This window comes from Astatotilapia calliptera, chromosome 14 (genome assembly GCF_900246225.1).
Source record: "Astatotilapia calliptera chromosome 14, fAstCal1.2, whole genome shotgun sequence".
Lineage (NCBI taxonomy): Eukaryota > Metazoa > Chordata > Actinopteri > Cichliformes > Cichlidae > Astatotilapia > Astatotilapia calliptera.
The window spans coordinates 1,445,723-1,506,670 of NC_039315.1; the positions used below are offsets into that span (position 1 = coordinate 1,445,723).

General features: G+C 46.8%; 5 protein-coding genes across 12 annotated transcripts in view; 1 reads left to right on the forward strand and 4 right to left on the reverse strand.

The window, feature by feature from the left end:
- Positions 1 to 2,442, reverse strand: part of LOC113036300 (probable G-protein coupled receptor 171) — an 8,510-nt gene extending 6,068 nt beyond the window's left edge. Inside the window, 1 exon segment of the mRNA XM_026192545.1 lies at positions 2,264 to 2,442. Within this exon segment, the coding sequence (XP_026048330.1) occupies positions 2,264 to 2,302 (39 nt within the window). The 5' untranslated portion in view covers positions 2,303 to 2,442.
- Positions 2,443 to 15,218: 12,776 nt separating this feature from the next.
- Positions 15,219 to 25,228, reverse strand: LOC113037019 (P2Y purinoceptor 14-like). The gene is made up of 4 exons (XM_026193714.1): positions 25,102 to 25,228; positions 18,878 to 19,074; positions 18,517 to 18,776; positions 15,219 to 16,491 (listed from the first exon to the last, which is right to left on the reverse strand). The coding sequence occupies exons 2-4, from the start codon at positions 18,995 to 18,997 to the stop codon at positions 15,786 to 15,788; spliced, it is 1,086 nt and encodes a 361-aa protein (XP_026049499.1). The 5' UTR covers positions 18,998 to 19,074; positions 25,102 to 25,228; the 3' UTR covers positions 15,219 to 15,785.
- A 5,908-nt stretch (positions 25,229 to 31,136) lies between these two features.
- On the reverse strand, positions 31,137 to 43,343 carry LOC113035920 (P2Y purinoceptor 14). Of its 8 annotated transcripts, none has more exons than XM_026191788.1 (3): positions 43,281 to 43,343; positions 42,005 to 42,171; positions 31,137 to 32,767 (listed from the first exon to the last, which is right to left on the reverse strand). In XM_026191788.1, exon 3 carries the CDS (start codon positions 32,763 to 32,765, stop codon positions 31,716 to 31,718), a length of 1,050 nt encoding a protein of 349 aa, XP_026047573.1. In that variant the 5' UTR covers positions 32,766 to 32,767; positions 42,005 to 42,171; positions 43,281 to 43,343; the 3' UTR covers positions 31,137 to 31,715. The 8 variants fall into 8 exon arrangements, with proteins under 8 accessions (XP_026047573.1, XP_026047575.1, XP_026047572.1 ...); XM_026191790.1 differs by having other exon boundaries at positions 42,005 to 42,163; positions 43,281 to 43,341; XM_026191787.1 differs by lacking the exon at positions 43,281 to 43,343 and adding an exon at positions 42,693 to 42,926 and having other exon boundaries at positions 42,005 to 42,163.
- Positions 43,344 to 43,452: 109 nt separating this feature from the next.
- On the forward strand, positions 43,453 to 51,171 carry shkbp1 (SH3KBP1 binding protein 1). Its single transcript, XM_026191785.1, has 17 exons — positions 43,453 to 43,627; positions 44,522 to 44,575; positions 44,878 to 44,923; positions 45,007 to 45,139; positions 45,223 to 45,303; positions 45,702 to 45,872; positions 45,991 to 46,081; positions 46,526 to 46,716; positions 46,823 to 46,938; positions 47,076 to 47,163; positions 47,392 to 47,508; positions 47,660 to 47,830; positions 47,949 to 48,104; positions 48,257 to 48,353; positions 48,728 to 48,912; positions 49,009 to 49,111; positions 49,304 to 51,171. The coding sequence occupies exons 1-17, from the start codon at positions 43,572 to 43,574 to the stop codon at positions 50,019 to 50,021; spliced, it is 2,574 nt and encodes an 857-aa protein (XP_026047570.1). The 5' UTR covers positions 43,453 to 43,571; the 3' UTR covers positions 50,022 to 51,171.
- A 723-nt stretch (positions 51,172 to 51,894) lies between these two features.
- esrrd (estrogen-related receptor delta) lies at positions 51,895 to 58,460 on the reverse strand. The gene is made up of 8 exons (XM_026191786.1): positions 58,074 to 58,460; positions 56,872 to 57,190; positions 56,306 to 56,459; positions 55,065 to 55,181; positions 54,879 to 54,986; positions 54,634 to 54,795; positions 54,157 to 54,429; positions 51,895 to 52,907 (listed from the first exon to the last, which is right to left on the reverse strand). Exons 1-8 carry the CDS (start codon positions 58,121 to 58,123, stop codon positions 52,669 to 52,671), a joined length of 1,422 nt encoding a protein of 473 aa, XP_026047571.1. The 5' UTR covers positions 58,124 to 58,460; the 3' UTR covers positions 51,895 to 52,668.
- Between the last annotated feature and the right edge of the window lie 2,488 nt (positions 58,461 to 60,948).

The window sequence follows — 60,948 nt, forward strand, 5'->3', positions numbered from 1 at the left end:
CTGTGATGTGACTCTGTGTCTGTGATGTGTCTGTGATGTGACTCTGTGTCCGTGATGTGACTCTGTGTCCGTGATGTGTCTGTGATGTGACTCTGTGTCTGTGATGTGTCTGTGATGTGACTCTGTGTCCGTGATGTGACTCTGTGTCCGTGATGTGTCCGTGATGTGTCCGTGATGTGACTCTGTGTCTGTGATGTGTCTGTGATGTGTCTGTGATGTGACTCTGTGTCTGTGATGTGTCTGTGATGTGACTCTGTGTCTGTGATGTGTCTGTGATGTGACTCTGTGATGTGTCTGTGATGTGACTCTGTGTCTGTGATGTGTCTGTGATGTGACTCTGTGTCTGTGATGTGTCTGTGATGTGACTCTGTGATGTGTCTGTGATGTGACTCTGTGTCCGTGATGTGTCCGTGATGTGACTCTGTGTCTGTGATGTGTCTGTGATGTGACTCTGTGTCTGTGATGTGTCTGTGATGTGACTCTGTGTCTGTGATGTGACTCTGTGTCCGTGATGTGTCTGTGATGTGTCTGTGATGTGACTCTGTGTCTGTGATGTGACTCTGTGTCCGTGATGTGACTCTGTGTCTGTGATGTGTCTGTGATGTGTCTGGGATGTGACTCTGTGTCTGTGATGTGACTCTGTGATGTGTCTGTGATGTGTCTGTGATGTGTCTGTGTTCAGGGCACTTTCTCCCTGCAGTTAAACAGACTTGAAACAGGAGCTGACACAGAAACAGGTTTACAGCCGACGGCTTCAAACACTCAGCTGCACTAAATTTCCTCTCACGCTCACAGTGGAAATCCAGCACGCCTACAATCTCAAACTCACAGGTTTTTGTCAATAAGTTTTGAAATCAGAGGAATCATCATGAAGCGCCCTGTTTGAAGTTTGTTAGAGCGTCTGGTTTACCTCAGATCTCTCACCATCTAAACCCTGAAAACGAGCAGCAGCTACTGAATCCTCCCGATGTGCCGACACAGCTGCTCCCAGCTGGTTTCAGGTCTTCTTCATCTTCTAACAAGCTCCCCTCAAACTTGTTATTTATGATGTTTGTAGATGTTTTCTTATCGTGAATCATTTCCTGTTATCTACATTATTATAAGCAGCCACAAACCAGATGAACTGCACATCTTATAGAACATTAAACCAAAAGTTCTGGTTTTGAGGCTCCATACATCAGCAGTTGTTAGCAAAGCATTTATGAATGTAACCGTCACGTAAACATAAAAAGGCTGAGAAGCTGCTTTCTATGTTTACATACGAGCCTCTGACCTCTGAGCATTTCTGCTTTTTCAGAAACAGCAGCGAGCTGTGGCCGAGCCCGAGGTGTGAGACGGGCACACGCTGACGTGCAGGATGTAAAATAAGCTCTGTGGTCGCAGCAAACCTGTGTGAAGCAGGAAGTCAGAGAAAAGAAAGCTCGCGATCACGGGAGCTCATTTTCATGTCGAAGACACACAAACCGATGCAGATTCTGTGATGACAGCTGCAAACCATCAGCACGTATCCTGTCCTGGTGATAATCCTCTCAGAGAGGATCAGCAGGTAAGAAACATCCTGTAACGTCGAGTCAGGATCACAGATCTGCTGCATTTAAATGCAAAAACATTTCTTTTTGATCCCATCAAACCACCGAAGCTGAACTGAGCCAACCGCTGCGAGCTGCACACATGAAACAAGTTATTTCCACCTGCTTCTGCAGAAAAAGTCACATTTTAATTTTCACAAATCCGCCTTCCGTAATAAAACATCACTTGTGTCATATTTTGACTTCCAAAGAAGAGGACCGTTGGTCAGCCTGCTCACGTCCTTCAGTTTTCCTCACTCTGAAGGTGATTCTGTCCAAAAACATTCACTTTCTGCTAACGCTTAGAGCGCGGCGTCCTCCCTCCACGGCGCTCGTTTCTTAACGGTAACTAGACGTTAGAAGTTAAAGTAGGGTGACCAAGCGTCCTCTTTTTTTGCACTTGTTGACTTCTTGACTTTCACCATTCATTAACAGCACAGAAAAAGCATCATTTAGATATGTTAAAATTTTCTTTAAACGAAGTTTATCAAAGTCCTTCGTGACTGGGCCAAGTGTCCTTTTTCAAAATATGGTCACCTGAAGTTAAAGCCCGGCTGAAGCGGCTGAACGTGGTGGTTGAAAGTGATGCTATCAGGAGGCCGCTGCTCGCTTCACGCCCCAAATCAAAATGGAGGATGCCAAAAAGCACCCCGGGGCGCTATGATGCCCCCAACACTCGCAGAAATGTGTTTTACCTTAACAGTTTTTCCCATGAGGGCCTCATTCGTTCTCATAGGTGGAACAGGAAGTCCTCGAAGTTCTCAGCCCAAACCAGGAGAACGTGGCCTCCAACACGATCTGACTTCCTCTCTGTCTGTGGCTTCACCTGAACACTGGCTTTTGTTCAAGCCTCGGAGGAGAGAGCGCTCGTCTTCAGGACTATTTTCAGCGGCGGATGAATCCACATTCTGTGAATATTTGTGGCAGAAGGACGACGCATGTGCACCCAAGTGAAAATAAACTGCGTTGCATTTTTCGTCCAAATAAGGAAAATAAAGCAGGAAAATTTAGACGAAGGAAATCGTCTGTACTGAGTCACACAAACTGGGGAAAATCAGCTTTACAGAAAGCGACACTGGGGGTTTAGCTTTCTTTGAAAATGAAGAGTCATCTAAAGGTCATGGCACTCAGACACCAGGGTTTGGGACTAGAATTTCCACCTGCAGCTGCAGTTGTATGATAAACAAGCAGAGGAGGCAGAAATGTCCAAACCCGTGTCGAGACCGCAGAGACGAAGCGGTGAAAGCTGAAGGAGAGAACCACGAGTCTCAAGATGCATTTCAGCATGTGCCCAGGAACCTGCCGCTTTTGGATGCATTCAGTATTTTTATCCCCTGAACCTTAAAAAAGGAACAGCCTGTATATAAAAGAGGGACACCATAGTGTTTACACACTGGTTTTGTATCACAAACGGGGTCCGGAGGTCCAGTTCAGGGACTCCAGCGAGCCGAAGCGAAGGCCAGCAGACAGCTAGCAGCTACCTGCCAGTCAGAGAGGCCACAGCCCCAATTATGCAAACGTTAAGCCTTGAAACAATCAAACAGGTGAGTCACGTACAGTTGTTGTGAGGAAATGAGCTAAACCGTTTCTGTATCAGGCTGTAAACATGTTTTACCTCACTGCTCGAGCCCCTGCTGGATGTTAGAGGAACGCAGCTTTTGGTTCTTCATTTGTAATCCTTTAACACAGCGATATGAAATATTGAGGAGAGGTTAGAAAATAAACCTACACGCTGTGAAATGTGTGAAAAGATTACCAAACTGTCACAGAGGTGACATTTCCTGTTGTAAATCAGTCAAACAACCCCAAAGACACACAAGCTCAGCACGAGAGGATGTAAAACCACCAGAGTGACACGAAAGCGACCACAGAGACGTGAAGTGATCAGACAGAAAACTACTGAAAGGAGACGACGAGACTCGAGGACGGGAGCAGGAAGAGAAAATGACTCTCAGATCACAGATCTCAACTCTGTTAGTTCATTATTTCACAGTGTGTGTGTGTGTGTGTGTGTGTGTGTGTGTGTGTGTGTGTGTGTGTGTGTGTGTGTGTGTGAGTGTGTGTGTGTGTGTGTGTGTGTGTGCCGGTCATCCATTTCACATGGTCCCCCTTGAAACAGACATTCCCACACAGTCACGATTGTTTCCCCTTAAAAACAAACCTGAGTGAATCTTCAGCTCCCGCCTCGTCCCCTCCCGGGCTCTCGGACCGCGTGTTGGATCCCTAAGGGACTGAGCGGGCCCTCCGGCTTCTCTTCGGGTCCTCTGTGTGCGTTTGATTCGGTGTGTCAGTGCAGATCATGTGCTCGGAGCTGCGGAAGCTGCAGACAGATGGAAGGTGTTTTCCTGCCTGTTAGCAACATGCTGCTGCTGTCGTCAGTGTGACCACAAGCCCCGCCTCCCTGACACACACACACATATATGCATATTGAAGGCGTTTCCAGCAAATGAGTTGTGAGTAATGATTCTTTACAGATAAATTTAGAGACTTCTGGTTTATCTGGCGAGGCTGATCGGCACTTATCAGCTTTTAGCAGAAGTGGGAAAAAAAGTTAAAGTCCACAGAAGAGAGGAAGGGGACGATGACGTCTCTTTAACAGTGAAAATGTCAGCTTTAGTGAAAGTAAAGAGTAACAAATAAATGGTTCGACGTCACAGCGCTGAGAGCAGAAAACCCCGGGCAGGCGCAGAGCGAGCGACGTCCACAGGTGAGGTCACACCTGCGGTTCCTCTGACCCGCTGCAGCTCATCAAGCTGTCTGTTTCTTTAACACAAGCACACACTCGGAGCTCAGCCCAGCAGAGCCGCCGTGTGATGATGTCAACACGGAGCAACGTCTCGCTCCTCGTTGGATGAGCCGCGATGAAAGAAAAGGGAAAAGCAGGCGTCCAGAGACGTCCTCAGATGCAGTTAAAGACACGGGGTCCTGTGGACAGGTGGGCAGCGCGCACGTCTGTGTCAACGTGATAACTCAGTGAACTCAACTTAAAGGTCGGAGGTCAAGTTTTCTGAAAATCGAGGTGGAGAAAATGTAGGGTTTTCATACCGTAGCTGCGGGGAGGCCGAGGGTGAGGCACGAACTCCCCCCTGAGCTTTACAGCCTGAGCTGCACACAGTTTGCAGAGACTGTGATGATTAATGCTTAACCTCAGGAAGATACGCACAACTACAGCAGGTGTCTTAACACAGCAGCGCAAAGCTACACCGCTTGTGTTTGTTTTCATTAAGGAGGGAAAATGCACATAAACGAATTCATCATAGGAGCGTGTGGATGTGATGGATTCATGTGCGGTGCCTGCATGTAGATGCATGCAGATGACACTTAAAGGCAGTGGAAACATGTAAGCGCAGCCAAGAGCAGGAAGCACAATGAATGATAAGATGAGAGTCATAAACCAGTGTGAGGTCTGTGATGAAGAGAAAAGCGTAGAGACAGTCAGGGCTGTTTGTGCTGCGTCCCTGCAGGAAGTGTCTGTCTGATGTGTAGGAGGGCAGGACGCGCTGTGATAAGTATCTGCAAACTGAATCACGGTTTCCCACGTTGTAAAAAAACACGCGGCAGTGCGCTGTGTGAATGAACGTGAAGGAGCGGAGAAACTCTGCAGACTTCCAGCTGCTTCACGCACAGATGAGAAAGCGCAGTTACACAAATGTCACGCACTCGCTGCTCCATCATTTCAGACGATTCTCAAATTGAATTCGTGTCCAGAAAAATGAGGCAGGCAGACTACGATAACAGGATGTGATGTCACAACATGTGCAGGACGTACTTCTTTGTTATGGAAAACAAATTAAAATCACCGTAAATAAACAGGAGTGCTGATTTCTACAACTAGGCTGGAAGTGCACAATAACATTTCTTTTAACTTAAACGTTTCTGTGCAAGACTCAGAAGAGAAACAGCGAAAGTTGTGTGTTGTGCGTGAAACAGGAATGAAGTCTCTGTGAGTGCACACACAGCAGCTGTGAGGCGAAAGCGCTGAAATCAGATAAAACGTACAAAGCGAAAGAAAACGAAGGCCGTCTCCTGACCTGTCCCGTGAACACCGGCGTCGTGACGTTTATTTGTTTGCGGTCGCTTCGTGTATGAGAATATTTTATTGGTCAAAAAGGCTGCGGTGTGTGTTTGAAAGGACGTCACAAATGTCACAGATCAGATGTTCAGTGTTTATTTGCTGGTTTGTCGGAAGCGGCTCCAAGTCTGCCGCTGTCTGTTAGTCTGGGACCCCGGCACACAGCTTTCAACCCCCGCTGGGTTCAGCTCTCGGTGGAGGTGAAACACCGGCCCGGTCTGTCTGTAGGGTCACGCTTACGTCACTGTTTAATTTGGCTCAGATTAAAGTTTCATAACTTTAGTTTAATGTCTCACTGAGCACGTGTTCGACTGAACCATTCGCGCCAACTTTGAATTTAAACTAACATTAAAAATATTTTTTACAAGGAAAGAAGAGAAGACGCTGTCCAGAAATGATCATCTGTTATTAATATGTGTTCAACTATATTCGCAGCACCAGCTGTCTGTTAGGATGACTGAAATAAAGCAAAAATAAGTAACATCTGATTTGTGTTTGTTTGATGTTGCGTTTAACTGTGTTAGAAACTGTGAAACACGACAGAAGAAAACGCTGCTCACCAACGAGACGGAAGGAAAGTTTCCTTCATAGCTAAACATGTTAATAGCAAATCCACATTTAGTTTATAACACAGCACGTGTGTTTCAGCAATAGCCTGTTTATTTCAGTGCAGTGGGGAACCGTTCTTACCAGTTTGTCTTGGAGAGTCCACACCAGTCCAGATTTCCGAGGACACAGCTCACGTGGGTGTTATCTGCGATACTCCTAACTATAAGTTAACCAGGTCAGACAGTTCGTTCGTAATGAAAACGTAAACACGGAGTGCCAGCTGTTTAATTCACCGCAGTAACCATGGTAACCACGGACGCTGGGTGGATGTAACCCTCGTGTCTGCAACACATGGCTAAAAACTATTTTCCATTGTTTGTCCCACCAAACATCCAACCATTTAAAATCAAGGCGCTGCTGCGCTCTGCTGAGAAACAAAAGGTAAAAGTTGCGTTTAAGGTTTATTTATCCAACAAACAAAAGATCAGTGTTCGTTGTTTCCTGCTGCTTCTCCTGCTCTGGTACAGAACCACAGGCTGGTCCTATACTCGTCCTGAGTGACTGTCAAAGAAAAGCAGCAAAACTAAAGTTAAGCAATTATTAACCTACAAATAAAACTTGTAAATAACCCCAAAATATAAGTAAACTGAGAACAAAATTTAACACTTTTCAAAGTAATAAAATGAGAATTATTTTTGTCTTTAGATTAATTAAATAATTAGTTAAATATTAACTTAGTTATTGTTTTGCTTTGCCAGCGCACCTCTCAATGAAGTCGCTAGATGGCGCCGTGCGCTCGGGATAACCGAGCAGGGCTGCTGTGCAGGTGTTTAGCGCATGCAGGTGAGTGTCAAAGCAGCATGTAGCTCTGATGAGAGAGCGCTGACTCAGTGCGGAAGGTTTAATGCGCAGCACTGAATGAAAGTGGATCACATGATTCGCTGTGACACAGCCGGAGGAGCCAACGCTGCAGGGAGGTTAAATGGGAAGTGTAGAGATGCTGATTAGAGACGGCAGGTTTGCTTTGTGCGCCGTCTGCAGTGCTGATACTGATCATCAGTGAACTCTCAGTAGCTGTGCTCACGCAGGCCTGAACCTGAGGTTTGACTGAGAACCAGAATATGTGATTTACTCTCATATTCACGACCCAGAGTCTGTTCAGCAACAACAAGGCGGCCCCAAACCTGAGAGAGCAGCAGAACACAGCAGCTGAGCAACGTCTTCAGTATGTTAGAAAAACCTCTTACAGAGTCTGTTTCACCGGCATGAACATCACAACCCAAAGCAGAGGATGAGGCTGGCTGCACATGCAAACAGGGGGCTGTAGTTCCCAGCAGAATCAGTCACGGACTCAGCTTTGTGAAATCCGGTCTGCCATCAGGATCGGAGTGCTTGTGCCGGTCAGCGTCGACGCCTGCAGCCTGTTCTGAGTCGCCGTGAGGGTCACAGATACGTGGACCACGTGAACGTTTTCAAAGGGCCCACGAGCCACGAGTTGGTGAGAGACGGAGAGGAGTTCAGAAATAAAACAGCTGCACAGCTGCACGTGAGCATGGAAGGTTTTCTGGCACTTGAAAAGTTTATCAGCAGAGTTTTCAGTGTGTAAACACAGCGTGTGTTTACCCTGAATTAACTCCCTATGTGATGACTCCAAAAAGCCAGCATCAATAAATCACTGATATTATGGTTCACCGTGGCAACCAGCCAGAAAGATCCCCAGCTTACCTCACCCTGCACGAGCTGGGTGTTCTGCTGCACGCCTGAGGCGTGTACGTATGGATCTCGCTCTGGGATCAATTCAATCACTAAAGTCAGAAGTGGCCGAAGGCCGGTGTGCCCGTGCTGCACATTAACGCTCTGAGACTTCCTGTTTGTTACTGGTTGCTGATGCCTGGCGGAGAGTGCAGCTCAGGGAACCTGACACAGTTTTAACAGAACGATGAAGCTCAGCTCGATCGTTGCACATCAGTCCTTATTTAGTCCTCATCGGTCAGAGCGTACTGCTGGCTGCACAACAGCAGGAAACCCACTGTGTGACTATAATACTCAGACACATGCTGTTTGCTGACTTCCTGTTTGCACCTGCTTCAGCGTGCTCAACACAGAGACAGACCAGATCAAAAACCTGCAGCGTCCTAAATCCCCGGGATGATGTCACGTCAGTGCGGCGTCTGTCACACTCTGACTTTAGATCTAAGAAAGGCTCCTGGAATCACACCCATGTGTGTCCTCCCAGCTGGTCTGAGTGAATCCTGGAAAACTGGTGCTGACGACGACGAGCCAGTAAAGGTCACGACTACATCGCCTCCTGCGGTGACACTGAGTTTGTTCTACAGGAGCTAAACTTAATGCTGCGTCCACATCACGCAAACAAAAGAAGACGACATGAGCAAAAAGCAAAAACAAAAAAAAAAAAAACACATCGAAGAGTCTGCAGTGAAATTAAAAAACTGAATCCTGGGATAATAAAAAGCATCAGGCAGCTGTTTGTACAGCTGTTTTCCTGCTTGTCTCCTAAATGTCACCAATACCATTTTTGGAGCTTCAGATGATTGATCAGCAGCAGATATCGGAAACTTCAGGCCAGCAAGTCACAAAGTTTTCTGAGTTGAACTGAAGCGTGATTATGTAGACCGTCAGCCGTTTTTACCCCCCATCACTGACACGCTGACAGAGGCTTCGTTCCCTTTGCTGGGCACCGCTGTCGTACATGTCAGCTGTAATATTCTGCCTGTCGTGTCGCACCAGGCGGTTCTGTGCCCGTTAGCGCATAGTTGGTAAGGTTGTTGGCGTTCACCTCCATGCACGAGGGGGTGAACAGAGGCAGAAGGTGGAGTGACGCTCTGCTCACTGTGAAAGGTCTGAAAGGTGACTCTTTCCCCGCACGACCAAAGTGATGATGATGATCCTGAATGTGTCCAAAAAGCAGAGAAAGATTTCAGAGATGAAGCAAAGTAAAAGCTGCAAGCTCATTGTTTTAAACTTCTTTTTTCATTACTGCTGTGAAAGTGGTCAATAAAAATATCATAGCAAGCATTTGAGATGCCTTTGAGCGCTGTCTGATGTAACTGTGATCCAAACATGGGTTTCGAGGTCGGACAAACTGGAGAAAGTTTGAAGATTTTCACTGTTAAGTTCCTGAACTCTCAGAAGTTATGATGCATCTGTGCTTCCAGCATCTTTGTCCTTTTGAGCTCTGTTCATTTGGGGATTTACAATATAGAAAGAGCCAAACTTCCCCATTATGCTGTCTAATGCTGCAGCTTTCAGTGTCTGTCAGTCGTGTGGTTGAGGTTACCAGAAGAGGAAATGAAACACTGTTACTTCCCTTTAGTGAGAAAAGTCCCACCAAACTCCCCTCACATCATTTCACCTATAAATCCACTTCTTTAACACCTCTGAGATGACAACAGCAGCCAGATGACAACAAAAGTATTCCAGTCTCTTCCATGTCCACAGGTGTATAAAACCAGCACCTGCAGACTGCTTCCACAAACATCTGTGCATCGCTCTCAGGAGCTCAGTGAACTCCAGCGTGTTACTGTGATAGGAGACTACTACTACTAAATATTCCACAGTCAGCTGTTAAGATAAGACTTTATTGATCCCACGACGGGAAAATGTTTGTGTTGCGTCAGCTCAGGTACAGATAATACCAAAAATACAAAGAAAATACAAAGAAATGAAAAATAAGTAAGATAATACTGGGAAGCTCATCTCGTAACCGGAAGGTTGCAGCTCTGTCTGTCTTGGTTGTGTCCTTGAGCAAGACACTTCACCTGCTGCCTACTGGTGATGGCAGGTGAAGTGCCACAACTGTTTTAGATCAAAGATGTTACTGCACCATGAGAAAACTGCAGTTTGGTGAATGAGTTATCTTAACCAGCAGGTTAGTTGAATCTCCTCTCTGCTGTGTCCTCAGACTAGTCTGGCTTTAGTCATGATTTCTAACCTTGTGAAGCACCACAGCTGTCATGTATGTCATTTCAACAGACAAGGTCAGTGTGCGTTACTTCCCGCCCTTTTCTTCTGTTAATCATAATGAGATAATAATAATGGATTGCATTTATATAGCGCTTTACAATGCTACTATTCACACACTCTCACATTCACACACTGGTGGAGGCAGCTACAGTTGTAGCCACAGCTGCCCTGATATAATTAAAAGCTTTGTCCATCCTCTCCTGCTTATCCTTATCAGGGTCACGGGGGGGGGGGGGGGGAGCTACCACAGGTCGCCAATCTACCACAGACAACCGTTCACACTCACATTCATACCTGCGAGCAATCAGTTTTATAAATAAGCCAAACATGATAGGTGAAAACCCGACAGAAGGATGGTGCAGCGGCAGAGTTCGCTGATCTTATCATTCAGGTCATCGCAGTTGTTTTTACTTTATCCTGTGTATAGAGAGCACTGCAAGGCAGCTGTTATTGTGATTTAGTGCTATTGAAACAAATAGACTGAAGCTGAATTAAATCGATTAGAAACAAAACAAAACACCAGGAGCACAAGTCCAGATATACAAAACTAAACTAGATTGGGCCAAACCATGAGTCCACGAAAAAGTTCGGGGGGTCGACCCGAAGGTAGACAGCACGGGGCCAAAAACAGTTCAGGGGGCCGGCCGATAGCAGCCAAAACACATCAGGAGGTCAGCCACGCGGAAGGCAGTGGCGGCGACAGAGCAGGTCACGAGAAAGTTCAGGGGGCCGACCGTGCGGACGGCAACAGCAGCGACGCAGGTAAAGGAGACGACAGTGCTGATTCGGAGGCCGCCTACGACGGCGATGACGTCCGGCAAGAGGCCCAGAAAGTGGCCGCCGACGCTGAGGTGGCAGTTGGGGACCTGAAGACGGCGCGGCCCCCACAGCACCAGGCGAGGCAGAAGCTGAAGCAGAGGCTGGACCAGGCGTGGATGATGAGGGTGATGACGCAGACGAGGATGAGGGTGATGACGCAGAGGCAGGACCGGGCGAGGCAGGACCAGGTGAAGCTGTGGCTGCAGGCGTGGGTGAAGACACGGAAGGCAACAGTGTGGAAGCCGCAGGTGGTGGCGCTGCAGGCGATGGTAATGGCTGGACGGGCTCCTCGGACCCTCCAGCAGGGCCAGTCACAGGCCCAGTGGGCACAGGGGCCCCTGGAACACACAGGGCAGAACCAGCAGGTGCTGGATTGATGCTGACTGGAGCAGAGTAACACCTAGGTTTGGCTCAGACAGCAACAGTTGGGTGCAGTCCTCGGCTGACTTCTTAGCCTCCAGGGGTCCAGAGTCGACTGCGGGTTGAAACGCAGACTCTGGGGAGGCCCTGGAGAGAGTAACTGTCTCTAATCGGGTCAGCTTTTGAGAAACAAAAACAGTCTTATTGGGTGCGTCTGTTTCACACGAGTGAGAAAAGAGGACTGCTCAGCAGGCGACTGGGTTACAAAAGGCTGAAGTGACGGTGTGGCAAGAATGAAACTGGTAATGGAGCAGATGATTGAGCTATAGGTAACGGAGTAGCTAACTGGGCAGCTGAATGAGCTGACGGTTGGAGAGTAGTGAACGTGATGCAGGGGGTGGTATAGGCTCCCCTGAGCCTCTAGGGCTGGGTTTTACTAGCAGAACGAGTTCAGAAGAAACAGTCCTGCTTAGGCTTCTCTGCTCAAAGAGAGCAGGACAAAAACAGCCCGTTAAGTCTCCCTCTCTATTCTTAGATTGCAAACCCACAGCATTATTAACAGATTCAGCAGTGCACCTCAAAACTGAATTCAAACTGTCCGAGGTTAATTCTGTATCGACTCAACAGTTCTTAGCAGGCTCCAACAGAGGACGATTTCGCGGCAAGCTCCTTATGTTGCAGCCGCCGCTGCTGCAAGCTCCCGAGCTTGTAACACCTCATGAGCTTCATGCAACTGGTCCATCAGGCCCATATATTCTCCAAGCTGACGCAGATGAGAATTCCCCTCCAGGATCGCTTTGATAGCGTTAATCCCAACCGCCATCACCTTAGCGTCTGTTGTGTGGGAAATCTGCTTAACCAAACATTGAATGCGGGAGAGATCACAGTCCTGGGACGAGCCCGCTGGGTCCAGGCTATGGTCGCGTCGTTCTGTCATGACTGTGTGCGGGCAGGCAGGGAGATAGGACCCAAAATGCAGGACTCAGAGGCAGACGTGAACTCAGAATACACAGCTTTATTGCTGGAGAAACAGAGCAGAAACTAAACTAAAGATACAAAAATAAACAGGCAGGCAGATGGACCACACAGCTAACGTGAGGATGCGACACAACACTGACACGAAGAAACACTGGGCTTAAATACACTGAGGAAGTTATTAAGGAATTAGAGACAGAAGGGGAACACAGCTGGGAGGAATAAGACCTAATGAGACGGGGGAACAAAGCTAGAAACACTGACATGGAAGACAGGAACATGAACCTTCAGAGTAAAACAGGAAACAAGACACACTTTACCAGGATACGGACTCGACAGAGTGAGACAGACAAGACGCTGAACCGGCAATAATAACCAAATACAACCCGAACCTTAATCGTAATGCAGAAACATACCAGCATAACTGAAACACCGACTCATAATAAAAACCAACAAAGCACCAGAGAAACATAAAGAACAATCCATCATTCAAAAATAAACCAAGACATAAGCAACTCAAGACGCTGGGTCGGTCCGACTCAGGACCGTGACGCTCTGAGACAGGATATTTCTAACTTTAGAGATGTTGCGCAAATGGAAGAAAGCAGTCCTACATATTTGTTTAATATGTGCGTTGAAGGACATGTCCTGGTCAAAAATGACTCCAAGGTTCCTCACAGTGTTACTGGAGGCCAAGGTAATGCCATCCAGAGTAAGAATCTGCTTAGATACCATATTTCTAAGCTTTTCAGGGCCGAGTACAATAACCTCAGTTTGATCTGAATTAAGAAGCAGAAAGTTAGCGGCCATCCAGGTCTTTATGTCTTTAAGACATTCCTGCAGTTTAACTCATTGGTGTGTGTTATCTGGCTTCATGGACAGATAGAGCTGGGTGTCATCTGCATAGCAGTGTAAATGTATGCTATGTCTTCTAATGATGCTGCCTAAGGGAAGCATGTATAATGTAAACAGAACTGGTCCTAGCACTGAACCCTGTGGAACTCCATAATTAACCTCAGTGTGTGAAGAGGACTCTCCATTTACATGCACAAACTGGAGTCTATTAGATAGATATGATACAAACCACTGCAGCACAGTACCTGTAATACCTACAGCATGTTCTAATCGCTCTAATAGGATATTATGGTCGACAGTATCGAACGCTGCACTGAGGTCTAGCAGGACAAGCACAGAGATGAGTCCACTGTCAGAGGCCATAAGAAGATCATTTGTAACCTTCACTAAAGCTGTTTCTGTGCTGTGATGAGCTCTGAAACCTGACTGAAACTCTTCAAATAAACCTCTGCAGATGATCTGTTAGCTGTTTGACAACTACTCTTTCAAGGATGTTTGATATGAAAGGAAGGTTGGAGATTGGCCTATAATTAGCTAAGACTGCTGGGTCTAGAGATGCTTTTTGAGTAAAGGTTTAACTACAGCCAGCTTGAAGGCCTGTGGTACATAGCCGATCATTAGAGATAGGTTGATCATATTTAAGATCGAAGAATTAATTAATGGCAGGACTTCTTTGAGCAGTTTTGTAGGAATGGGGTCTAAAAGACACGTTGATGGTTTGGAGGAAGTAATTATTGAAGTTAACTCAGAAAGATCAATTGGAGAAAAAGAGTCTAAATGAATACGCCACCTTACAAATCAGAGCAAAACCTAATATTTAATAATCCACATTTCACTGTGTTACTCTTTGGTTCAGATGTGGATACTGTATTGTTCTTTCTTTGTAATTGTTTATGTTTAAGTCGTTTGTTGCTGGTTTTTAGTTTGTTTTTTGTCTGTTTGGGAGCTGACACAGTCTCTATGGAGATGGGTTTTTGGGGGGGTAGCAGGAGGAGAGAAGCTGCAGAGAGGCGTGTAAGACTGCAACTCTGCTTCCTGGTCCCAACTCTGGATAGTCATATTTTGCAGGGTTTAATAAATTTGTCCATATTTCTAGAAATGAGAGCTGCTCCATCCAAAGTGGGATGGAGGCCGTCTCTCCTAACAAGACCAGGTTTCCTCCGTACACAGAGAGCGTGATACTGTACAGCAGAGAGAGCGAACACCAAGCAAGAAGAGTGAAACAGATCATCTGTCTGCACTTTGAATACACTTAAACTCATAATTAATCTTGTTTTCATTGTTGTACTGATCATTTTCACTTAAGAAAACAGACTTTTTAATTCACACCTTCTAGGAGAATACTAACCTTTCATTTACAGTAGCTTGTATCTCAGTGCACACAGGAGTTATTCACAGTATTTGTAGCACAGAAATATAACAGCTCTGCATAGTACTGTTGGTGTGGTAGGCGTACAGTGACTGTGATGTCCTTTGGCCCAGGTTTATGTCAGAAAGGTGTGATGACACATGGAGGAAGGGCGTGGGAGGAAGAAGAGTTACAGAAAAAGCCTGTGCGTGTGTTGAAGTGCTATATTTGTTCATTTGCAAGTCAAAATTCAAACCTTTTCCTCCTGATAAAGAGGCCGAGGCTTTCCAAAGATGTTTGTAGAAAAACCCCTCTCGATGCAGTGAGTCATTGTTGCTCTGCCTGCGTCTGTGGTCTTATCACTGAGTTATCTGAAAGCTGGCGCCTGCATGAAACTGACTTTTTGGAGAGACTTGTGAAGTATCTGAATTTCAGGAGCAGGACCACGCCTCCAAACACGCTCCGGTTCTCACATATATAGGTTCCCCCAATTCTGCAAGCTGTTTGTTCTCATTTATGTGCCCCCCCTTCAATTCTTTAACTTCTATTTAGTGCATTGGGATCTGTCAGGCCCGGGAGCCGCCACTGGTCCCCTTCACCTTTACCTACTAAAACGCTGTCAAACCTCAAATGAGGGGCCAGCGAGTGAAATGTTTAACGCTTGGGAACAAAACCTTATTTCAGTGTGATAAATGTATTCGATTTATTTATATCCAAAGCAGTTTGCATACAAATTGTGGCTCTGGTTCAGGTGAACAATAACATAATGTACATATTTACAGTTTTTTAAACACATGGGTTTTTATGCAGTGGTTTTACGGGTCCAGTTCACCTGAGACCAAATCGGACTGCTTCCTGTAAATGAGCTTGAGAAGAGGCTAGTTTGGACGTTTTAAAGGTACATCAGTGCAGGAGGAGGTCATAAAATGTCAAAACCTCTGAGATATGTTGGCTTGCAGTTTAGCTGTCCATCAGGGATCATTTATATTCACAGACTTAAAGAAGATAGACGATAAATAGTTGCTAAGTGATGAAATTCCTCATCTATTAAAAAATACTTCAGTGTACTGACATGACTTTTCTTAATATTTAGGCCTTTGATAGCAAACAGGAACGTTTCAGTGCAGGTCTCTGAAAAGCCCGACGTGGTACCACCCCGTGTCCTGAAACAGCTGGTCCCAGCAGGCAGCTTTGGCACATAGTTGCAGTTTTTAAAGCTCACATTCATCACAGTCGTTCGTGTGCTAGCTTAAAGCTACAGCACGCTGGTCCTTGTCGTTGGGGTGAGCGATAGCTTCCTTTTGATGGAGCTCTGCGTATCGCTGCTCCTCCTGTCTGCGTTCGCTGCGACCGTTGACACCTCTGTAGTGGCTAGTGCATTCTTGAGGCTCAACCTGGCCCGGAAGGCCTTGCAGAAGATGAAGTAGATGAGCGGGTCCAGGCAAACGTTGAGAACTGACACAAAGACCGCCATTTCCTTCACGTAGAAGAAGACCTGGCTCCACGAACAGTTGCTGGTCTTGGATGTGTAGGCGTAAGGAAGACGAACCAGGTGGTAGGGGACAAAGCAGACGCAGAAGACGCTGACCAGCACCAACATGTTTCTGCGTGATCTGGCGAGCTTCTTGGACCCGATAGACGCAGGCTGCTTCTCCTGTGCCACTGAAAGCTTGCGAGAGGTTTTGTAGTAGAAGAAAACCAGGCAGACGAGGACGGTTACAAAGATGGTGGCCGAGAAGACGTGGATGATTTTGTAAAGCACGTTGAGCTCTTTACTGTGCATCTCATCACAGCTCACTTTTGTTAGTGTTTCATATACCGGCTTTTCTGTTATAAGAGAGACCAGGATGTAGGAGCTCGTCACAGTGATGAGGAAGACCCAGGTTAGGATGGATGTTATCTTAGCACCTCGTACTGTCTGCAGCATGTGATTTCCCAAAGGGTGGACGATCTTCAGGTACCTGCAGGGAGGAGAGAGCTATCAGTGTGTGAGTCAAACCAACTCTTTCACCTCCTGAAAACCAAAGACTAAGCATGTTCATCCAGTGTGGACTCATGTTCTCCCAGCCTGCACTTTCCACCGTGTCTGCAGCCACTGCCTGTTGGATGATTATGCCCCAAAGAAACGCTTTAACCTATAAGCTTTACGCACAAAGACTTCCTCTTCAGGAAGGCAGGAGGAGAGGGAGCATTTCAATGAAGACAGGAAACCCTTTATTCACAGGGACATGGCTGATGATTGACATTTCAAAGTAGACTGATAACTAGATTCTAGTCTGTTCCCCCAAAATTTGAAAACTACTTCATGTCCAGAGTTGTTTGGACTCACACTGTTACCAGATCCAGATCTGTGTGATTCAAACTGGAGCCGCCTCTTATTAAACTCACTGTGACAGGGATACAGCGCTGTATGGGTTCACTGAGTCTGACAGGGGTGTGAACACGTGATCTACCGTATTTGTCGGACTATAAGGCGCGCTTAAAATCCTTTAATTTTCTCAAAAATTGACAGTATGCCTTATGTATGAATTCTGGTTGTGCTTACTGACCTCGAACAGATTCTATGTGCTACACGGCGCTCAAACATCTGTCGTAGGCAGGAGCCTGGAGGACGTGGAGGAAGCACGAAGAATGAGTTGAGTAAAGTTTGACTTATCTGACTGTTTTGTTTCGCTGAATGCGCCTTATAATCCAGTGCACCTTATGGTCCGAAAAATACGGTAATCTGGCTGTTTCAGCTTTCCTGGGTTTGGGGTTTTCCATTGGTCCGTCTCAGAGTGGGTCTAAAACTTTTCAGGTCCAGCAGTAACAGCCGAGATCGAGTGGAGATGCACCACAGTGGTTTAAGCAAAGTCAACAGTACACAAATGTTAAATGCAGATGCACCGATGGTGGTGTTTCACTACTTAAACGACCCTTTTGATGTGTGCGTGTTTGTGTAATGTGTGCAAACGTGCTGAGTCCGTGATGAACTCTGCTGTTGATTTCATTCTGCTGCTTCAGCTCTGACCACGGAGGCAGAAGTAGCATCGAGACCACATCCTTTGCTTTTCAAACACGTATGACAGTATCCTGCTGATACCTTTGTGCAGCTGCAGAGACAACACGCAGCGTCGCACTGACCGCCCTCAGGTGAACTGACAGCTGCTAGGATCAGGCTCATGTCTACATCTGTACCTGTAATTTCCTCCTGTTTAGCTGAGAAGCCAGATGAACTGTAGCCACATGAGTTCATAAAATACATGGTAGCCCTCCTAAGTGATTCACTGCTCACCTGGTGGATGTTACAAAGTCTTACGATCCACCTGGTGAGCACCGCCCCGCCCAGGATCAGGTTAGGGTTGTATTTTTGGACTCCGGGGTACCTGGAGAGGTAACGCGCAAACGCCACACTGGATTTGAACCCTACTCATGCTGCTGTGACCTAGTTCTCGGGCGATGGCACTAATCGCCGCGGCGCGCCTGCACATCGTGGACTGTTTATGGTTTTTACAAAAAGAATCTGTCATGTATGCAGGTGGCACTCAGCTCGGTGCCATGACCCGAATAAAAGCCAGACAAACGTAACCACGTTCGATTTCCTTGAAATTTAAGTTGACACAGAGTGATGACAATCATCTACCACAAGATAAGAACCCACATCCCATCGGCTGTTGGTGCGCTGAAAATGTTTACAGCAGACACAAACGTGTTACAGCCTCGGCGTCGTCATCTCGCTCAGCTTTGTTTTGGATTGTTGGGGATTTTTTGACTTTTGGCGTCTGTTTTCGTTCCCTCTCTGTTCCCTGTTTTTTGTGGTTTTTTGTAGTTTTCTTTCTCTCCTTTGAGATTGTCTCCACCTGTCCTCTGTTCCCTGCTGGGTCTCATCTGATTATTTAAAGTCCTCTCTTCTCTCTAACGCCTGGTTTTTCCCTGCTTTCGCATGTTTGCCTCAGTTGTGTGCAGTTCTTTGTCGGACCCCTGGAGTGTCCTGATTACGTTCCCACCTGTTAGCAGCGATGAAGCCCATGAACATGATGCTGGCGTACATGTTCAGGTAGAAGGCCGAGGCACCGAAGTTGCAGTAGACCTTGCGGATGATCTCAGACTTAATGTTGGCGTACTTCATAATTCGCAAAGGGAGGCAGAGGCTGATGAGGAAGTCGGCCGCTGCCAGGTTCTTCAGGAAGAGGGTGACGCTGGACACGTGCCGCTGACCCCTGAAGAAGTAAACGTTCAGGGTGAAACCGTTGAGGAACAAACCGACCTGCAGACACGGGAGGGACAGGAAGGAGGTTTGCATCATTTAGTCAAAGTTTAATATTTATTTTCTGCCACATCATGAAGACAGAGAGGACAGCGACTCACTAGAAACACCAGGGTGTAGATCACCATGAAGAAGATGTGGGCTGAGGTGTCCTGGATGTCTTCATAACAGCTGGAGTTACTGTTGTTGTTTCCGGAGGGGTCGAAGGTCGAAGCTGCCATGTTTCCAGGTCTGGAAAGACCAACCCGGGTTAGACGGTGGTTAAAACAGAGACGGTCACCACGGGAACTGCTGAAGGCTAAAAGGGAAGTGGTACAACACATGGTTACCAATCGTGCCTTTTTCAGGAGGCTGCTGCTCTCACGCCACCTGAACAAATGTGATGCTAAATAAGAGGAAGCTTTTAGTAATAACCAAAACAAAAACTTGTGGTGAAAGGCGGCGAAAATCACAGACGGCCAAAGAAACTGGATATTTAAAAACAGCAACAACGCTGATGCAGAGGAAACAGAGGTAACTGGGATTTTTCTAATACAGACCTCCATCCAGACCAGATTCAAACATGTGAACATAAATCACACCGTGAACAGCAAACGGATACAAAGAGAAACTCAAACTATATGCATGCTGAACAGGTGAGGAGAAGCTGACCTGCTGTAATGATATTTCATCATTTAAGCCATATTCACACAGGACAGCTCCTTCCTCCCTGCAGCCGTCAGACTGTACCAACAAACACAGATGTTTACATCTGCGCTGCAACTTGCACTATTTTATCAACCGATTCACACTACAACCAGGGTTTGCCTCTTAACTGTATTTAATTTTATTTTATTTAATAAGGGTGCAGGACTCTGTTTTTGGTAACCATCGCCCTCGATGTAAATATGTAAAAACTGTGTATGTTTCTGTCCTGTGTCTTGTGTACTGTTTGTTTGTATTTGTGTCTTTCTGGCTGCTGTGACACCCACATTTCCCCCCAATTAAAGGATGATTCTATTCTATTCTATTCTATTCTAACATTGTTTTAATTCCATATTAACGTGCCCACACACGCTTTTTTCTAACATTTGCAGATACTTATGTTAATATTTGACACCAGGTCTTATTTTTGTGCTCAATAGTGATGACATCACTCGACCGCGCCTGTGATTAGAAAGAATGATGCTATGATGCCGTCTGGGGCGGCGACTCTACGCCACGCACTGTGTGGATGTGGAGAAACGTGCTGTGGTCGTCCCGTAAACTCCTGCGTCACACATCAGCGACGCTCTTTTCACCTCTAAAAGGTCACTGAGGGTTTTTTTATTTACAACATGATTAATGTGACGTTTCTGTTTGACCTGAATCTGATTTTTTACCTTATCATGTTTATTTATATCAAACCATTTTTAAATCCTGTGGAGGTGCGGCTCAGATTCTCACCACAGCCCAAAACAGTCACATCATCAGCAAATGAAAGTCACTTTAGAAAACCTTGTAAATATCATTGATGTGTGGTAAACACAGAGTGGACGTGTTTCCAGAACCACAGATTTGTTTCCTTCGGTGTAATTTCTCATCTCTTCTGTGAGATGTGTTGGCGGTTGCGTTGTACACCTGACACACCTGCACAGTGACACAATGGTCTGTCACTGCAGTTTTTCTGCGCTGCAAACACGGCCTCGTAGCTGTGCAGCAAACAGGACAGCTGACAGCAGCAGCTGCGTTACTGCACTCGTCTCTGTCAAAGTCAGCAACATGTGGCGTGATGATGATCATTAAATCACCTGTGCCTCTCACAGAGCAGCGCGTCTCCTCCTGACGATCACAGCGGCTCAGACTTTCCTCCCGGAGGAGGAGGAGGAGGGCTGTCGGTCTGATCTCCTCATCGATGCGACGATATGTGACCTCACAGAACCGATCGCTCTTATCTTTTCATCGGCCCGTCTCTTCACAGGTCAGAGACGCAGGAAGGATCCTTCTAGACTGCGTTGACCTACTTACTATCATGAGCTTATCTGACCTCAGATCAGCACCCGTCTGTGCTTTTATTGCACAGTGTTTGTTTCATGTGTTCCACTTTTTTAATGATGTTGTTGTTACTGAAGCGGAAAGATCACTGCATTCACACGATGACGGGCAGGTGTGGGAAGTTTCGTGAACCTAAACAGAAGCCGGCTCATCTTCATAGCCTGACCCCGATCACTGACAGCATCGTAACCAAGGCCTCCTCCTCCACACGTTCCATCTTCTGTCCTTACAGGTCGTTACGTCTGCAAAGCCCCGGCCCGATAAACCAGGACCAACATATGTCAGGGTAAAGCCCAGGAGCCGCCATGAGGCCAGAGGAAGTCCCGCTCTGCCTGCTTCTACTGGCCTTCACCACAGCTCTGAATCCTAAACCTCACACAGTCACGTTTGCTGTGTGGCAGGCAGGAGAGTGGACCCAAATGCAGGACTCACAGGACACAGAGGAACTGAAGGAGGCAGCTTTCACTGCGCTGTGAAAAACTCAAATACAGGAAGCAAGAAACAAAGCATAACAACTAGAAGCTGGTAAACCAAGGCCACAGGAAACGAGGACCACGGAGGAAACACACAGGAGACGTACGACACGACAAAAGAGAACACAGCGCTGAAATACACAAGGGAGCAGGAACCGGAAACAGGAGGGAAGCACAGCTGGGACTAATCACACATAATAAGACGAGGGGAAGCAAAGCTAGATACACTGACATGAGACTTTCAAAGTAAAACAGGGAACACAAGACTATCAAAGACACTGACGAGAGCTGAGACATAGAGACACGACGGTCTGAGGAGACAGAGGGACTCTACGAGGGACACGGGGAAGACAAACAGAAACTGAGACTGTAACACAAGCAGAACCAAAACCATGAAAAAGAATGAAAGAGAAAATAAATTAACCACAAACCACAAACACTGAGTCAGAACACTCAGGACCATGACACACAAGTCTGATATGAACCTGTGAGGGCTGCAGAGCAAACACCACGGCAACAGGCAGCCCCGTATCATTATCATCATCATCATTATTCTAGAAGAAGGGATGATTGATTTCTCCACAGAGGTCTCCCTCCCTCTCTGAGCAGCTAATATAAAATCAGCTGATGCTGAGGTTTCACTCGTGTGACTGAGAGGACCGGCGGGCCCACACCCCCTCTTAAACTCTGCAGACCTTCACACACTCGAAATCTGAGCTGATGTTTCACGCCTGTTGATGTGGCCGTTCACACCGACTGTGCAATTTTGCAGGAGGAACGTGAAACCAAACTTGAGTCTTCAGAGACGAACAAACACATCTGACCAATCAGGTCACTGCATTTGGCAGCAAATCAAAAGCCCATACTGAGTACAGCAGAAACAGGGAAATAAGCGAGTGTGACCTCAGACAAACGACTGCACGCTGCTCTCAAACTAGTTATCAGTTTCATCGCTCGCTGTCCACAATCGTTTTTTCCACAGTGGGGTTTTTTAGGAAAATGTTCAGCGAGTGTATGTAAGTCGATACGTTTCCATTTGAAGAATTCAGCCTGTAGTCTACGCTCTGGCCGAGGCGTTGGCCTCACGGATGTCGATGTGGGCTTCGTGCTGTCGGCCTGTTTATCGCTCTGACTTCACTGCTCTGTTAAACGAGGGCTTTGGGTCCTGTGCGTGGCCCTGAGGGCTGAAACGCTCGTGTCTGTGCGACAGGTCGACGCCGTTTTCTGTTTCTAATCGCACAGGTGACCCTGCAGGACTTTCAAACTAAGGCTGAAACAGCAGACGCCATCATCTGCAGGGTTGGGGCTGTTGTTTTCCTTACAGGTGTTTCCAGTTCAGGTATGTGTGGTCATGTGACGCAGCTGTTGGCAAACATGCAGAACTCGCCCTGTTTGTCCCTCCACGCTAACGTTTGTATTTGAACACACAGTGGCTTTAAAGTAAATGAAACCTCAATCTGTTTGTGATTGTGACTGCAGATATTTCCAGCTCTGACGTTTCTCTCCTGACCAATCAGCTCAGTGCTCTCTCTGCTCTGTTACATCAGCACCGCGAAGCTGCAGCTTGTGGTCACAGCGGCTTAGTTACCACAGTGCGACCCAGTTACAGAGAAACAGCAGCCACCGCTTATCGAAACTTCATGAGAATCTTTTTATTGGAAAAGAAAACATTGTTTAAAAAACTATTTCCAGATGTGACACATCAGCAGCAAAGTTTCACACGCAGAGAGGGTCTATTTTCTCTGGTGAAACCTCGTTCTGATAGTCGACTACTCAGATCATCATCCATTGGACATAAACGTACAGCTTATTGCACCAGCAGCATCTGCTCTTATATAACTATCATTAGCTTACAGCTTTAAGTGTTTCAGGTCTGTGCTAACTAAAAATAAAGACAAGATGATAGTTTATTAAATTTTAATGAATTCTGCAGATTGTTTCGGTGAAGTTTAATAAACTCCTTGCTATCTAAAATATAACAGGACACCGGAGTAAACTCTGGAGCATCTCACACTTCTGATAATCAGCTGTCTGCTTGACGTTTATTCAGCTGTGTAAAAACTATAACTTTAATCTCAGCCAAACCGATTTACTCAGGAACAAATAAAATACTAAAGAAAGCCAAACAATAACATTTTAAGTTATCTAAGTGACTCATATATCATGTTTAACCTGAGTAGCGAAAGACGGCGGTGGGTTTGAAAACGATTTGCCGGGAGTCCGGTGTTCTCACAGCGCTAGTGAGCCTAGCCCCCGGCTAGCTATCGAGCTAGTGGGTAACAGACGTCTCAGAAAACGTTGGAGCGCTTTTGAAAATATGTGGTGTCCTGATAAACTGAGCAGATATTTGAGGTTTACACAGCTACATTCTCGCCTGAAAATATGTTAAACGTTTATTTTATGACCCAGAAAGAATAATAAGAGTAATATTAAAACTAACTAGCTGCCGCCATTGTTGGAAGCTGCGCTGGGCTGCGCTATGAATTCTGGGACACAGTTTCTTCTTCTTTGTGGTTTAACGGCAGCTGGCATCCTTGTACATGCAGTGCTGCCATCTTCTGTTTCAGTCCGTTATTACACTCTTAAATCCTGCTACTTATTCCTGCGTCTTTTGTGATCTTACAAAGCTTCAAACGACGCGTCGACGATTTTGATAGTCGACTAATCGTGGCAGTCCTAGTCACAACGCTGCGTCGCCACCGGTAATGTCTCCCAGAAGACTCACTGACATGTCACTGACAACTAAACCTGTCCTCAAACATCACTGTGGTGTCTGTGTGTGGTCGACAGGGAGGATTTGTGCTTCAGCAGGAATCTACGCCGTACCTGCGTGAATCCGTCTGCACCTCACGAGAGATGCAGGTACACGTTGGGTCGACGCAGCCCGCAGACCATCCACACTCCGCTGCATTTCCAGCTACTTTTTCAACCACAGATTTCAAATGTCAGTGAGAGGTCAACAATCATGGTCTCAATATTAGAAATACTCATCACAGCATCAGTATAAGGACGTCAGCCCATTCCCAGAGGGAGATCAGACTGTCGGTATGGACGTGAGGGAAAAACAACAAAGTGGAAAATCCTGAGGGACAAATGTTTGACCACGAAAATAACCAAGTACAAGACGTCCCAGCGTTTCATGTTTTTGTTGCACATTAAACACCAGCACGAGTAGAAACGGCAACCGTGATGTCGGCCACACTCGGTGCCGAAGTGCAGATCAGGCCCGACAAGCGGACGATGGGAGGAGGTCGAGGGTTGCTGTGGTGACCAGTAAAAAGAGCGTTGCGTCAATCTGCCACAAATTCACATCAACTGGCCTCATCATCAAAGAGCTGCGGTGCAGTCCGCCATATTAGAAGCTTTCAGTGAGCAAACAGCGTGTAGGGTATAAATCACACCCAGACGGCGTGATGCCTCGCATCCACTTACTCCAGCACACGTGTCTCCAGACCGGGGAGGGGGGCGCCAGAGAGCCCTGATGGGACCCTCACAGCCACGGGGACACCTTCTTACTGTGAGGCGACAGCACACAAACGCAGCCAATAACCAATCAGTTACCTCGCAGCTAAAACGCTCACATCCATGGTTCTCATTAATGATGGACAGCAGAGGAAAGCAGATGTTTGGATGTTTGCACCTCTGTGCAGCCTGCAGGCCAGGAACCACTGAACCACATTAAAGATGCCACCTGTGAGACACAAGCTTGTGCGCGCCGCGAGCAGTGAAACTAATACCAACAGGTTCTGTGTAAATATAGCTGCTAATCACAGCGTTTAAAGGCCAGACATGTGACATGTAAGCATATCGGTGAGGTGGGGTAGAAACAGCAGGCTTACCTGCAGCACTGTCCCGTCTGCGCGTCTTCACGGAGAATCTGTGAGAAACCCTTTATGACTTCCTTCTGCACAGTTTATATGAGCAAGGCCAGGCCACACAGAGAGAGGGAGGGCGGTGGAGGAAGCTGGTGGTTGCTGCTGTGCTGACGTCCTGCATGCAGCACCGTTCCTCATTTGCAAGTCAAAAACACACACCTATTTTTACCAGGAAGTTTTCATTTTTCCAGAGAACTTTATTTGAAAGAGCTTTGCTCTGAGCGGGTCTGTTGTGTTGTGATCCTCTGAAAACAACAGCTGCTGGAAACAGACTCAGTCAGACACACAACCCAGAACCAGCAGGTAAACGCGGCTAAAGGTTAACCAGCAAGCTTTAACACAGATCAGAGTCGACTCGTAAATGTCCCGTGACTCACAGTGTTCGTGTTTTCTTATTTTCAATCTGCAAACTTAATTCTGTTTCTATTCGGCTTACACGAGTGTTGAGTGTGAGCTGGGAGTGCCTGTCAGTTATTCAAAGCCGGTTCTGGGTCCAGCACATGTGTCAGAGGAAGCGCGACATGTCGCTGCTTGTTGAAGGTTTCTGGTTTTTAGCAGCAGAGTGAGCGCGTGCTGTGTTTTAAACACACAGCGCTGCGTCATGTGATGCATTCACCTGTTTTAAAGGATTAGGGTTTGGTTTCAGGTCTTGGAGCTTCCTGGAGAACCTGCTGCAGATTCCAGACTGATGGTGTTGCTATGCTGGCCTTCAGCCCAGGAGGATCTGATTAGGAAATGAACTTGATGGCTGAATACCCATAATGCTCCTCCCTGTGAGACATACGAGCTGTGCAAACAGACACTAGTGCAGGACGGTGAAACCACAGAGTGTAGATCAGATTTCTGGTTTTAAATTCTATTAGGAAGTGCTGAAGGCTGGTGCGAGTCCAGAGTTTACATCTGCTTTTGCAGCAGCTTACTGGACTCAGTGTTTTCTCTCTGTATCTAATTACAGACTGGTTCAGATTTCACAGCTGTTTTGGACTCGTATCTGCTTCATCCTGTTTTCAGATTCCCTCAGACTGGTGTGGAACTTTGGGATGGTTTCACATCCTGTTTTGGAGCATCTGCGATGACTTGCCACCGTGGCCACACCGGCCCTCTGTATTCCCAGGCTGACTCCAGGGCTCAGTGTGTTTTTGTTTTGTTTTGTTTGTTTGTTTTTCGTTGTTTCCAGTTCATTTGTACTGTTTCCAGTTTAGCCTCACTTTGGCACAGATTTTGGACCAAACTGAAGTGATCGGCAGCAATCTCCCACACCAGCCTATTAACCAACCAAAGACCCAGACAGACTTTTAATTCATTTGAAAGCCTGATGCTTAGCCTCGTCCACCCCAGCTGTAAAACTCAGAAACCAGTCTTACTTGTTATCATCTATCGTCCACCTGGGCCTTACACAGAGTTTCTGTCTGATTTCTCAGACTTTATATCTGATTTAGTTCTCAGCTCAGATAAAATAATTATTGTGGGTGATTAGACTCAATTGGATTTTCTCAAAATGTAAAATCACACTGGAGATCACAGGTGTCGAACTCCAGGCCTCGAGGGCCAGTGTCCTGCAGGTTTTAGATGCGTCCTTGAACCAACACAGCTGATTTAAATGGATAAATGACCTCCTCAACATGTCCTGAAGTTCTCCAGAGGCCTGGCAATGAACTAATCATCTGATTCAGGTGTGCTGACCCAGAGATCTAAAACCTGCAGGACACCGCAGGGACCCCTGATCTAGATCTTGTTTTAACATACGGCAAAGAAACTGAACATTTAACAGTGTTTCCTGAAAACCCTCTCCTGTCTGATCATTTCCTGATAACATTTACCTCCTCACTACGTACGACTCTGGATACTGTAGCTCCTTTGAAAACTAAGGTCTCTAATCAGAAGTACCTGACTCCGTGGTATAATTCTCAAACACGTAGCCTAAAGCAATGACTCGTAATCTGGAGAGGAAATGGCGTGTCACAAATTTAGAGGATCATCATTTAGCCTGGAGAAATAGTTTGCTGCTTTATAAGAAAGCCCTCCGCAAAGCCAGAACATCTTACTATTCATCACTGATTGAAGAAAATAAGAACAACTCTATGTTTGCTGTTATGGTCTACAGGCCTTTTAGGGTCACAGCTTTAACCCTTTAAGACCTACCATAGAACCAAGTCCGCCAGAGCTTATATTATATTTTTACATGCTGTGGAGCCATTTTTGGGAGCATTTCAAGTTGCTATACATCAATACAACCATTATAGCCCAGATTTTAATAATATGTATTCATTAAGTGCATAGTAATTACATAAATTGCAAAAAAGTGCAATAAACTACAAAAAAATTGAAAATCGTTTTTGATTTTTTGACATATATTTGTAGTTAGAGAAATTTAAGAGTCTTATCCCTCAAAACTGTAAATACAAAAAAGTTGCACAAAATAGTTTCCCACCACAGGAAATTTATTTTGAGTGTCTTCATAGTTTTATTTTTGAAATACACCAATTTTTATACACTGCAGGAAAAACGAAAATAAATATTATACTGCAAATTTGCAAAAAAGCAGCATATGCATCAAAATAAACTATTTCCAGCAGTGCAATATGAGTCCTAAGCATCCCAGAAACGACACAGAAAGTCATAAAGTCAAAGATAACTTTTAAAAAGAGCAGTATAGGCCCTGAGGCCCTGATCGCAAAAAAGACTACATTTCCGCGAAAATGACATCACTTCCGGTTTCGGGCAGGTAATGGCGGAAATGCAAAAGTTCGCGCTGACGTCTATTCCAACGTAGGAAGTGTTTTGAACAGCTGATCAGATCGGTAAAGCGTGTTTCTGGAATATTATGTTTTTGTTCCTGCAAGCGCTTTTTATGCAGTTTTTGCAAAGCTTTATGTGGAAGGAAACCGTGACCTAGGACAAGCTGATGGCATCAGATGTAAGTACAACTCCTCCGGTTTCATATGCAAAAAAATTTTTTGCGCTAGCTTACGTGGTTGCAGTGCTACTGGGATTTAAAAATAGTTACGCATAACAGAGCGTTCCCGCTCCGATCGGCTCTAAAGGGTTAAACCTTTACTCAAAAAGCATCTCTAGACCCAGCAGTCTTAGCTAATTATAGGCCAATCTCCAACCTTCCTTTATATCAAACATCCTTGAAAGAGTAGTTGTCAAACAGCTAACAGATCATCTGCAGAGGTTTATTTGAAGAGTTTCAGTCAGGTTTCAGAGCTCATCACAGCACAGAAACTGCTTTAGTGAAGGTTACAAATGATCTTCTTATGGCCTCTGACAGTGGACTCATCTCTGTGCTTGTCCTGCTAGACCTCAGTGCAGCGTTCGATACTGTCGACCATAATATCCTATTAGAGCGATTAGAACATGCTGTAGGTATTACAGGTACTGCGCTGCAGTGGTTTGTATCATATCTATCTAATAGACTCCAGTTTGTGCATGTAAATGGAGAGTCCTCTTCACACACTGAGGTTAATTATGGAGTTCCACAGGGTTCAGTGCTAGGACCAATTCTGTTTACATTATACATGCTTCCCTTAGGCAGCATCATTAGAAGACATAGCATACATTTACACTGCTATGCAGATGACACCCAGCTCTATCTGTCCATGAAGCCAGATAACACACACCAATGAGTTAAACTGCAGGAATGTCTTAAAGACATAAAGACCTGGATGGCCGCTAACTTTCTGCTTCTTAATTCAGATCAAACTGAGGTTATTGTACTCGGCCCTGAAAACCTTAGAAATATGGTATCTAACCAGATTCTTCCTCTGGATGGCATTACCTTGGCCTCCAGTAACGCTGTGAGGAACCTTGCAGTCATTTTTGACCAGGACATGTCCTTCAACGCACATATTAAACAAATATGTAAGACAGCGTTCTTCCATTTGTGCAACATCTCTAAAGTTAGAAATATCCTGTCTCAGAGTGACGCTGAAAAACTAGTTCATGCATTTATTATGAATCCCCCCTTTAGTTACGCTGCAGTAGATCTAGGCTGCTTGTCCTATAGGAGATTCCCATGATGCACTGAGTGTTTCTTGTTTATTCACTTCATTTTTCTACACCTCTCTGCATTGTGTTATCATTAGTTATTATTAACCTCTGTCTCTCTTCCACAGCATGTCTTTATCCTGTCTTCCTTCTCTCACCCCAACCAATCGCAGCAGATGGCCCCGCCCCTCCCTGAGCCTGGTTCTGCCGGAGGTTTCTTCCTGTTAAAAGGGAGTTTTTCCTTCCCACTGTCGCCAAAGTGCTGCTCACAGGGGGTCATATGATTGTTGAGGTGTTCTCTGTATTTGTACTAATATAGGGTCTTTAACTTACAATTTAAAGGCATTAATGAAACTGTTGTTGTGATTTGGCGGTGTATAAATAAAACTGAATTGAATAGTGATAGGTTTGATACCATCAAACAGACGAGGGGGAAGACCAGGTTACTGAGAAGTGCTTATGGGTATAATAATCTGTTCCCACCATCACGTCCACCTTGCTGCCACAATGAATGCCTGGTTTCAGATTAAAAGATGCTGATTTTTTCTCTTTTCCAAAGAAGAGAGGAAAGAGTTTTAAATAGATCTCGTCTTCCGTTCACAGATGGGAGAGCCTGACTGTTACCCTATCAGCCTGATCTCTGCGCAGCACAGAGGGAAATATTCAAACTGCCTCAGGCTGGTTTGTCTCTGCTCTGGAGGGCAAACTGTCAGGACATGTTTTTGGAATAACGATCATGAAGAAATCTTTCTACGGGGATTCTCCCAGACTGAGTCAGGACTCGGTGGGTGCATGTGGAGGCAGCCTAAGATCGGTTGTAGAGGTGCAGCGGAGAAAAGGCTCGCTTTAAGATAAATCTGATTATTAAAGGTAGATTTTCCATCATCGGCTGGCTGTGATCTCTTCACCTGTGCGGTGACAGCGACAGGTCTGGCCTTGCTCTCAGCGTTCACCTTATCTCCCCATCTCTTCCAAGTAATCGGTGGGTGGAGCTGACCCGGTGATTAAGGATGCAGCTCACCTGAGCAGGTCGGGCAGCCCTGCTGAAAGCTTTCACGGGCTCTTCTCCTCTCTGTCATGCTGGCTGGCTAATGGAGCGTTCGGTTTCTCTTTTGATTTTGCACGCACACAATCGCTCTTTGATTCTCTGACGAAGCTCGGCACTGAGCTGGAATCTGTGGGAGGATTCGGTAACGGCAGACAGGGAGGTAGATGTTTGACTTTCAGATGAAGTCATGACCCCTGCCTGGTCCCGGCTCCCCCTCCCTCTCCCTGTGTCTCTCTGGTGTGAGATACTCACTGCAAACAGTTCTGATGTGATGATTTTGAAAATGCTGCTGCTCGAGGTTATATGCTGATGGCTGCTGTACAGGAAGGAGGAATTCCTCAAATGATACTAACGAGCATCATGAGCTTAACCTGAAGCTCCAACTCCCGTCACTGCACACTGTCCAAGTTTATCCTGCACGTCTGCTGCTGTCATTGCTTTATCACATCTGTCTCTGTTTATGATCAATGCTTATCTGCGTGCTCTCACACACACACACACACACACACACACACACACACACACACACACACACACACCAAAAGATGACAGAAACAGCTGTAACATCAATCAGTCTCAATTCTTCACTGCTGCCTTTAAAAACTCCCAAAATATGTGTTTTTGATGTCAGAGCTGTGATTCAGACTGGCCACGTGTGATTTAACAATACCTTTACTGGGAATGTCATCAGCGCCCCCTGCTGGTCACAGGGTTCCATTACACTCCATTTTTTCCCCTTTAACTTTGTGTTTTTGAGGAACAGGTACTATCACCTCATTTAATTTACTTTAAAAAGAGGGATTTTAAAATGTCAGCAAAATAGTTATTAATATTTTTTATCCCACTCTGCTGCTCCTCGTGTACCTGCAAACAAACATGTAATGACAGATATGACCACCTGATGGCAGCAGAGAGGCATCAGCTGCAGTGAGCAGAGATTGAAAACATGACTAAATAGGAGTTATTTTAGAAGAAAGAAAAGCTTTATTTAAAATACAGACATCATAAAGCAGTTGTAATGACTCTGACAGCAGGAACACTATGACATCACAGTCAGATTGCTGCTCGTCCTGCGGTTTGACACGAGCTTCTAAAAAGAGGCGACTCGTGAGCAAATCAGCAGATTCTGCATGAACGGACTTTAATGCTGCAGGTTTGATGCCCACTCATCACAGTTCAGTTTCACTTCCACGTCAACACTTCCTCTTCCTCGCTGACCTTCCCTGTCCTCTCTGTCCTGCTTTTGGTCAGAACAATAAATAAAACCAAGAACTGAAGCTCTGAATACTTCTCTTATGTACACATAAAGGGATAAAAATATACATTCATGTCTCTTTCTATTTTACACATACAACTCCTGATTTACACACTTTTCTATCAGACCGAGAAACAAACAGAAGAGAGCAATTTTATTACAGCAAATAAAAAAAATACATGATTTCAGCTTCAACATTTAGGTTTTGCGTCTCCTCACGTCTCCTCAGGGGTCTTCTCCTCTCCTTGCCGCTGCCTTATTTGCCTTGTCTCCCCTCCTCGCCTTCTAAATGTTGCTCAGACTCTGCGCCGTGGTCAGGGACCTCCTCCTCCTCCTCTCTCGCCGCGACACTTTTCTCAGCAGCGATTCTCTGAAGGTTCGGCACATGAGGAAGTAGATGATGGGGTCGAGGCAGACATTGAGTGCTGACAGGAAGAGCGTCCCCTCTTTCACCTGCAGCAGCAGGAAGCGGGCGTACCGGCTGAAGCTCGACTCCGGCATCTGGCTCAGCGTGTAGGGGATGCGGCAGACGTGGTACGGCACGAAGCAGATGAAGAACACCACCAGGATGCTGAAGATGCTCCGGTTGGACTTGCGGCAGACGTCGCTGTTATCGCAGCGAACCCGGCGGTACGACTGGTAGATGCGGCGGGAGATGGAGGCATAGCAGAAGGCGAGGACCGCCAGAGTCACCCAGAACATTGAGACGCTGAAGATCGAGGACACCCGGTGCCACTCTTTGCCCAGCGCCGTCTTCAGATCCATGCACTTGCGGGCGTTTTCCTCGTTGGCTTCCTTGCTCGTCAGCAAGCTGTTGGGCATGAGGAAAACGGTGAGGAGGGTCCAAGAGAGGACGGCCAACACCCGGGCACACTTGGGGTTCTGCAGGTGGTGCAGGGAAAAGATCCTGGCTACTCTTGTCCTGCAGGAGGTGGTGGTGATGGAGGAGGGGGAGGTTCGGACAATCTTGACATAGCGCTCGAGGCTAATTAAGCCCATGAAGAGGATCCCCATGTACATGGAGCAGTAGAAGATCACAGCGCTGTAGCGGCAGACGATCACGTGGATGTACCAGCCGCCGAGTTCCAGCTGAGCCACGATCCTGAACGGGTAGGTGCACAGCATGAGGAGGTCGGCCACCACCATGTTCTTCAGGTAGACCACCAGCCCAGAGTCGGCGGGCACTCTGAAGAAGATACAGGCGGCTCCGCCATTCAGAAGCGAACCCACCAGAAAGATCACAAAGTAGAGCAGGGGCAGGATCTTCAGGGTGAAGACGCTGTTGAAGTCTGCCGTCTGGTTGGACAGTAGGCTGGTGGAGTTGTTGTGAGCCATCCCTGCAAACACGAAGAACACAGTACGAGCTTTAGGACGATTACAGGAAACATTTTTCATTGGCATTAATAAAACGGGAGAAATCAGTGACAGAGGTGACGCTCTGTGGCTCCACCTGCAGAATCATTCTCTTTGAAATGAGTGATAAACGTAATCGTCACTTGGAGGAGGTGGACAGACTCTCTGTGGTCAGTGTTTGGTTTCCACTGACAGAGCTGCAGACTGTCTGCATGCACCACCACAGCGGCGTCATGGCGTTATGACAGAGCACAAAGTAACGACCGCTGAAGGCCTGAATCTGCATTTGTGCTTTAACCCATGTTCAGTGTTACGTTGTTTCTGTGCTGCTCGGCTGAAAAAACCTTTTGTGTTCATGCAGTGAGCTGCTCTGTTTACACTGGGCACGTGCACAAACAAGGTTTCACGGACGCTTCCTTTGTCCTGCTCTTCACGCACTTCCCTCCGATCCTGATTCATCCCAGTCCAACACGCAGCGCTCTCGTCCTTCATCTGCGCTGTGAAAACACTTACGGTCGGGTTTGACAGGACAGCACCGGCTGCATCGCGTGTTCCCGTGCTAGTAAAGTTATTTTTAACCTCAGATTTCTGCTAGTGGTCATTCCTGCACTAACCACACAACCTGCTGGCTTTAATTCCACCTGAAACACTATTTGGTTTCTTGTGCACCTACACCAGTCAACAGAAGCTGTTAGTGAATAAGAAATCCTGTGTGGAGATGGACACTTCCACTGTGGATCAGAAGAGCCGATATGAAGAAGGATCAGACAGCAGTTTCCATTTCAGGGAAGCAGCTAAACTCCTGATCAGGCAGCGTGTGGCGTGTCCCTGCAGTGTGCTGTTCCTCTTTTCCTACCATCTCCACATTGCTGATTGTCTCATAAAGCCACTGAATGCCCACAGCTTTAGAACGAGGATGTTTACTTCCTGTGCCAGAGCCACCAATAAATGGCCTGTTCCTTTGTTTGCTGCAGCTCAGAGCGAGCCACAGGGGACGATCATGTCAACTAAATGCACCAACGTGTTATATTATCGACCCTTACGAGGGTCTTTTCAGAGAACAAGAACAAACATAAAGTTTTTTTGATATCACATCACTCCAGGAAGCAGGCTCAACAAACTCTGAGTTCAAAAATAAACCCGGGAAAGGAATCCACTATCAACGGAGCGCCGATACCAGGATTCCCCAGACTTTACCCTGATATAACTTCATGTTAAATTAGACTTTAACCATCCATCCACTCTTTTATAATTATAATATTTCTGACTGTCTGAGGCAAAATTTCCCCGATTCAATTAGAATCGAATCGTGGATTGAATCGATTCGGGACCTTGTGAATCGAATCGATTCTAGAAATCAGTGACGATACCCAGCCCTAGTTGCAGGGCTAAGACTTTAACATTGCTTAAAATAATGCCGATTACATCTTGTGAACATCTGCTCTGCCAGCTGCCTGCACTGTTCGTCTGCAACCCCAAGCAAACCTAAGGCGTGCTGGACTCGAGCTTGGTAAACCAGCGGTGCACTTGACTCTCCTCCACATCCATAAAGTGCGCTACAAACACAAACAGCTAACAGGTGGATTTTCCTGTTTCAGTGCAGCTAGCGATGGGTGGAGAACCACTTACTGCTGACGGGTGTGGACAGTTTAGGATCAAACCCACTTCTGCTGCCACGGGCAGCGCAAAAGTACCCCTTAGACTGCTTTTAGTTTAGTTTCCTTGTTTTCCACTGCATCATTGATTCTATCACTAGTTAGCTAACATAAGCTAATGTAAGTCTGTTAGTGGCAACCAACCAACCACATGACAGCACTGTAGTGGCACAAGATGGCGCTACAAACTCTGAAGACGTCAGCTTCACAGACGGACTTAAATAAGACCGTTTTTTAGAGCAGGAGGGAAATTAGCCTTTAAACATGTGTGTGTCATGTCCACTGTAACACCAGAGCTCAGCTCAGAGACGTTAGCTGGTTCCTGGACCTGCGTCCTGGACTTCGTGGACTCTGCATTCTTTTGGGATACAAGTTCCCAAAGTTTGCATCTGTAGTATCTGATCATACACACTGAGAGGATGCTGACTATGCAATAACAGCTGCAAAGCTTCTGCTTTTACCTTTGACAGGCACAGGACGTGGTGCAGGACCTTCACTGATATTTCATGTTTATGAGACTTAAAGGGAAGTTTGCTTATAACTCCAGCCATTGTGTGAAGGCTGTAAACATTCACAGGAATCATTTGTTAAGTAAACGAGTCTCATCCAGATCCCCGATGTCATTCCTGAGCATTTGTTTGTTTGCTGTGACTCAGTTATGGAAACAAACTCACTTCTTTGAAACTGAAGCTCTCACGAATCAGACCAGCAGACCCCATTTGTTCTGACTCGATAGTAAAACACTCATACTCAGTAAAACAAGAGCATCCATTTCCTGGATGGTCTGAACCACACAGTGTTTGTCGGGCACAAACAGTGAAGGTTTCAGTGTCAGTGACTTTGATTGGTGCAGACGAGGCCAAGCACATCACTCCGGGCCTCCTGTGACAGGACTACATCAATGCTGTTATTACAAAGAGACATTCACCTCACCCACCCAGGTGAAAAAGGTTTCTGTATCAGGCTGTTTCTTTATCCACTGTGGACTGACTGCTGGACCAAAGCACACAGCATGTTAAACCATGAGGCAGGTGGGCTTCAGCAGCAGAAGACCACACTGAGGCCACCTAAGGTCACCTAATCCAGGTCTAAGGATAAGATTTACCAAAGGGGGAAGTTAAAAACTTAATCTTAAGAGTAGAGATAGTCTCTGTCTCCTGAATCCAAAGCAGCATTTTGGATTAGCTGAAGGCTTTTCAGGGAGTTTTTAGGACTTCCTGATAATAATGAATTACAGTCGTCCAGCCTGGAAGTAATAAATGCATGAACTAGTTTTTCAGCGTCACTCTGAGACAGGATATTTCTAACTTTAGAGATGTTGCACAAATGGAAGAAAGCAGTCTTACATATGTGTTTAATATGTGCATTAAAGGACATTAGGTACCAGCTTGCAGAGCAGGACAGACGCAGCCAGGCTGCCTCTGTGTTAGCCCAGTCGACCAAAGGCAGAGACAGCAGCTATGCTGACGGTGGTTATCAGCGGCCTCTGTTTATCCAGGCTCTCCGAGTCAGACTTTCACTCTTTTCCTGCACCAAACCGACCAATTGTGTGACACCTACTCCAGTGAGAGACTTTCACAGAGCAGATCTATGTAGAATATAAAAATATTACAGACTGTGGGTAGTTGTTGCTACTTGCTGGCCACAGCTTTATTTTTAGCACTTTAAACTCGTTAAATCAAACTTAAATGCGTCAGCTGCAACAGATCAAAGTGAAAACCAGAAACAAACTAACAACAAGCTGAAGGAAGGAGGGGAAACAGGCGGCCCAGCACAGAGTAAACCAGAAAAAACTACAAGCACAACAAAATCAGATATTCTGCTAATCTGGGCTCTGATAACTGACCAGGACCAGTATGTAACCAGTATGTAACCAGTATGGATAGATTTGTCGGCACATCCTCACGAGTTTGGGGATGTGAGAAGAAATGAATCCACACATTAACCCTCTGTGGTTTTTTTGATACCTTTGGCGGTGTGGATGGTTTGTTGCTGTCATTTCTTTGGTCGCTGTTTTTTCCACTTCTCAGCATGCATGTGAACGCACCCACACACACACACACACACACACACACACACACACACACACACACCCACACACACACACACACACACACACACACACACACACACACACACACATGTAGGTTAAGAAAAAGAACCCTTTGGTTTAGCATGAAAACATGACCACATCACTTCATCTGAATCTTCAGTGCAGCTCGACCACAAACCAGCGGCTCTTCCTCTGCAGCGTCAGTACAAACCCTGTTTTTGACTCTGTGGTCAGAAATAAAAGATCAAACTGACACAAAACACAACTGAAGGATTTCTGAGTAAAACATGAAGTCAGCCTCAATCATGTCACAGAAGTGTTTTTCCTTGCAGCTCTGACTGTTATATTTCTGTAAGCTGCGCGTCCTGCAGCAGAATCTGTCCTCACGCTCGGGCTCCTGCGTTCGTGCGCCGTTACATCCTGACGTGTGTTTGTGCGTGTTTATGAGCTTGTTTGTGTTTGTTTTTGGGCTCGTTTTCTCATACTGTTGACATTACGTGACATGTTTCCACATTCTTGAATCAGTAAACCAAACAGAAACCTGCTGGATGAAACGACATTAATAAAACAGCACATGCCGCCAGCCTGTGCAGGTATAAGCGAGCAACAGCTGGCACACTTATATTAATGTGGAAACCACAACCGAGGTTACAGTTGGCTGCTGAAAATCTTTCTGCAGCCGCTCGTTTAGAGCAAAACTGTTGAGTTCATCTGATTCATTTGCACCTTTGAGCTCTTTTGAACATCCTGCTCTCCGTGTGTTTGTTTCATCCATGCATGCTGCAGGAGAGCGCAGCTTCTGCCCTCACACTTCGCTCTTTCTTACAGCAGCTGGGAGCAACGCATCACCACAGCGTGGCGTTTACATCTGCTGTTCACACTCGTGACAAATATCCCATCAGCTGAGGAGATTACCGACAAACGTCCTCATCTGATGGTGATGCGCTTTTTCAGTTTTCTAAAACTTTCTGAGCTCTTCTGATGTTTGATCACTTCTAATCTCCCTTCCTTCCTTCCTTCCTTCCTTCCTTCCTTCCTCTGAGATATTTAAAGAAAAAAAGTTTTGAGTGTTTTCTGTGCGTGTAATAAGTTGGCCCGCACCGATGTGAGCTAATGTTATCTAAATGTCAGAGTTGCCTCACTCAGGTTTGCAGCTGAAAGGTCAGATCGTGTGTTAATGTTTCCTTCACTCAACAGAAAAATAACCTTTACAACATCCACAAAGTTTTATAAGTAAGAAGCGCTCTGAACGCAGAACAAAGTCACATGAAGCAGCTGAGCGAGCAGAGAGCAGCGTGGTGGAGCATTCTTCCCCTGTGACGGATTTATCCCGAAACAGTTTGTTTGAGCCTCCGGCAGGTTTTACTGCTTCTTCGGGCTCCGGAGCCTCGGTGAGCCGAGGTCCACCACGCTGCCTCCACACGCATCACGCCTCTACAGCTACACCTCTCTTACATTAATCACAGACTGACCCAATAACACAGCTCTGTCATCAGCTTAAAGGTGCATCAGATGGTTCTCTCACCATAAACTCCAGATGTTGCTCAGGCTCCCATACAGATGTTGCCTTCACCTGTGGTCTGCTTTCCTGCTCTGTGAATGGGAAGCTGAAGTGCTGCTGACAGCTGAGTCTGAGCTGTTATAGTCTGCAGTGGACTCCACTTCCTCTCTCTCTCTCTCTCTAACCCCCCTCCCCCCGTAGAGGAGCCCTCCTCCTCTGTGTCTGACTAACACGTCTATGCAAACATGATAACCCTGCTCCGACCGTTGCATGTTACAACACACTGCTGAGGCCTCTGCATGACAAATACTCCACAAATGCAAAATCTGATGTGTTTGCTGCGTCACAGCTGGATGTTAGCAGATGTTTCTAATCACCTGTGAATATGGTGCTGATATGTGCGCTGGTGTGGACTGGGTAATGCGTTAGGAATGAAAGGATGCCCCGTCGTTTGAACTCTGCAGAGAAAAACCGATGCAGCAGGCGAGTCCGTTTCACTGCAGCAGCTGGTACAGCGTCAGGGCGTCGGTGACAGTCGGAGGTGCAACCTGCTGGTATTAGACCCAAACACAGTGTCGTGACCTCATGCTGCCAAAGACGAGGAAGGAAAAGGTCAGCGGCCTGCAGCTGTAAACCCACTCCTGTTGGGGTTGTCTCACACTGCCCTTTTCCATCAGTGCGTACTCGACTCTCAGGGTTTCCACAGGTGCAGGTACCTGGTACCGAGTACTCGACTACCTGCTCTAAGCAACCATCCAAAAATGTGATGTGGCTGGATTGGCTGACCAATGGCATCGCTCGATGTGTCATGAGAGCAACTCCTTCACAGTGCCGTCTCTGAACTGTGACAAGATTTAAAACCAGAACTCTTCACATGCCACGAGTGTCCAAAAAATGCATCTACGTGCCTGAGTGCACTGAGGCGCTGCCACGCGATTGGCTGATTAGAAGCGAGCAGTTAGTGCGACTTTATTCTTTTGCCTCTTTGATTTGTGGTTTAAACATTTGCCTTAGAAAGACCTGAGCCGACACGAAGCCAGCATGAGCTGAAAGTTTGCTTCTCAGGTTCATCTGAACTTTTTTAATCTGCAGGGATTTTAGTTTTTTCCTGTCATGTTTTAAACTGACATGTTTTCTGTCCCGACTTTGCTTCCTGCCAGCTTCATTCTGTTGTCACTGTTGTGTACGTCCTTGTTTTCGGGTGAATCCCTTCTGTAAACACTTCTCGTTCCAAGTTTGCATTTCTTGTAAGCTTCTAACCTTCTTCCTGTTGAGCTTTAGACCTTTGCCCCCCTCCCAGCCTGCACCCTGCGTTATTTTTGCTCGTCTCAGCCTCTTCATTCTGTTTCCTTTGTTCTTGTAACTGTTGGTTCTTTAATTGAAGCTTGTTTTTCACTTCCCTCAGAGGCCCGGGGTAATTCCGGGTCTGTTGGTTTGCATGAAATTAGTGAAGATGTAAAGCAGCTGTTTCATATTTCACATGTATCAGAACCTCAAATTCAAAGATGGCCAAACAGGACATGGCGGCAGAAACCCGAGTGCAGAGTTTTGTCCTGCACTGTTCACCTGTCGCTCTGAGCAGATAACAGGATGTGTTTCAGACTATTTCTGGGCAGATGTTCTCACTGCATCTTTTTTTTTAGCTCCAGCGTTTTCCAATTTTAGCCTTTTAGATCTCTCCCTCTCTTCCTTTGTTCCACTATGATGGGGGCTCCTCCTGCACCTCGCCGTCCACTTCAAATCGTTCTTTGGGTTTATTGTGCATCAGGTGCAGTAATGCTAAAGTTCATCCATCCACTCGTATCACCCACAGGAAGTCGTTTTAGGATTTTAACCCGTGTTTTTAGGGTGTGGTTTTTAATTAGCAGGCGCTTCATCTTTACTGCACGCTGTCTTAATCTTCTGACTGGATGCAGCTCTGCACAGCAGGGTGAGCTGCCCCTGTGCAATTTGCAGTTTTTCATGTTGACCACGTGACTTTAACTCGTCCACAGCTTTGGTTGGTGACAATTATGGTTACGGGTGGGATCAAGAGAATAAGGCCCAAAACCAGGCTGCGACTGTGACTCCTGGAAACCACCTGTTGCTAAGGAAAACCTGTACTCGTCTTTGTGATTGCGTTCATCAGTAGCATGTTGCTGCAGTCGTACTTTCAAAGGATTGTCTATGAAAGCTGGGGAGCGTGCCGTAGACTGGACTGGGCCGACCGCTGAGTGTCGACCGTCATAACTACAGTACATGGTGTTTGGGTGAGATGCTTTGTAACTTCAGTCACGATTTTCACCGAGATTTAACACAAGATCCAAACCACACTGTGCCACTGCCCAAACACAACATTCAAAGTATAAAAACTGTTCCTTTGTGTTACATTCATACCAAATCACGTGTTTGAAGCAGTTCTTTCTTCCACACATTGATTCTCTGTATGCCATCGATGAACGTAGAGATGCATCTTTGATTAATACAACATCTTTTAGACTTTCTGCAAAATGAAAAAAGTTGAACCTGATCAAAGTCCTTTCTAAATGATGCTCATCAAGGCACCTTTGTAGGCAGAGCTGTGGATACAGTGAAGAATAGTTATCGTGACAGCGGCGCTCATGTGCCGACGTGTACACAAACATTTCTGGGGGATTTTCTGTTGACCGGTCCAGCAGTTTGTTTCTTTGTCATCTTCGGTCCTGCTGCGTCCGCCCACGCTGCCTCGCTCTGCAGGAGAATGGGAGGAAGAGGAATCCAGCAGGGAGGAGGAAGATATCAGACACGAGAGGAGGAAGTGGAGCATCTCTGTCATTTGAGCTGAAACAACACTAAACATCTGCACAGCTGCAGGGACGCGCGCCCAGTGAGCGCAGCCCTGCTGCGCTGCGCTCAGCGCGCATTTACACTCACTCACATCTGTTTTTGTATGGTAACCTACATTTGTTCTGTACAGCAGCAGACTGTGAATAAATCCTCGTGGTTACCGCTAACAGCAGAGGATCGTGGCTCAAGAGTTGGGAGTTCGTCTTGTAATCGGAAAGTTGCCGGTTCGATTCCCGGCTCGGACAGTCTCGGTCGTTGTGTCCTTGGGCAAGACACTTCACCCGTTGCCTACTGGTGGTGGTCAGAGGGCCCGGTGGCGCCAGTGTCTGGCAGCCTCGCCTCTGTCAGTGCGCCAGGGTGGCTGTGGCTGCAATGTAGCTGCCATCACCAGTGTGTGAATGACTGGATGACTGGATGTGTAAAATGCTTTGGGGTCCTTAGGGACTAATTAAAGCGCTATATAAATACAGGCCATTTACTATTTAGTCACATTCACGCTGTCTTGGAAACTGTGAGGTTGCTTTAGGATGATTTCACATGTCTTTGTATTAAGCTGGGCTCGCTGACGGGGCTCTGCCTTTTACTATAGAGGGCGCCGCAACCGTTGCTTGCCACCACTGACAAACAGCCCATCCCACTCTGAACACGTTAGTTTAACCCTAACAAACAGGATGGATTATGGAGAGATAAAAAGTCCAGTGGCTTTATTGTCATTCCAGCCATGTGCACAGTGAAGTGAGACAACATTCCTCCAAGACCACAGTGCTACAGATGACAGACAAACATGGGACCACAGAAAGTGCAAGTGTGCAAAAACTGCTAAAAACAAAAACAGTGCAACAGCAGACAGAAGTACAAAAGAAAAGTGCAATGATGACAGTGGGCTGTGCAAAAGTAACTCAGTGTGTGTGTGTGTTCCTGTCCAGCTATCTTTGTGAGGACCAAAATCTGCATTCTACTATACTTGTGAGAACCAACAGTCCCTTGTGAGGACACACTCACCGGTCCTCACAAGTTTGAAGCCTTTTTGAGGCTCAAAATGTGGTTTTAGTGTCAGGCTTACAATTAGGTTATGGTTTAGGGTTAGGCATTAATTTTTAATGGTTAGGGTGAGGGGCTAAGGAAACCATTATGTCAGTGAAGGTCCTCACTAAGATAGCTGAACAGCCTGGGGGAGGAAACTTTCTCAGTATGGCAGTGAGGGTACCTTTGCCAGAAGGAAACCGGGTGAAGTAGACAGAACAGCCTGGCTATGCTCTTCATCTCTCAGCTGGTCCTGCGTAGCTCTTCCTCATGTATCGCTGAACTTGTCCTGGTGTATCATCAAAAGCCTCTGAATCTGTCAGCCTGTCCTGACTGTGGACACCTGCCGTCCTCGGAGGAAATCAAACACGACAGTTAGCAGAATATTCAGAATTTACCTTTTTCTTAGACTCGCTTTTATAATTAATAATAATATTAATATAATTAATAACTTCTGCTGAGGTTTTGTTACAGTTTGGATTTGTCTGGGCCTCACGCTTTAATTTTTGCGCCCTCTAGTGGTTAAAATACTTCACCACAGGTGTTTGTCGCCCAGGGCTGGTGTTTAATCCTGAATGATTGTATTTGTCAGACCCTGATGCAGACTTGGAGTCAACACATGTTGGTCTGGTTTGCTCATTGAATTATTCCAAGAATAAGTCTGTTACATGATTTCATCCTGAAAAGATTTTTGTGAAATACTATTAGATCTCCTTCTGATTTCACTCTTTTGCTCACTAACATGTTTCAAAGATGTGTCCGGCAGCCTCGCCTCTGTCAGTGCGCCCCAGGGTGGCTGTGGCTACAATGTAGCTGCCATCACCAGTGTGTGAATGTGTGTGTAAAGCGCTATAGAAGTACAGGCCACTTACCATTTATATCCCCATCATGAAGTCTGTCCTTCTACAGAGCCTCTGCACATTACCCACACTTTCATTTAGTTTCATTTCTTTTCATATTCTGAAGTCTGCAGATTTTCTCTGATCGGTTTCATTTACAGTCACGTGAACAGGACTGAAGGAGTGGAGTAGTGGAGAGCTGCAGCACTTTCACTTTAAAGATCAGAGGCTGACATCAGAAAATGACCTTGCGATGGTCACCTGAATATATTTTGCTGAGGTCTGAACTTTGAATGAACCCCTGCAGCCGCTTCTTTCTTTTCTTTTCAGCCATTCTGTCGGACATTTACCTCTGGGCTTGGGATCATCGGTCTTATTTACATACAATATTTTAAATAAGGCCATAACAACAACAACAACAACAACAACAATAATAATAATATGTCCTATTGAATAATATTTACAGTTTTCAAAAAGCCAAAAAGTTTTCTGAATTGATTTGCCTGTAAAGAAACAAAGATACTAAATGCAGAGGTGCAGGCTTTGACTTTAAAATTAAACATACTCCAGTATTCCTTATCTCTTTTTAGTTTTTAATCAATTAACTTTGTTTTTATTTACCTTTAAAAACAAGTCTTCGTTTTGTTTTCTTCTGTTTTCCCCCAGGAACTGGTCTTCGGTCCTGATCTAGTCAGACTCCGGGCTTTGGTTCATTGTGTGCCCCGGATCCGGCGCTCCCGGCCGGGTTTCTCCGCGGGTAGACCGAGGCCATAACGCGGCCATTATGCCCCGCCCCTCTGTCCGACCTCCGGAAGCCGGCTTAAAGCACAACGGAAACAGAGTTTATCACCGAAAAATGGATTAAAACTGTGTCTTTGGCGGTCATTGTCGGAGTCTCCGGGCCTTTAGAGGATGTCCACCACGGCGAGGAGCGGAGACATCATCCACCTGAACGTCGGAGGGAAGAGGTGAGACCCAGGAGTGGCTGCTAACCCGGCTAGCTCCCGCGGCTAACATGGGAGGATCCGTTATCGGACAGACTGCTTCCAGTATCATAGTGTAGTAATGTTCTCTAAAGTATCTCTGCGCTAAGACATTAAACACGTTTTATAACCCCTTCTATTGCACAGTATACTTTAGATGTTTTTAACCCGGTTATAAAGTCCGTGTTTCGCGCTTTGTGAGTTTTTCCAGCCCCGCACTTTGTTATTGTTAGCTAGCATAACTTTGCTCACACCAGAACCTGGCACAGAGGAGAGAAACAGGAAACGAGCCGCTGTAAGCTAGCTGTACTGCGCACATTAAACATATAAACGACGAATAAATAATAAAGTTCAGATTTACTTCAGTAAGAGTTTATATTTGGCCTGTTTAACGTAAATAAATTAAAACTATGCTGTCCGACAATGGAACTGTTAAAGTTAGCAAAACAGGTTTGTCTTTTGTTGAAAGGCAGGTGATGTGAGGTACATGTTCACCTATTAAACATGTCAGAGTCAGGCAGAGGGACTCAGTCAGGAGTGTTTATAAAGACTGAAGCTCATCGCTCGTTTTTTATTCAGTGTTTAGTGATAAAATATTGATCTTTAACCAAGACACGGATGCAGGAAATCACGGCGTGCTGGAGCGCAGCAGGGCAACAGTTTCATGTCCGTTAGTAAAAACGGATGTAAAAGTTTCTCGGTGCTCATTAGACTTTAATGTGCACCTGTGACTCCGTGCACGAGGCGCAGGTATCACCAGGGTCAGATAAGGAGTGAAAGGTCAGTGAGGAGGAGGAGGAGAGGGGAGCTGTTCACACTGCTGTTATGTCTGTTGTTTTATGACAACACGAGAGTCAACGAGTGTGTGTTTGCTTTCAGGTTCAGCACCTCCCGCCAGACGCTCACCTGGGTCCCTGACTCCTTTTTCTCCAGGTGGGTCAGAGAGGGAGACCCTGGCTGTCGGGGGCTTTTAGGTTACTTTCTCTGGACTACATGCACTTCACTCCCTAAAAGCTGATTTTGAGCTGGACATGCTAAAAGTCTGCTCATTTGGTCGAATGTGTGCAGAAACATGCATGTTAATATGCGTACGTGAGCTAGTCTGTGATGTGATGAAATTGTCGTGTAAGTGAAATGAAAGGCAGATGTGACTGAACTGGTTCTTGTATTTTGGAAAGCTGAGTTTGCTGGTTTCTGACATCTTGATGGTTTCTTTGGGGGTTTTCTCTCTTCAGCCTTTTGAGCGGCCGGATCTCGACTCTGAAGGATGAAACTGGAGCTGTAAGTAAAGCTCCTCTTCCTCACGTCCCCGCATGCTTTTCCTCCTCGCGATAACTGCGTTTGTCCCTCCTCTCTCGCTGTAGATCTTCATCGACAGGGACCCCTCCCTGTTCGCGACCATCCTCAACTTCCTGCGGACCAAAGAGCTCCACCCGCGCTCCATCAACGTGCACATGCTCATGCACGAGGCCGAGTTCTACGGCATCACACCGCTCGGTGAGGCTGGACCGCACTCTGAGCTGAGCACGTAAAGCCGCAGACGTCGCTAAACGTTCTTCATCACTTTGTTTTTGGAACAGTGCGTAAGCTGCAGCTGTGTGACGAGCTGGACCGGTCGTCCTGCGGAAACGTGCTTTTCAACGGTTACCTGCCGCCTGCAGGTACACCTGTCCTCACAGCACACCTGACCCCCACCTGACAGGGCCTTCAGGAAGTTTAAATGCACAACACATAATTTATGCAGGTGTTAGGATGCTTTCTATAAAAATGTAACTAATTTAAAAAAAATTTGAAATTAAATATCTTAAACTTCAAAATGCTTTATCGGGTAAAATTTTCATACAATGTGAGCATGTCTGTATTTATTATATACGAATCATTGCAAACTTAAAAAGTTGTTATGATTAAAATAACGAAATCTTTTCTGTTTCAGATAAAATGTGCCGCAGGAGGCTCACCACTCACATAAAACGATGCAAATATAATTAATGTCCTGTTTCTAACTGAAACGTGGAGGCGTGATCCTGATTCACAGCTCCTTCTGTCTGTGTCGTCCCAGTGCACCCGGCGAAGCGTCGGAACCGTCACAGCGTGGCCGGGTCGCAGTTCATGGCGGGCCGCGTTGTTCCTGTAGAGCGAGCGCCGGTCCGACGCAGCAACACGATGCCTCCGAACCTCGGGAATTCTGGGATACTGGGAAGAGGCATGAACGAGGATCGGACGTCAGGAGGTCGGCACGTTAAATAATGCTTCTTTATTTTGTACTTTTTTAAGATCGGAGGGACGTGGTGGGAGTTTCATTGTGTGTGCGTGCGTGTGCGTGCGTGTGTGTGCGTGTGTGCGTTCAGGGCACTCATCTGACCCCGGCATGGTTCGGATCATCTGCGGCCATCATAACTGGATCGCTGTGGCCTACGCGCAGTTCGTGGTCTGCTACAGGTAAACGCGTCACATGACCTCTGTTGTTTATTTGTTTTCACGTGACTGGGAGCGGCTCAGACACATCGGCACATCCTGCTGCATCCACACCTCCGTCCGAGCATCTGTAGCCGTTTCAGTAACACCGTGAGCCTCCTTAGAGAGACGTGCACACACGTGCGCACAGGTCACTGCTGCGTGCTCTCACACACCTTTAACTGCAGGTCGCAGGTCATTTATCACCCGTTTAAATTTGACTGTAGTCTGAGGTTTGCGTTAATCTCAGATTAGCTAATACTCGGGCCAAAGCCCAATAATCCTTATTCCGTACTGAGTCGTCCCGTCAGTTTGTAGTCTGTCAGAGAAGTGGGGGGGAAAAGCTGTTTTAGCTCCTCCCACTGTAAGCTAACTGTCTTCTGATTGGCTGTCCCTCTCCTGCCTCCTTCTTCCCGCCTCCTCTCTCAGGGTGAAGGAGTCGACCGGGTGGCAGCAGGTCTTCACCTCTCCCCGCCTCGACTGGATGATCGACAGAGTCGCGCTCAACGCCAAAGTGATGGGCGGGTCGCTGGGAGACAACGACAAGATGGTGGCTGTCGCCTCGGTGACGGAGATCATCCTCTGGTCCATTTGCCCTGATGGCAACGGCAATGAAATCGGTACGAGTTTCTGCGCAGTGTTCCCGGGAATCGGGACGTAGGTTTGATGAGCTGCTCGGGAAACGTTCCCAGTAACAAAAACAAACGTGTTTCTCCCTCCCCGCAGGCGTCTTCAGTCTCAATGTCCCCGCTGAGGCTCTCTTCTTTGTTGGTAACCAGCTCATCGCCACCAGCCACACGGGGAAGGTGGGGGTGTGGAACGCAGTCACCAAACACTGGCAGGTGGGTGGAGACGCTCTCAGATGGTCGCTTCAGTGGAAGTGCTGAAGCCTGAACACCTGCCGAGGGAGCTGATTGGACCAAGTCTGTTTCAGGTGGTTATCGGTCTGCTTCACACATGTTCTCTGTGACCTTTGCAGAACCAGGATGTGGTTCCCATCAGCAGCTACGACACCGCCGGCTCCTTCCTTATCCTGGGCTGCAATAACGGCTCCATCTACTACATCGGTAAGAAGCTGCAGATCGATGAGTCGGATCAACTGAAAACTGCTCAGTACGAGTATAAATTCATCAGATTGTTGGCTCGTGGTCATTAATTTACCAACCAGAACCTGAATCTGTTCAGTAAATGCTGCGGGCCACTCTCACCAGCTTTCATTGGGAGGCTTTGGCTTCACGACTTGACAGATGTTTAAAAAGTCCCCGCTGTTCACGATGTCCCTGTTTGCTGGTCAGATGTTCAGAAGTTTCCTCTGAGGATGAAGGATAACGACCTGCTGGTGACGGAGCTGTACAGAGACCCGACCGAAGACGCCATCACCGCTCTCAGCGTCTACCTCACACCCAAAACAAGTACGGAGACACTGACACTGCTGCTAATACAACCACTGCAGGGCGTCAGTTTTCTCCACATTCCTTCACCTCAGTCTGTTAGAGACGAGTCAGGGAAAGTCTTATTTTTCATGTTCCTGCAGCCGTCTCACACTTAGCCCGGTTTGCTCAGGTGACAGCGGGAACTGGATCGAGATTGCGTACGGGACCAGCTCGGGGACTGTTCGCGTCATCGTTCAGCATCCAGAGACCGTGGGCTCAGGGCCTCAGCTTTTTCAGACCTTCTCTGTCCACCGCAGCCCCGTCACCAAGATCATGCTGTCGGAAAAGCACCTCATCTCAGGTACGAGAATCGCCTCGTCTTGGAAACTGGCGTTCTGTGTCGAATGCAGGGCTTAAGCTGATGTCTGCAGCTCGTTCATGGTGTCGTTGTTTCTGAGCTCCTCTTCGTCGTCCTTCAGTTTGTGCAGATAACAACCACGTGCGGACGTGGACGGTGACTCGCTTCAGAGGAATGATCTCCACCCAGCCGGGGTCCACGCCGCTCACCTCCTTCAAGATCCTCAGCCTGGACGACGTGGACGGGCACGGAGGCTGCAGCGCCGGCACCGAGATCGGTAACTGTCACCCCGATCGCAGTCCGAGCTGTGTTTGAGGACTGTAGCTCTGCTTCTGTAATGAAGCGATGGAATTCATCAAAGACAATCAAACTTTGACTTTGTCAGATTTCTTCAGATCTCCTTTCATTTCACTGTCTCGTTGGTTTCAGGGCCGTATGGAGAGAGAGACGATCAGCAGGTGTTTATCCAGAGAGTCGTTCCCGACACGGATAAACTCTACGTCCGGTTGTCCTCCAACGGGAAGAGGTGGGAGAGCCGTAGACACTTGTAACCCACCTGGTTATAACTGTGTGTGGTCAGTTTAGTTTTAGGATCCCCATTCGCTCCTGCAGTAACAGTAGCTGCTGTTCCTGTTCCCTACATGCATGAAAGACAAACAACACAATTAAAAACAACAACACTGTCCTCGGCGTCACATTGGTTCAACAAGGAGGTAACGAAACACGCCGCCTGTCTGTCGACTGGCGTGTAGAGTATTGACGTCCATGTTGGAAAGTAAACGTAATAACAGAACAACCCGCGAGCACACGATGTGTGATCATGTGACACTGAAGGTTAAAGAACGTTTAGAACCAAACGTCTGTTAAGACCAAAATATCGTGTGTGTGTGTGTGTGTCAGGGTATGTGAGGTGCGTTCGGTGGATGGGACCTCCATCACGGCCTTCATGGTCCACGAGTGCGAGGGCTCGAGCCGCATCGGCTCTCGGCCGCGTCGCTACCTGTTCAGCGGCCACAGCAACGGCAGCATCCAGATGTGGGACCTGACCACCGCCATGGAGATCGCCGGCAAGGTCGACATCAGAGGTAAAACTCCAGACTCGTGATGTAGAAGAACAACTTCTTGTGCTCTGCAGTTAGTTAGCAGCTGATCAACATGGGTTCTCATTGGCTGTTTGGCAGCACTGGGCGGACCCACAGAGGAGGAGCTGCTGGAGCTGCTGGACCAGTGCGACCTGGCTCTGACCAGAACACCTGACAGCACGCCCCGAGCTTCCACCTGCAGGTAGAGTTCCCTCCCACTGAGCCTCATTCACACAGGGTGATGCGGTGCAGAGTCCACGTTCTTCTTTGGTGTTTCTATTTTGACAGATGACTTCTAATCTCGCGTCTTTGATGGATGCCATTGGTCGTTTGCAGTCGTAAACATCATGCTCTTACTGTGGTTGCTGATTTGTGTCACTTCCTGTTCCTGCAGCCTTCACTCTCAGCTCAGCGATGCCTTCAGGACAGAGCACCTTCGCTCTATGGGAGGAGGACGAGGTGCAGCCGGAGGTTCGGGTTCGTCTGCGTCGCTGTACGGCAGCCTCCCCCGCCAGGCTCCGCCCCCCGTTCCCTTCGCTAAACCTGCCCGAGAAGCTGGCCTTTCACCTGGACTGCAACAAGGCCCCTCCTACCCCACCTGCAGCCAGACCAGCAGCCCCCGTCCCCTCAGGCATCTGGACCGGGACAAAGAATGTGGGTCTGTGCGCAGGGGGAGCTTTGTTGAGCGCTGCCAGGAGCTCGCCAAGGGTTCAGAGGCGGCTGTGAGCGTAGGGTTCCCGCCGGGGTCAGAGGGCATCAGGCGGAGCCTGGCGGTGTGCAGTGAGTTGGAGGCCAAATTCGGCCTTAGGACCCCTCCCACCTTCACTGTACCCCCTGCTGCTCGACATTCACCTGGACCGCCATCATCGCTGTCCTCGTCACCGCTCTCCTCGTCATTACACCGCAGGACCTCACCCGCTTCCCCGCCGAGCCCTGCCTCCGCAGCGGTGAGCCCGACCCGTTCTCAGGCATCTGTCTCCCCTCGCCACAACACTGCGGCGTCACCCGTTGATTCCTCGGGGACCCCCGAGAGTCCCCCAGGTCCCGACAGCCCCACCCCTTCTGGCCCGCCCACCAGCCCCAAACCACATATGAATGAGACCAGCTTCTGATTGGCTGATCTGCCTGAGAGCTTCGGGTTCAGGTGGACACACGATGGCTGAAAAAACTGAAAACATGACTAAAAGCTGTTGTCAGGTGAGACGTGAAGAAGAAAATGATACGATCAGCTCCTCCGGTGGTTTTTGATAACGGCTGCAGATCGACCTTCAGTCTTTATTTCAGGTAAAACAAGAAAAGGCCCCAAGGCGAGGAGAAGTAACCTCTTTGGCACAAAAGCGTCTTTTAATTAGAATTGGATGGTTGTGACAGGATGAAGACCAGGTCAGAGCTGCTGCAGGAAGCCTGGGTTTGTTTGAACCACGTCAGCCATGCTGATGCGTCGCTGTTATCAGAGTAACCTGTCGCACTGTAACGTCACAGTTCAGCTTCTGGCAGCTGAAGAGACGGACGCTTCCTTCGGGAGGCGGTGGAGACCAAAAACTGAGCTAAAAGAGTAAAATCCCAAACGGAGACTCCTCAGGTGATCGAGCACAAAGCTGTTTGTAGCTTTTCTAACCAGCACTCTTTCTAACTTTTCTAACAGACTTCACAGTTTTGTCTTTTTATTTCATTTGTATGTTTGCTGACTTACCGACCCTGAACGTCTCACAGCTGCTTTGAGGAAACCTGATAATTCCCCAGAATCTCCAGGAACTTCCCTGGAACAAAAACTAATTTGCAGATGAAATAAAATAATTAAAGGGTCAAAAAACTGAAGCGATTTGAAGGGAACTGAATCTGTGTGCATCAGGACTCATTTCCCTGTTTGGGTCTTCAGGTCTCTGAAACCGCCTTTGAAGGTTTTATGAACTCTACATGTTTACTCTGGACGTTTTCAAACTCATCATGTCACCAAAATATCAAAAATCCAATTTAAATTTAAAGTCTGAGCTCGTTTGAAGCTCATTCCCTGGGAGTGCAGAGGGTGTAACTGTTTAGGTTTTCTGTAGTACACTTTATGGCCAGCAGGGGGAGACTCCAGTACAGGAATGTTAGGGGTGCAGCTCACCTGTTACCCAATTTCTTCATGGTGCGTTCAGGGCTGTCAGGCGATTATTTTTCACGACTTTCTACTGTTTCTCAGATTTTGTAAGTTACCTATGAATCCTGATGATGCATTAATAATCCTAATCGATAATAAACAATAATATATCACTCAAAGCACGGAGTCCTTTTTCTGCTGCATTGGTGCTTTTAAGGGGAAAATGTATTTCCAGGAAGCCTCAGAGTAAACCGGTGATTACAGGAAAACTGCGTCTTCCTCCTTTACTGTGATGAAGCAGAGCCGCCTGCTGCCCACAGTCTTCCTCGGGTAAGCTGACCTCAGACACGGGTTAGTTTCTGATGTTCGCTCAGCTTTGAACACACTTTTAGCTTCAGCCTGTCTCTGTTTGCTTTGAGCTGCTTCGTGGTTCAGGCTACATACACTGCATTTTTTTATGAGTACTTGACGTTTGTGGTATTTACACTGCTATGACTGAATTTCCCTGTGGGAATAATAAAGTCTCTGAGTTACAAGATGAAGATTTTACAGTGACAAATTGACAAACTCCACGAGGTCTTCGCTCTTATGTTTTACTCTTTTTTTTTTTTTTAAATATGTTTAACTTAACTGTTATTTTATGTCTATTTTATTATTTATTAATAATATATCATTATATTATGTATATTGTTTGAAATGGTGAAAAACTAGAGAGAGACTTCCACAGAGGATGACAAATTTCTAGTTTCCTACGACCTGTGAATGCAGCATCTTCAGCCATTAGGAATCTGTAATGTTTTTAATGGTTTCCAACTCTGTGCGTACAGCTCAGCTCGTGTTGTAAAGACTCATGTCTTAGAGACATGACGAGATATTTTAGAAGATAAAAGATGAGCACCTGATTTTATTCCAAAAGCTTTAATTTATTGTTATAACAAACAGCTCTGACACAGTAAACATCCACAGCCATTTAAACGACGACTCAGCATCGCAGTTTGATCGCATCATCGTGGAAAAATGGATATCACACAAAAATATTTTAGTTTATAAAAATAAATTTAAATCTGACTCTAGATATGCCCACCTTTTCCTACAGGAGGCGGAGCTTAAAGAAGTGTTTGCTGATTGGTTAAAGTGGCTCTGTTCTGCTTTCCTGTTCATAATAAACATGAGCCAAGTTTCTAATAACGACTTCAGTGAGACGAACACTCTGTTTCAAACTTTTTTTTTTTCTGATGTTGGTCTGTGATGTCACAGAGGATATCCCTACTGTAGTCATCTCAGACATAAAGGCCCCGCCCACTCGCCGTTCAAACATTTAAGTAGGACGGTAGCCCTTAAACAGGGAGTAGCTTGTTTGAGACAGAGGCCCAGTATCAGACAAAGAAGGGTTATTCTGAACTGTGACTCATGCAAAGCTGCCCTAGCAGAACCCACGCTGCAAATGAGTAGAACGGTTCCACTTTAATGTTTTCTGATGAAAAGCTGTAACGCTGGATCTTTGAGCAGAAATGAGCTTTACTGAGCAGGAACGGTCCCATAAACAAAAAATACGGAAGCTCATTTCTGCCAAAAAACAAACATCATGATACAAAAATATAACTTCTCTGAAAGCTAAAAGTCAAGTGCATTGGGTCATTTTACAGTCTCCCCGATAAATGGCTGACAGGACGCGGTCAGGCCTTGGCGTCGAGCATCTCCAGCAGCAGTTTGTGGATGGGGACGTGGCGGTGGCGGTGCAGCCGCAGGAAAGCCTGCACAGCTCGGTCGGCGGTCTGTCGTAGCAGGGGGAGGGTCATGAGCAGCCGTCCTGCTCGGTGCTGCTCCCGGCGGGACGACTCGTAGTCCTGCAGCGCCTCGTGGAGCCCGTCCTGAAACCTCTGCACCGAGTCCGGGCAGTCCACCGGGTCAGCGTCTGACAGATGGACAGACGCAGGTTAGAATGCTTCCTCGCTCATTACACCCAGCATGCTCAGCTGTATCAGGACAAACGACCAAAACACTCTGCTACAAACACAAAGTGCAGTTCCTCTCATGGCCACTTGAGGCTCTGGTCTAAATATGGTCACTACTGGCTCCAAAAGTCTCTCACCTACATCATGTGAGGTCATGTGATTGGTTGGTTTTGTGTTAGCAGGAAAACTGAACTGGTTACGGATGAGTTTGCATGAAACTGGACATCCGATGGTGGAGGACGTGTGCAGTGTCAGACTGCTTTAGTTTTTAAAGACTGGGTCCTGTTCACGTCTCTAAATCACAGACTGGAACGTTTGGGTGCTGCTTGTTAATCAGCTCAATATGTTCCCCTGATCGACTGATCAGAAGCTGTGAGTGTGTCTGCACGTCTGAGCCTGAGCATCTGCAGGTTTAGGACGGCTGTGCAGCCACAGGCCTGTCTGCCAGTCTGTTTATTGATCTGAGGCTGAGACAGTGAGAGTCTGAGCAGACTTCAGTGTTATTGATCGGCTGCTCCTCGCCTGCAGCCTCCAGCGCCGCCACTAAACGCTCTGCTGACCACTGAACTGCGACAGAGTGAGAGCCACAAAACTAATTCAAGTCTGGGATTAATCAATACTGCTGTTTCAGCTCCCAGAGTCTGATCAATATCAATAACCACTCCTCTAAGATCAATGAGTGGAGTGGTTATTGTGGTAAAATCAATATCTGAGTTCATGCTGGAGCTCCTCAGCTGTCCCGCTCACAGATACACAGCAGCCATATTGATCAGGTATGTGTGTGTGTGTGTGTGTGTGTGTGTGTGTGTGTGTGTGTGTGTGTGTAAAACTGTAAAAGCTGTAAAACATGAGTGCTGGAATTCCTGCATCATTTATACCACAGTACTGTCCTGTGAGATGCAGACGAGTTGTTTAACTTAATCATCATTCATCTCAGGCTCTTATTTTGAAACTCAGACAGCCAGGAAGTGTTAATATCTGAGTTCATGTGCAGCCATAACGCTTTGAGTCAAACAGAAACCATGAAGAATGTGTCTCCTAAACACTGAGCATAAGCAGGTTACTCCATCAGGACGAGATTAAAACGAGATTATTTGTTTCTCCTATAAAACTGCAGGGAAACATCGCCCCCTACAGGCCTGTTCTGCCCTGACACACAGTACTGTCCTACTGTGGTTACAGGCAGTGGTGCTAATGGCTTGTTCTTACCAGAGTTGGCAAGTGCCATGGCCTTCAGGGTCACCACCTCCTCAGGGCTCAGCTTCATCGCTCTGTATTTCGCTATCAGGTGACGCAGCGCCTCGTACAGGTCAGCCAATCCCGTGGCTCGACACTGAGCTTCGTCCAGACACAGATTCCCGGCAAACACGAGCTCGTCCCCCCCTGCGCCCTGGGAGCGCCAGGCCACACCCACCAGCAGCGCCTCCATCCAGCCGCTCTGCAGAAGCGACATCTGATCGACCAATGAGAGTCCGGAGAAGCCTGGGAGTGGGCGGGGCAGAGTAATAAATGACAAATAATTATTATTATTATTATTATATTACCTGTGTTTATACATAATGTTCCAGTGCTCTGGATAACCAAGTAAAGGTTAAGGGTGGGTGTGGTCTGGATTGGGGACCAGGTGGAGGTTGAGGGTGGGCGTGGTCTTGATTGGGGACCTGTTTGGTGGTCTCGAGCGTGTACCTGGAATCTGTTTTGCCCAGCCAATCAGAAGCAGCAGCTCCCGGTTCAGGAGGTCACACAGGATCAGCAGGATCCGCAAGCTGCTGTCATTGGTCGAATCGTCCTGATTGGCAGCTAAAGGGGCGGGCTCTGTGAGCAGCAGGTGGGAAATGACCTTGTTCCCTAAAAGACAGGAAGTGGATGATAAACGGCGTGGACGAGTAGTTTGACCTGAAAGCCTTCAGAGGGAGCGAAGGTGAACTCACTGCTGCTGCTCGGGTGGCTGTACGGGGCTTTGCTGCATAAACTCAGTCCCGTCTCCACCCGCCTCTTGTACTTCTGGCGCCCCCCTCTGACGCGGTCCAGACGGACACCTGCAACACGCAGAGGCGTTTCACACACACGTAGTTCTACTTCCTGCCAGCTCGTAACGGTCGTTTGGTGTAACGTACCCTCCCTCATCATCCCGGCCTGCAGACATTTCTGGAAGCGGCAGGCCTGACAGGCTTTCCTCCTCCGCTTCGTGATCTCGCACTCGTTCATCACCGGGCAGCTGTACTCGATGTTACCTAGGTAACCACAACAGGAAATAAAAGCAGGAGTGTCAGTAGCTGTGTCCCAAAACGTAGGCTGCATACTTCGGAGGCCGCATTTGAAGGCCGATTACGTCACAGCCAGGCGACAAAGGCTGTCCCAATTCATCGACTCCTTCAAATGCGTTCTTCATTTCCCCGAATTTGAAGGATGGGACGGGTGTGTCCTTCGTGGCCCACCATATCCCAGAATTCATAGCGCGGCCCAGCCAATTCCAGTTTCCAACAATGGCGGCCGCTACTAAGTTTTAATATTACTCTTATTAATCTTTCTGTGTCTCAAAATAAACGTTTAACATATTTTCAGTAGCTGTGTAAACTTCAAATATCTGCTCGGTTTATCGAGACATCACATATTTGCAAATGCAGTGGTCAGTTTGTAGGGTGCTTTATATTCTGTGGTCACAGCTCTGCAGTAATGCAGGATCTTTGTGAGAGTCTCTCAGACTGTGATCAGAAATGAACCCATACTCTCATCGTGGATCAATAACGTGGATCATCCTGCCCTGTAATATTGAAACCCTCTGCTGTGAGTTTCTTCGTGGCCTCCCTTTGACCTCTCTGCACAGATCAATAAGTGAAGTGATCGGGCGTGACCAATCGATCGCCCGGAATGAGAAACAAGCAGCTGATGTGAGAGACGACGGCTTCTCACACTAATCGATACAGCGAGCGCTGCTGTATTGATCGGCTAATGAATCACACAGACTGTAAGACCTTTGATATTTAATAGAAACCAGCTGAGCGTCTATTTATTTATGACTCTACTGATGACTTGGATTCCCTGTTTGTCCTTTTTAGTGTTTTTTGTAAGGCAGTTTCACATCGCGGGTCGATCTTCACAGGATGTCCTTTGTAACCACGTTATTCTAAAGGGTGCCGTTAAAAACCTATTTGGAGGTTTCACACAGGAGACGTGCAAAAAGCGTAATTTGGCTGCTGTTTGGACACATTTACACTCAACAGCCTGATGTCATAAACGACCAGCATCGTTTACACTAGTAACAGTAAGAATTATATTTTATAAATATATCATCAGCCGTCCTCATCCTCATGTTTTTATTTCTTTATACAGGAGATGATGAACGTGCTCCTCCCACCTTGGATGGTCCTCTTGAAGAAAGCCTTGCAGGCCTCGCAGGACGCCACGCCGTAGTGATACCCGGAGGCGAAGTCTCCGCACACCAGACACAGCCTTTTGGGCCCCACGGCCCCCATCGAGGTCATGTAGTCGCCCCTCAGGATCGAGTTGACCTGCAGATATACGACGTCATCATCAGTGGCGAGCAGTAAGACGGTCCCCACAGACCTCAGCTAACTGTTCCTGGACTGGACCTCGGGGCTGCGTTTGAGTGGTGTTGGGGCCTTTTTAATGGCCAATCACATGACTGCTGTGAGGTTTCTGTACTAACACACCTCCATGAAGGCGGAGCTCCAGTTTTAGTGACGTTCGAGGATTTTATTTGGATGTCAGTGAGCTCAGCAGGTACCTCAGTCCAACCTTCAGCTCTGACTCTAGTCTGGATTAAGACTTTTGGGGCACCAGAGAAAACTTCCAGGAACAGTTGGATACGGACGTGAATTTGAAGTTTGGCAGTTCGACCCCGGGGACGTTCAGACTTTAAGAGTGTTTGTGTTTTTAAATGTGATTAAACAGAAACTTCACCTGCGCTGAAAACGAGTCCGATACAGAAAAACACAGCGACGCTTCCGACACCAAGACGCTACTTCCACCGCTGGAACTACATCCTGTCGGGGAGTCGGGCTCCGCTGCTCGGCACAGGAGACTGTACGGTGAGGAGGAGGAGGAGGATGAGGAGGAAGAAGAAGCCGGGCTGTGGAGGAAGAATTCTGCATGTGAAGGGCTGAGAGTGGGAGTGGCTTCCAGAGGAAAGGCGGGACCAATGGGGGAGGAGTGGAGGAAGGAGGGTGGAGATTGAGGTTCATCTCTGGGGGAGGAGGAGGGAGAAGAGGAGTCCAGGATGCTAAGGAGGAAGAAGAAAGAGGAGCATGAAATACAAACCAGGACAAAATGTGCAGAACACAAAATAAAATCTCGAGCCGACTGCTGACATTAGTGAGGCCGTTAATGACCTGCAGGGTTAAAAACAGAAGATTTGGGTTTCCCATGAACGCATTCCAAGTTTCACAAGTTTGGTGCGAAGAGTTTAAACGTGCATTCTGTGTAATGACCAGCAGGGGGCGCTTTACAAGAAAATGAGCCTTTAAATCTGAGCTCGTAGTCGTGCAAAGGTGACGTTTGTTCGCGTTCATCGGGACAAAGTGTCGCGTTGTTAATGCCAGATCGTGTTTTACGATAATGAAAACAAGTCTTTTCAGATAAGGTTTGGTCTGTGTGCTTCTCTGATCAGAGAAAGCTCCGCCAGTAAAAGTGGAAATCATCATTGATGTTGTGCACATGGACATGAGTCTGTGTGGGAGTGCAGCGCTGCAACGTCGCGTTCAAGGACAGGAAAACTTATTATTCATATTCACATCAACACAGAGGTTGTATTTCACAAACCGTGTGAGTCTGCACAGCGTGTTCATCATACATAATATACAAACGTCATACACATTTGCACAGAATTGGAGTTATTTTAAAAACAGAGCAGCATCGTTTGTTTTTGTGTTTTTCAGACGCACAAAGAACAGAGTTAAACTTGGGGAACGCTGCCACACAGTGTTCGCATCAGATTTTAAAGAGTTTCCAAAAGTACCTTCAAACGTTTTAGATTTATTTGTCTGTGCTACTCAAAACGTGCTGCAAAGAAAACTGTCACACATCCAGAAAAAGCGCGTTAACTTCACTAAAACGTTTGAATCTGGACCTGAGGACGGTTTCAGGCCGAGGCTCCGTGAACTCACCGCTGCGGGCTGAGCAGGTCGCCCGTCACGCAGAAGTCCTTCAGCTCCATCGTGAAGCTGCTGTGGAGCGTCCAACACCCGAGTAATAAAAGTCTCTGATGATACTTCAATGTCCAACGAAAAAGTGGGACAAACGTGCTGAGACTGTCTCAGAGGGACATCTGAGGCTTTCAGGAGTCTGCACTGTTATTTATCTGTTTGTTGTGTCATCGCAAGGGATGGGAGTGAGGGGGCGGGGCCTGTAGGATCAGCCAATCAGCATATTGCTTCTCTGAGAGGGCGTGGTGGGAGTTAGCTTCTCCTCCTCTTCCACCAATCATCTCTATTGATTTGGACAGAGACAGATGTAGGCCACGGGAGGCCGAAGCTCCGGTCTGCTGATGTCACCCTGTAGCGTCTACATCTGTAAATATGCAACACACAAATACAAGCATACTGTAATTCGTGAAACTGGATGACGGTAAAAATAAATAAAAATAAAAAGAGACGCTGAGAGCACGTGAAGCCTGAAGGTCCGTGAGGCGTTCAGGAGCCTTGAAAATGTTCCTACTTTTCCTACTTTCATGCCATCACAAAACACAATCAGTACAGCTATGACCCTGGTTTTTGCCCCACTGCGGGCTTCCGGAAGCTGGCCAGTCAGAAGGAAGAGGCCGTTTTAGGGACTTTAAAGAGACGCATGTTTCAGACAGAGGATGAAGTGAGGCGCTGCACTGAGGCAGACAGAAGGAAGGGTGGAGCTGAGAACGAGCAGCGGTCCTGCTTTAGCAACTTAAAGCCTTTTCATGTATTTCATTTCCAGATTAGAACTTTTTGTTTTGTCGTGTTGTTTCGAGCTGCCTGAACATCTGGCCAGACGCTGATAATGATGTCACAGATTCTTAAGTTTGAGCAAAACTTATATAAAAAAAATAGTGTTTTATCCACCGTAGAAGTTCTCCTGTGGTGAATCATGTTTTTTGTTTACATCAATAACTGATGACATGAAGGACGAGAAACACTTGAAAACCACTTTGTGTTCAGGGCGCTGACCCGAGCGGCGAGGATTGAGGCTGCTGAAGCAGCAACTTTCTGACAGCGAGGTGTGTGATGTAAACACACACACACACAGTGTCCTAATCTTACACTCAGACGTTCAGGCAGCTCAGATCAGTCTCACCTACATCTGCTGTTTCATAAGAGCTGCATAACCAGACCCGTCTGTCGGAAGATGTGGTTCAGCTGATGATTCACACACAGCTGAAAGTTAAAGGATGAGTCCTGTTTGCTTCAGCCTTCGTGTCCACTCAGTCTGTGCCTCTCTACCTCCGTCTTCTCCCGGGTCTTACTGAGGTGGGAGGCTGACGGGTGATGATGCTCTGGTAGGTCTAACCAGGTCGGGCAGCCCGTGGAGGTAAAGGCCAGACAAAAATCAGCACCTGGTCCTCCAGGGTGGAGGTTGGACACGGAGCCAATGACACCACGAAGAAGTGGTTGGCTCCATGTCATAGATGTCACCAGCTATGAATTATGGGAAAACTCTGACATGCAGATATGAATCTTCCCACAGAGAATCATTTGTGTTAAACCGAGGACATACTGTCCACTTCACTGTCTTTAGCAGGAAGTGATTGTTTGCTGCACTCCAACAGGAAAATCACGCTGTTAGTTGTGACGTTGGTGTTTGTACAGCACTTTATAAATCAGGACTGTGTCTTCCTTCTCTCACCCCAACCAATCACAGCAGATGGCCCCGCCCCTCCCTGAGCCTGGTTCTGCTGGAGGTTTCTTCCTGTTAAAAGGGAGTTTTTCCTTCCCACTGTCACCAAAGTGCTGCTCATAGGGGGTCATATGATTGTTGGGTTTTTCTCTGTATGTATTATTGTAGGGTCGACCTTACAATGTAAAGCACCTTGAGGCGAATGTATCACTTACACCGGGGCTTCACTTTTACTCAGTAATCAGTCAGTGAGATGATGTGAGGAAACAACAAAGGTCTCCAAACGTTCTCCTCCCTGCAGAGGTGCTGATGGGATTCCTGATCATGCTAGGGTCTCTGAGCATGTGGTGGCTGTAACCGTGTAAACTGTCTGCTTAGAGATTATTTTACTAGATAAAATAGCGCAGAGGGGGGAAAAATCAGGCTCCTGGCTCACACAGGCTCTCCTCCAAAGTCCTCATTTACAAACGTGAACATTACAGTGTTCTGACAAACCATCCTACTTTGGCAAAACGTCCTACCGTAAGTAGTTTATGCACATTTCTGCTGTCACAGAGTAATTCCAGCACAAATTTCAGTAGGTATGACGGTTTGCCACTTAACGTTGCCCATCAGAGTATGCTTGTAGCTTATATTCTTAAAGCCAGGACGGTTTGCCACTTCATTTTACCCGTTAAAGTATGCTTGTAGGTAACATTCACAAAGGTAGCATGGTTCGCCGCTGAATTTTAGTTGTTAAAGTATGCTTGTAAGCAGTGTTGGTCAAGTTACTTGAAAAAAGTAATCAGTAACTAATTACTGATTACTCCCCCCCCAAAAAGTAATCCCGTTACTTTACTGATTACTTATTTTCAAAAGTAATTAGTTCTTAGTTACTTTTTTAAAAACACGATTTACAACCTGAAGAGGTGATAAAGCGATAGATCTTTCAGCCCAATTCTACTTTTTCTACATAATCCATCATACAAAATGTAATCAAATGGAAAAGCCTCTTTTTAAAACTCGTTTTATTAGTTTTAATCTTTTAACTTTATGCAGCAAGCAAACAGCGTCATGCTTGCTCTGAAGTTTAGGGTTTTTTCGCTGTAAAAAGAAGTTTTCTTCCCACGCACAGCGGACACTAATGTTTTTGTCCCTTTTTATGGAATCAAACTCAAAGTAAGGTCAGTACTTCCA

Coding starts and splice junctions, on each gene's coding strand:
- LOC113035920 (XM_026191788.1), bottom strand. CDS start 32,765: ATGGCTCACAACAACTCCACCAGCCTACTGTCCAACCAGACGGCAGAC.
- shkbp1 (XM_026191785.1), top strand. CDS start 43,572: ATGTCCACCACGGCGAGGAGCGGAGACATCATCCACCTGAACGTCGGA. Junction 46,939..47,075: donor CAGTCACCAAACACTGGCAG/GTGGGTGGAGAC, acceptor TGACCTTTGCAG/AACCAGGATGTGGTTCCCAT. Junction 47,831..47,948: donor GGAAAAGCACCTCATCTCAG/GTACGAGAATCG, acceptor GTCGTCCTTCAG/TTTGTGCAGATAACAACCAC.
- LOC113037019 (XM_026193714.1), bottom strand. CDS start 18,997: ATGGCAGCTTCGACCTTCGACCCCTCCGGAAACAACAACAGTAACTCC. Junction 18,777..18,877: donor TCTACACCCTGGTGTTTCTA/GTGAGTCGCTGT, acceptor CCGTGTCTGCAG/GTCGGTTTGTTCCTCAACGG. Junction 16,492..18,516: donor GGCTTCATCGCTGCTAACAG/GTGGGAACGTAA, acceptor TCCTCCCTGCAG/GTACCTGAAGATCGTCCACC.
- esrrd (XM_026191786.1), bottom strand. CDS start 58,123: ATGGAGCTGAAGGACTTCTGCGTGACGGGCGACCTGCTCAGCCCGCAG. Junction 56,460..56,871: donor CGGACTCGTTTTCAGCGCAG/GTGAAGTTTCTG, acceptor GTATATCTGCAG/GTCAACTCGATCCTGAGGGG. Junction 52,908..54,156: donor CATGGCACTTGCCAACTCTG/GTAAGAACAAGC, acceptor TCCATCTGTCAG/ACGCTGACCCGGTGGACTGC.